Here is a 62578-nt window from a genome sequence, read left to right as displayed (position 1 = left end):
TCCTTATTTCATGGGATGATCTATGAGACTATGACATTGCCAGTTTGCCACTTCTTCGGAATTATTTTCTTTCCCCTTCAGTGTACTTTTAAATCTGCAAGGAATTTCAAATTTCACCTTAATTTGATGGTCTTGAGGACCTGTAAGCTTAATTAGTTGTCTTGGTTATCCAATTGGTTCGTTTTCAAATCTTCTATCCTGTTATTCGTAGATTAATGTCATCATGCGAGCGTTAATTGAGTTTCATTCTCTAGTTCATGTTTTCTCCTAAATTTTATTGTTGCTCCTTCCCTCACCTCTCTTTAGAGAAGGTAATTGATTCCTGTAGTTGATACTGTTTCTTTGAATATCATAGTGATCAGCTTAAAGCCTGTTGATTATTTGTGTTCTTTAAATGGCCAAATTTATGATTGTAGTTAAATAACTTTTTATTCCTAGCTTTATGCTATTGTAAATTATGAACATTGGATCTTTTGTGTCAAATCTTTTTTGCTAGTTTCTAATGTGGAGATTCAATGTATTGTCTGTAGAATTCTGAATATATTATATAGCCATGAACTACTTCACCTAATTCCATCTGAGCCATTCCTCAAGTGCCTTGAGTCAATTTTAATGAACATAGAAAGAAACCTTTGGGACACCACTTTTTTTTTTTTTTTTTAACATTGTCTCCCTTGTTTATTTATCACTAATGCAGATGCACATACACTGGCAAAGTAGGTCCTTACAGCTAATAGTCACAGAAGATTCAATTGCCTATGCTTTCTTCTTCGAGGATTTTGTCTCTTTGTGTTTGGTCGTGTGCATACATATATGTATCTTCTTTCACTGAGGAGTTAGATTTCCATTTTTAGTGGTTAATCTTAGGCTGGATAGTAAATCCTCTCCTCGGTCTGTAATCTGTGTAACAATTGTTACTGGAGCTGATGAAATGGAATGAAGTATGGGTGTTGATGCTTCCCCCTAGAGATAGTTCGTTTGGCCTTAAATGGCTGTGCTAATTTTCATTTTCATAAATCTGAAGATCCAGGGTATAGTCGGAAGTTATTTTTGGGATATGTCAATTGTAACTTCAACAACTTTAAACTTTATTTATAATTGGATCAAACCCATTTCCTGTCTTTTTCTTTGTGCAATAATTTCAAGATACAACTTAGGACACAAATAATGATGTCATCTTGAAGAAACTCATGAATGATATCATTTATTTCACAGATTTTTTTAAACAAATACCATTGTCCTTTTTAAAGACATGTCTTCTAATCTGGGGCAGATTGTTATGAATTTTGCAACATGATTGTTAGCAATACTTTTTCATAGGTTAGTAGCCTGAATGATGCTTGTTTCCGTCAATGCTGGTAGGAAGGAGCTATAGTTGAAGTTATCTAAAACTTGTTCTACTTAGGGAACTTAACATTTTAGTAGGACAGAAGGTCCATACAAAATTCTTTCTCATGTGAGTTTATTACCTTGTATTATAAGATGAAGATCATGAGAATTGTTTTGAATTATTGTTGTTTTTAGATTGTCAAAAGTTCATACAACAAGTTTATGTTAGGTGAACCCTAACAGATCCAGAAATCTCAGTGACAGTTACTGAGAATAACAGAAGAACAGATAGGGAAGGGGAGAGAGAGAGAGAGAAGAAAGGGAGGGAATTTAGAGAAGAATTGGAGAGAGAAAGAGAGAGTGGGGGGAAGTAGCTGATTTTATTGATTATTGAATGCCCTGAATTGGCCTTTTCCTTATGTTTAAATACAAGGATCAGTTGAAATAACTGTTCCCGCCAAAACGACTACCTGTTATTCCTATATCTGGTCCTTCTGTACGTAACAGTTTATCACTCTTGTGTTGATTATTGAAATATGGTGGAGATTCTATTTCTCTTGGTGTCCAATCCACCTCCATGGAATTAATGGACATTTTTTAAATTAAAAGAAATTATGAAATTTGTCATTCTTTAAAATGGGAGATTTCACACTGTTGCACCTCCACTGAATCCAATTCTCTCACCTTGAGGGATTTCACAAAATGGTGAATTTGTGCAAATTCATGGATTCACATGGTGGATATTTTCCAATTGCCTGAGTCAAAATCCATAATTACTTGATACAAATTCATCATATCAAATGTTGTGTTAATTTGAGATGAATTTAGTTTTATGATCTTAACATCTTAATGTCATATCTCCTGCCATAATGTTTATCGCAAAAAATTTTCATCCTTTCACAGTTTGCAATAATTTGGCCAAGTCATACACGTGTATATGATGTCACCTGCTTAAATGGTAGCTCAATCCATCTTTGAACAACAGAAAGCCATCGTCTAAAGAATGAAAAGGGATTGTGGTTAGTCTAAACAAATTCAAACATGAGTGGAAGTGTCAGTCTCAATTTTGAAAAGGTTGTGGATGTCGGGTATGGCAAGAACTAGTGCTTTGTAATCTTCTAGAATTTATAGGATATCCATCTGGACTTGTATGTATATATTCTTTACAAGGGTTATAGAGTGTCCCTTTTTGCTTTTGCTTTTCCTTTATTTTGTGGTTTGTATGGGTCAGTGAAAGTGAAGAAATCTTTTTTCGTATTTGCACTGTTTGTTTTATTATTTCTTGTGATCAAAGATTTGAGTCTTATTGTAATCCTATTTTTATCGTCACATTTATTTTGCATATGTAGTATTAGTTATTTCATTAATCTTTCTTCGTATTTGCACGATTGTTTTATTATTTCTTGTGATTGGAGATTCGAGTCTTACTATAATCCTATTTTTATTATTGTTTTTATTTTGCATATGTAGAATTATTTATTCTCATTTTTCACAAAAGTTGTAGTCTTTAGTTTACCATGTAAATTGCTGGAAATAATATTCAAGCTATAGCAATTTCACAACTTGTTTAAGCCTGACACTGCGTGATTCTCAACCTTTGTTCTTATCTTTTGCAGTGACTTCACCAAATTATACTGGTCAAATGAATTAATTGGACAATCCATTTCAGGAATATAATTTTTTTTAGTTTGTTTTTTTAACAGATGGTGCATCCTTGATATCAATGATGGTTCTGCAGATGATTACTGCGATTTTGTGATGGCCGCTGGAAAATCCGGAAGTTTCAAGATGTTGGAGCCTTCCAAGCCTCCACCTTCCAAGAAGTCTAGAAAGGAACGGATCCGAGGAAAGTTACCTGGAACTACTGGTACAACTGAGGTTATGGAGCCAGAAATTTGGAAGGAATTTCCAGAAGACCTTTTTGAAGCTGTCATTGCCAGGCTTCCCATTGCTACATTTTTCCGCTTTCGCACTGTTTGTCGAAAGTGGAATTCTTTGCTGGACTCTCAGAGTTTCTCTCAGCGTTGTGCCCAAGTTCCACAAGCTAATCCCTGGTTTTACACTATAACACATGAAAATGTGAATTCTGGAGCCATATATGATCCTTCCTTGAAGAAATGGCATCACCCCACAATTTCTTCTTTGCCCACTAAAATGATTGTCTTGCCTGTTGCTTCATCAGGGGGCCTGGTGTGCTTTATTGATATTGGTCACAGGAACTTTTACGTTTGCAACCCTCTGACTCAATCTTTCAAAGAGTTGCCGGCCAGGTCAGTTAAGGTCTGGTCTCGTATTGCTGTGGGGATGACTTTAAATGGAAATGCAAGCAGTGGTGGCTACAAGATTCTATGGGTTTGCTGTGATGGAGAATATGAGGTTTATGACTCAGTGGAGAATTCTTGGACTCGACCGGGAAGCATGCCCGCTAATATTAAGCTGCCACTATCATTGAACTTCCGGTCACAAGCAGTTTCCATTGATGATACTGTATATTTCATGCGTTCGGACCCTGAAGGGATAGTATCCTACAATATGGTTACTGGGGTATGGAAGCAATTTATAATACCAGCCCCACTGCATCTGAGTGACCACACACTTGCAGAGTGCAGTGGCCGAATCATGCTCGTGGGGTTGCTAACAAAGAACGCAGCTACATGTGTGTGCATATGGGAGCTGCAGAAGATGACTCTCTTGTGGAAGGAGGTTGACAGAATGCCAAACATATGGTGCTTGGAATTTTATGGAAAGCACGTCAGAATGACTTGCTTGGGCAACAAAGGTCTGCTCATGTTGTCATTGAGATCAAGACAAATGAACCGACTTGTTACTTACAATGTGAAAAGCAGGGAATGGCTTAAGGTTCCTGGTTGTTTGGTGCCACGTGGGAGAAAACGGCAGTGGATTGCATGTGGCACTGCCTTCCACCCGTGCCTTACTGCTACAGCTTGATTTATGTTGTCTTTGTGGACTGTAGCAGCTTCTTCATGCGAGTGCTGAGTACTCTCTCACTAGTGGTTCAATGGTCAGTCACTTTGCTGCAAGCTTTGCTGCTACTTTTATCTCCAGCCCATTTCTTTGTTATTTTAACGAGGCTGATGATCCGTTGGATGATTGTACAAACTTGTTGAAAAATAACTTTGAATGGGAAAAACTACGTTTTAAATCTGCTCATATTACTGGTTTACTATTCTTTATGTTGCTAAGAGACGGGCTATTATATTCTTTTCTGATGAGAATGGTCATCGGATGATGTTGAAATAAACATTTGCAAGCTTGCATTGTTAAGCTGCTGGAAGACTACGCTAGCAGAAAGGGTCATCTTCGAAACCAATTGTATTTTATTATAATTCAAGATTTCAAGTTGTGGAGCAATATAGCTTCCGCTGCCGTTCGCTATTGTCAGTCTGGGCTACGGCACGCGGCATAGGAAAGAATTTAGGGGTGAGCATTCGGTCGGTTCGGTTCAAAACCGAACCGAACCGAATAAACCGAAAACCGAAATTTTAGTTTTTATGAAAACCGAACCGAATCGATTTTGGTCAAAAACCAAATCGAATCGAACCGGTCTGATTCGGTTCGATTCGGTTCGGTTTGATCGGTTTCAATTTTTAATATTTTTTTAATTTTTTACACTTTATGTTTAGTATTTTAAAATTTAATTAAAATATTTTAATTTTAATATAATTTAATTTCTCTATATTATTGGAAAAACATATTATTATTCCTAATCGGTTCGGTTCGGTTTTTTTGGTTTTTTTCTGATCAAAACCGAACCGAACCGAAATAATCGAAATTTCTGAAATTTAAAATCGAATCGAATCGAAATGTATAAAAAATCAAACCAAATTTTCAAATCGATTCGGTTCGGTCGGTTTTTTTGATTTGAACCGGATTCTGCTCACCCCTAGGAAAGATAGGGCTTTTTGCTTTTTCAGGTTTAAAAAAAAATATATTTATCAATTCCTGATTCAAAAAAATATTTTCCGAAATCAGGGTAAAAAGGACTTTTATCGCACTTAAAAATGCGGTAGAATTTACCGCACTTTTAAAACTCGGTAAAAGAGAATAAAAAAAAAAATTAAATACATTATCAGGTGCAGTAATGCATGACTGCGGTGACAGTCTATCGCACTTTTAAAGCGCGATAAAAAAGAATAAATTAAAAAAAAAGCTTACCATTCTTTTAAAACGCGATAAAAAAGAATAAATTAAAAAAAAATAAATACATTACTGCACTTTAAAGATACGGTAATGCATGACTGTGGCGACGGACACTTATAAATTTAATTTTTATTTAATTAATTATTATATTTTATTAATTTAATTTATATAATTATATATTAAATTTATAAAATATAATTATAAAAACTATATTAATATTAATTAATTTAAATTATTTGTAATATAATATTATATTTATTAATTTATTTTATTAATTTATATAATTTAATTAATTATATATTAAATTTATATAAATATAATTATAAAAATTACATTAATATTAATTAATTTAAATTTTTTATAATATAATATTATATTTATCACTTTATTTTATTAATTTATATAATTTAACTAATGCTAAAGATATATATAAATGTATTAATATAATTTATTTTATAAATATATTAATTAATGTTAAGGATATATACAATTTATTTTATTAATTATATTTATCAATGTAGAAATTATAAAAAATTAAATAAAAAAATACATTTAAATATTTAAAAGCAGTGGGATATAATAAAAATAACTCAATATACATATAAATGATAAAATAAAAATTTTTATCAAAAAGTAATATTAAGGATGATTAAATCTCTTTCCGTCTTATATAGACGTTATTTTTTTTTAAACATTGAGTTCTATATGACCCGCGTTTATTATTTATATGGTCACTCTTCAATATTAATATTGGTAAAGTTATAAAAATATTAAAAATTAATATTTATTGAGTATTTTGAGAGGAATATAAGAGAATAAAGAAAAATTATGAGAAAAAATATGAAATAAAATAAATTTTAATTTTTTTTATAATTTTTATAATTTACAAATATTTATATTAAATATTTATAAATTAATTGTAATAAAAATAATAAAAGTAGAATGATAAATATGAAAAATATAATATTTTATTGAAAATAAATTAAAATGATTAATATTTATAATAATATTAATATAATTTTTATAATTATATTTATATAAATTTAATATATAATTAATTAAATTATATAAATTAATAAAATAAATTAATAAATATAATATTATATTATAAATAACTTAAATTAATTAATATTAATATAGTTTTTATAATTATGCTTTATAAATTTAATATATAATTATATAAATTAAATTAATTAAATATAATAATTAATTAAATAAAAATTAAATTTATAATTAAAACTAATTGAGTTAGGAGTTTGCTGCACTCATGCATTACCTCACCTTAAGGTGCGGTAATGTATTTAATTCTTTTTTTTTAAATTTATTTTTTTTTTACCATATTTTTCAAGGTGCGGTAAAGCATTTAATTTTTTTTTTTATATTTATTCTTTTCTACCACACTTTAAAAGCGCGGTAGAGATACTTTTTACTCTGATTTCGAAAAATATTTTTTTTGAATAAGGGATTGAGAAATATTTTTTTTTTTAAATCTGAAAAAGCAAAATGCCCGGAAAGATAATGCAGATCGCTTATTGTTTGTACTGTATCTCTGGTCCAAGGAGAACAATTAAACAGGGTTAATGAGAGAAATGCATCCAAAAAATTCATTCAACCCGAGAGTCCAATTGCCTTAAGCTGCAGTACGATGATTCTATAACATTTGAACAGACGTTGAGTTGCAGGCATCAGATCTGAAATTCTGTAACATTTGCGGCTTTATTCTGTGAGTTACTAAAAATATCCCCAACATAAACTTTTTCTCAGCTGCCCAAGGATTATTGCATGGAATAACGAAAAAAAAAATTGATGCAGATTCAAGTTCAATGCAATTAATTCACTCCCGTTTTCAGAAGCTTCCTCATAACTTATGGGGCTACAGACGTGAAATGCATAAGCGCACCATAAACTTTTAAAAGGAAAGGGCAATTTTATTAAGATAAAAAAAAGTTCAGAACATGAATAACAACTCAACAAGTATTTCCCATATATCAACTACATGCTAACATCATCTTCCCATCTCTCAAAAGTCTGTATACATTTATGCCATGCCCCCACTTGTAGCTGTCCTGATTATCTGGAATAGAGCTGTTACAAACATCCAATGAAAATGGAATCATTAAGAATGGAAACAATTATTTTTATAAGCACAGTAAGATGCAATAAACTAAATAGCTTTTGTCGGTAAACAAATTTTGATCAAAGTGAGCAGCAACTCGAAATCCTTATGAAAAATTGGAATGACACCCTAGTTTTCTAACTTCCACTAAACCAGAAACAACTGCCAAGAAATCCTCGTTGGACAAACTTAGTATGCTTTCTCTGCCCCATTTTTCAATTTCATTTTGTATATTTGTACAGATGGCTATTTGGCACTAGAATGCAGCAGTTCTCTAAACATCTGATTTCCACCAGCAACCTTTGGTTCCAAATTCAATCTTTCAGCTATATTATTGCATGTTACAAACTGAATATACCTCCAAGTCAAAGTTCTCAAACTACAGGAACGTTCAATCTTAGGCATATTAGCAGCACTTGACAAATCACACTCATCTAAGAGTGTAGTCAATTAAACTTTTCTTCTAATAATTTAATATTGAGAAAAGCCACCAAAAGAATTTTGAAATTGGGAGAAAATTATAGCAAGCCAAAGAAAACATAAATCGATGGCGAAGAAAGCAATCAACTTCATGAGCCTTACATGATCCAATGACAACAAATACGAAGAATCCAAGCAAGACAGGGCCAACAGGATAGTCCTTCCCCTTTTTAGTAGTTGTTTCAGGAACAGCTCCTCTCTTAGTAATGTTCTTCTCGAACTTCTCAACTTTCCTATCTGCAAGGCGCCTTGATGTAGTCTAAACAAACAACAGAAATACCCATAAAATTAAGTACAATCTACTATCGTCGCCCACAAATGAGTTTATCAAAATACAAGCTTCAACAAACTCTTAAATCAATCACTGTAATTTTCTCAAATTACCCACAAAGGTACTCATTAAATGATTAAATATAATCAAATTACATCCTTCGTGCTCAGAAACAAATTAAAAATAAAAGTAGCCTTTTAATATAAATAACTACACCATAATCCATGAATAAGATAAAAATTTCCAGAAATTATTATACCATAAACGAAAAATATCAAATGAAAAAAAAAAAAAACCACAGATCAGATCGAGTTTATCATCGACTTTTTAGATCTAGGGCATTTCATCGATAAATATAATCCTGTAATATAACTCAATCAACAGGATCTCCACAGGCTAAACAACGAAAGGATCAAGGTCAAACTAAAAAGAAATTGAAAAATTATTAAGCAAATCAGCGAAATTTACCATGTTCACGGGGAGATCTGATAGCCGGGAGCGATTGAAGCTAGAGAGTTTCTGAGATATTAGAGATTGAGAACGTTTCTCCCTCCTCCGGTGAGTTTTGCAATTCCACTTGCTGTCTTCCGAGTTCCGCTCTGTGCCTGATAATTTGAAGACTAAAACCAAGTCGTCCTTTTTTTTCCGTTGTATATTATGCTCAAACAGAATAAAAAATCTTGATAGGGTGCCCGGGGCTAGCATCACAGCCTTCGATATGATTGGCTACACCACATTAGAGCAACACGCGTCGGGTAGTAATTGGATATATGGACTGGACATCTGAATTAATGGGGGGTTGATGAGTAACGACGCCTGCCTCCATGAAGTGAACCGTTTCGCATGCGGTAATTTTACTGTGTTTATTCTTTTTCCTAAAATTGATTTTATTTTATATATGTTTGAAAATCCACTTTTTCCGAGCCTATAACTCTATAAAATATAGTTTAGAGAATATAAATCCTTTTTTACTAAATATAATTAAAAACATTTTAAATATTTTTCCATAGTATTTGGAGCATTCGAAATTATTATAAAATTTATGGTCATAAAAATAATTTTAGATATATTAAAAAAATAATTTAATATAACCAAGTATACGTGTGTATTGAAATAGAAATAGTGTTTAGTTTCTAAGGACCCGTGAAATGGTTTTTTTTTTTTTTTTAAAATTAATTAAAAATTTTCTTTTAAAATTCAATCCTAAACGTAATTTAGTCCACAATACATAGAAAATAACGTCAATTTTCAATTATTAATAAATTCATGAGCTAACTAATATATGTTGGTTTGTAATTTTAAATTCAATAAAAAAAATTTCAATTTAGGATAATTTAAATATATTTAAGCCATAACAATGAATGAAAAAATTATTTTGATAGGGTTTGAAAAAAGAAAAAAGACGAAGATTGCATTGATGTTTATGAGATTATATATATAGTTCAAAGTATTATAGAGGAATGGTTTTTCAAGATTTACCTTCTTTTAATTCAGCCATATGCTTACAAAGTAAGATTGAAGGTTAATAATTAATCAACACTATCTTGTATCTTGAATTTTCAAAGCAAAATATTACTCTTTGGGTGACTATTTTAATGCCCGTTTGAGATATAATGCTAATTTTAGTTGGAAAAACTTGTTATCTGTTCAATTTATTATCCGTGGTAGCACGCATTGACAAATTAGAAATAGTATCGATATTAATGTGTGATATGATCTTTCGCTACACAATGAAAATGTATTTTAAATTTTATCGTTATTTGTACTAGATTTTGAGAATTTATTAATTCGTGATTTATTTTTCGATACATATCAAAGGAGCTACTTTTTATTATGTTGTTTATTTCTATTTGAGATGTGGAAAAATTTTAAAATATCAATTTGTTAAGAAAATTTAGAAAATGATTTGATGTGGCACTATACTTGTGATCTCTAATTTACATTTTTATATTATTGACTCAACCTAGTGATTAGAGCAAATTTTAGACATTATACATACTACTCAAAATAAAGAATTTTATAGGGTGTTGATTATATAATTTTCTTTCCACTAATGATAATTTGCATGATCAAGGACTATCTGTTGATTTTCATTGTCTTTTTTATTTAGATGGTTTAAAATCTATACCTCGTCTCTTTATCCATTGGCTTTTGCTATATAACGTTGGAGGTTGATTGGTCTTTATGATTTGGATATCCAATCCCTCGCTTTTTCATAATTTTATTTTCGAATGATTATTTCTCAACCTATCGATGTTGCAAATCTTCGATGTGCTGTCCTATGGAATCTATGAAATACACATGATAGTATTCATTGGGATAATGCAACGATGGGTACATCAAGTTGTTACTTGCTCCAAGTTGGTCTTGCATGATTGGGCTGTAGCACATTGTCGTGCTTCCTCTCAAGTTGATAATCGTCTCAATGCACCTGATCTTCCGTGATGGACCAAACCAATATCAGGTACTTTTAAATACAATGTGGATGCCTCTATTAATTTGAATGCATGCAGTTCTTCATTTGCTGCAGTGATGAACTTGTTACTTTGCTATGTGGTTTCTCAGGCTTCTATTTTGACACAGTCTATTTTTCAGTAGTTGAGATTGTTGCGCTTAAAGACCTTAAGGTGATTGCCTTTCTTGAATTTGCACTCTTGTGTCCATTGAATCTGATTCATAGCTGTGTGTCGACATATTCTTTTCTCGACTGTTGATGGATCAGAGTCTAGTTTGGTAACTACTGAATATAAAACTTTGCTTATGCAAAGTAGTCATTTGTCCGTTAGTTGGATGAGTAGGCATGCTAATATGGTTACACGTACACGGTTGCATGTCATATTTTTTTATGCTAATTTTATTATTTGATTAGTTTTACCTAATCAATATAATAATTTCTTATTATATGATTTATGAACGTATTTATTTAAAAAAAAATATTTAAGCCATTTATTTGTGAAACTAACTTATATTTGAGAATATTTTAAAAAAAAAATATTTTGGGCAGAAAATATTTTTTAATAAAATATTTTTTTATTGTTTTTTTTATAAAATATATTAATAAATTTATATAAAAAGATTAATAAAATTTTTAGAATGTAGAAAATAACTTCTAAAATTATTTTTTATAAATTATTTTTAATAAAAATATTTTCTATTAATTAATTCTTTAAATAGTTTTAAACGTCAAAAATATAGAAAATATTATGGAGGCTAAAATAATAATTTTTAGCTGGATTTTATGTAGAATTGTCAAAGGGAACTTTATTTCTTCACTTCGGCATTTAGGTTTCGACGGCGAGTCCAAGCCTGGTTGAGTACCTGGGCCTGTAACCTAACGTGTTCTCTGTTCATGGCTTCTGGACCTTGGAGCCCAAAAACTTCGCAATCCAAACACTAGTCAGTTCTCTCAGCCTCCGCTCAGGCACAGCACGACGCCTTCACGGTGGCGTTTATTTCTCCATCAGAATCATATTTCACAGTCGTGTTCAGGTTTCCATCAACATTTTGTTTTCTTCTTGTTAGATTATTTGAAGTGTCGAGTACATGACTTGTTGAGAGAGAGACTACCTATTAAGTTAGTAGATTGGGAGATTTTGACATACAAAAACTTACAGCATAAGTTTCTTGAAAGTGGCAGCCAAAAAATATTGGGATCATTCTTTGTCTTTTAAGAAAGGTATCTGAAAATGCTTCAACTAAGAATACATAAAAGTGATACAACTTTGCAGTACTAGCAAAAGTTAAAGGCCCACTGCTGGACCTATGTCAAATAAGTTGCTGTTCTGATCAACCAAGTGTCCACATTGTTTTTTTCATGTCTGTGCTTCAGGCTCATTAGATGTTGACATCAACCAATTAGTGTGTATCATTTTTTTCGAACAGCATTTAAATGATGAGTTGTTAAAGAACATGTTTGCACTACAATTCCAAAAAGGTTCTTAGTGGTTTTGATGAGTTTGGATTGGTAGCTCTGAAATCTGGAAGGAAGAGGAAGAGGGTAGCTTATCAATGTGGCAATACTGTTTGTTCAAGACAACTTTTGAACCACCCCAAACAACCACATGAAAACTGAGGACTTGATGTTGTAATGTTTCATGTAAAATTTATTAGGACCCCCCATCTTAATGTGTGGTTTGCTCAATGTGCCGGTGATTGTCTTTGAGGTGATTACTAGTTTGCAAAATTCTTCTTATGATCTTAATCTCACTTTCTCTTTTTTTTACTGCATTTATTTTTTTACTTTATTTGACACCAGTTTCATCTGTAGTAATCCCTACTTATTTGTAAATTTTTAGCTCAGAGCACTTTCATGCACCAATTTCTTTGTTAAATCAGGCTCGGCAAAGAGGTGTTATAAAGAGTGGCAGTACGTGACATGCAACACTAGGCAAATAATTATGAAGAATGCATGAATACAATTTCAATTAAAACCCTTAAGGACGCATGGAAGATTATTTCAGGATATTTGCAGGTTTTTTATTTACTTCTCCTCACTTGATTGCAATCTATAGACTAATTAAACACTGCCCTTTTCATATTCTATAGCTAGAACTAGAAGATAAAATTTCTGTGGTTTTGCTTTTCCAATTCATTGATAATATGGATTTTCAGTTGAGGCTTCTGGCAAGAGTTGAGTGATTCAGTTTATTTTTCCTTTTCTTTTTTTAGGTGTTGGATCAAATGGTCAATAGCTTCCCTGGAGGATGCTTGATTCTTAAATGGTGCTTTTAGAAGGTTTAAGCAAGTCCATTTAGGGAAGAGGGGAAAAAAGGGGTCGCATCGTCAACTGGTACAGTTATTGCCATTGTGTGCTTGCAAGACCACTTGTCAGAAATTTTAATGTCTTTTAAGCATTCTATTTCTTACTGGCTTTTGGTCCCTTTTGCTTTAACTTTTTTTCTAATGTGGTTTATATTTTAATTTTAGATAATCTTGCTAGTTCTCACTCTACTGAGATTCATATTGGGGCTTGATCAAATGTTGATTTCCATCTCTTTTAACAGTTTTTGTTTTTTCCTAAAAGAGTAGCCAAAGGTTTAGAGATCTTCAGGATTTTTCACAATCTTGGGATAGTTATTCAAGCTCAGTCAAAGATTTCTGCTTGTAGGAATCTTAGAGCTGTTCGATATTTGGCATAAAGCTCTAGAAGCATTGTTGAAGCTCAGTTTTGTCATTAACTCTGAAGTCAATGTTGTACAGAACATTTGTTTTTGTAGAAATGAAGAGGGAAACTGTGCCTTAACAAAGTTTGATGTGTAAAGTTGCACTGCGAGATTCCTTTTTATAATTTTCATAGTGGCTTCTCATTATTGTTAGGATCCTGTATTTGGTTTTTTGCCTTTATGCAAATTCTTTTAACAGTAAAAAAGTTGGAAGAAAGTTCACGACTATGTGGTTCATCAACCTAAACACCTGGAGCCAGTCTGTGCTATATGGTCCCTCAATAATTTTTCATTTGTCAAATTCATTTTGTCCTATTTGCAGTAGTACAAGCAGTTACATTTTTTTCAAAGGATAACTAGTATTACCCTTTTAGTAGTTGAGGAATTTTACTGGAGACGTATGTATGATTCTCTGGCCAATTGTGGGGAGATGATAAATTGCCTTCGCTGTTTTACCAATATAAAAGAACTAGGACCCATCAAGCAGGCAGACTTCCACGTAGAGATTATCCTCTATCGTTGGAATTTTTTTACATTGGCCTGGTGGGTTTTGATCTAAGTGGGATTATGCATGTTAGGATTATGATATGGGGAGCTGATGTTTTTGTTTCTCTACTCAAGTGTTCTTATTCCTTTTTACTTTTTTCCTATACTGAACCAACAATGATTGAAACAACCATTTGCCTGGCTAGCAGATTGTGACGAGCTTTGCGGACCCATTTACATTGCACACATTTCAAAAAGGTAAGTTCATTGATTCTTTTAACATCCATTGGAGGGACTCACAATTTGCTTGGAGTGCTTTGTTTGCCAGCCATGTACCAAGTCAATTGTCAACTGTGACACACGTTAAAGAAAGAAAAAAGGTTCTTTCTTTCTTTCATCGCTGTATTGCTCACAAATGCCACGTAGTGTATATCCTCTTTCATCTAATTGTTTAACATGTCTCTTTTCACAAATTTTAGTGGATTGCTTGCAGTATTATCTAGCTTTGAAATATATCTCTGAAGTTGCCTATATGAACTATTTTTTGCCATGCAATTTTTTTGAAGCCAATTTTGCGTTAGTATATGCATATCTATATTTAAAAAAAAAAAAAAAACTCTGTTAAAATTAGAAAAATAAATGAATTGGAAGGGACATGTAAAATTATTCAAACCCAAAAAAATGATTTCAGACAATTCAATTTTTGTGTAAAGGTCACAGTGAAAATCCTGTTTACCCTTGGGGTGGCCGTGTGTGGAATTAGAATAGTTGATGATTTCTAGCAGTTCAGTTGTGTAGTCGCTATCTGGTGTTGAAAGCGTTTGTACATACTACATAATCGGCTTGGCCATTTAAAACCACCCTTCTCAATGTAGACATTATTACGTGTACTCTTGGGACGTCTGCAGACTAAAAATTGAAGAATGCAAAGAATCAGTTTGTCTTCCCTTTCCCTTTCCCCCCCTATTTTCTTGAATCTTGATCAGAAGGAAAGCAAGGATTTGAATATGGAATAGACCTTCAATCACTCGTGTGGTGTGCTTAGTCTCTTTGCTCAAATGGAAAAATAAAATTTTGTTTTTATAATCCAGACATTCCAATTCTAGAGTGATACACACAATTCATTTTTATCTACTCTGTTTATAATTAAAAATTTAAAAATATTTGACGGTTTTATATTTTCTTGAGTCAATTCATGTTTGGAAACATTACCGTTTGAAATAAACAATTTATAAGAAAAAAATTCAATTAAATTCTTAAATATTTATGCATGATTTTTATTTTTTAAAAGAGTTTTTTTAAGTTAAAATAATTTCAATTCTTACTTTTTAAATATGAAAATTACTAAAAAAATCAAATGAATTTAAATTATCGTATTTTTTTTAAATTTCAAATGGGTCAGCAAAAAAATTAAATTTTTTTAATTTAGAAAACAGAATTACTTTAAAAAAAAATAATAAATAAATAAATAAGTGATTATGTGAAAATTGAATTAAAATATCTTTTTTTTAACATGATTTATATAAAAAAAAACTTTAAATTTTGTTTTCCTTTGCTCGAATGAGAAGTAAGGATTTAGCTTTTACGAAACATTCCATCACTCGAGTGGTGGTGTGTTTAGTTCCTTTTCCTTTATAAACTATTATTAGATTAGAGATATGAGCTGATGTCTTACGACAGTGTTGCTATTGAGCTGTGAGTCACCAAGAAAAAAGTATGATTATCAACCAACCCCAAATTGTGATTTGATGGAGCATGTTTATTAATAATAATACTAGTGATTATTACATATTCTTTGTTTAATTCTGTGGTTTAACTAAAGTTATGCCCTTTTCCTTTTTTTCTCCTTTCTTTTTTTTTTTTTTTTTTTTTTTATCTTAATTAAGCTGAATTTATTCTCAGGATAGCTCCGAGTCGGTGATTAATTAGCTCCTCCTGCCGCTGCTGCTGCCGCCGCCTGTTGGGTTGAAAAGTGATAAGGTAGGCGAATTCCCACCATTGATCATATGTGGACACATCGTTTTCTTATTCAATTAATGGACACGTTGGGCCACCATGGAAAATGTTCTGTGACCAAATATCTCCCATTAATTTAACCCTAATAAACAATTAGATTAGACTTGATCAACTTTCTTTAACACTTCTAACTTCAAAATTCAACCCTATTGGTTTAGATCCCCTCTTTCCCTACCCATCCAATGGCTCATCCCTTGCCACGTGCCGGATGACCATAGCTCCTCACCAGCAGCTTGCCGGCATCTTGACATGCCTAGCTAGAGCTATAAATATTATTTTAAGAGAAATATTAATTTATAGAAGACTTCAAATTCAATTAATAATAACAATGATAACGATAATCGAATTTTAAAAGAAATTGGATAGCTTAAGGAAAATTTTAAGTAATAAAATATTAATAATATTGTTTATTGTAAATGATAATACTAATAAATAAAAAAAAGAGAAAAAGTTGAGTAGGATTAATACTGCTTTGTTGACGGAAGCTATAAGTGTCGGAGCAGGGCTGCCTGCACGTTGGGCGTAGTGGGTGCAAACTGCATAGCCGTGAACTCTGACGCTTGGTGTGTGTAGAGGCTAGACGCTAGAGGCTTTAGCAGACTTACCCAAGTATGTTTAATTTAATTATTATTATTATTATATGTCTGAAAAAGCAATATACAATTATTTTGTCAGGTTCTTTTGGCAGTTTTGGACCAACCTTCTCTACTCTTTATCTAATGTTCAATATTAAATCTCCTTTTCTAGACCATAGTAATTTTTCTTTGTTTTCAAGGTTGATTTTGTCTTCTTAAATAAATAAAATCATAGCTTATTTATTTGCCCTTCTCTCACTCGTAGGTCTAACTATTATCTAATTTAGGCTAGAAAATGAAATTGGCGTGAGAAGCCATGAAACCTTTCTCATGTTGATGATGTGTTGGGTCACTTTAAATTATTTTAGCTATTTAATTTTTATTGGCAGAGTGTTTATTCAAATTCAGATATATAATGACTGAAAATTATTTTAGTATTAAAGATAGAAATCAAATACTTTTTTCCTTGCTTTAAATAAACGAAAATTTTAATACAAATTCGTTATTATAAAGACACCACAATAATAAGATGGCATTTTATTTATTTTTATGTTGGATATTAATGTTGTCAACATTTATTATTTGTACAGTATGATTAATAATGAAAATAATGTAGTACATGGAATTGTGTACTTCCATGTAAAAAATATTAAAATAAATAGATAAATAGATGGACTTATAGAGTTGTTAGACAACCACCATAATTTTGGGCTTGGTGGGGAATGTATCTTTTGAAATTAAGGTAATTTTCTTGATGAGATTTATTTATTTTTATTTTTTATTTATTATTTATTCTTTAAGTATTATCATACTTACAAGTCAATCTCTCTATCTTTTAAAAAATTTTAAAATATTTTTATTTTTTTACTTCTATCAACAAAATATTTATTTATTTTTACGGTTAAAAATATAATTACTCTTATTATTTATTTTTTTTCTTTTTTTTCTTTTTCATCTTTGTTTGGCAAATCTATTATTTGAAGACTAAAATAAATTATTTTAGAATCAAAATAACCATTTTCATTTGAGAATGATATTGAAAGCAATTCCAATCCAAAAAGCAAAACATGCTTTAAACTCAATCTCCCATAGTTTTTTTTTTCATTACCTACACAAAACACTAACTTTTTCACTCAAATACCCATATCCTTTACTAGTTTTCTTACCTATACAAGATGCCTCATCTCCCTCCATCAATCTTAATTTTCGTCTCCCTTTGCTTGGGATCTGAAGCACAATAACTAGTGGCACATCTTCGACTCTAAGTCTAGCCATGATGTATGCTCCCTAATTTGTTTGTATTAGTATTGGATATGTATAGAAAAATTATGATAAATAAAAACCTCAACATAATCAAGTTAATTGATACATTCCCACACAAAGAGTACTTGCAAATTGGATTTGAATTAATGGAGTTGATAAAAGAGAGAGGGGCCATAAATATTGATGGAAAGAAACATATATTGTGAGGAATAAATGAATTTAAAGTTTGAGATTTAAGTATGGAGGGGATTTTGAGTAAGAAAAAAAAAGTTATAGACGGCAAAATTATATTTTAAAATTTTTTTCACTCATTCTTTATTTTTAATGAAAATAATGATGAAATTATTTGGTTGTCAACATATTAATTATATAAGAACGTTTTAATATATTTTTATATGAGAGACTTGCTTGTTAATAATAGTAAAATTTAAGAACTAAATAATAATTTTTTTTTATTTTTCATTTGTTTTATTTATATAATTTCATATACTATTTTGATTGAATGGATAATTTACTCCTTATCTAACTACAACAAGTTATTTTACTGCTTCAAGTTTGTATTTCCTTCTGCAACTTTTAAATTATAAATAATTTAATTTTTGTAAAATAAAAACAAAATTACTTCGCACTCCAAGGCTTAGCCTGATGGAAAGTGCATCCTGTAGCCTTGAAAGGTCTAAGATTCGACTCCTCCAATCCCCTATTTCAAAAAAAAAAAAAACCAAAATTACTTCATCCTTTAATTTTTAACTATAAAACATTTAATCTCTTATATTATAGTCCAATCGCGTGAATTAATTATTCTAAAATTTAAAATTTAGTAGATAAATAAAAAGAGAATAAAATTAAAAGGGTAAAACTATTTTTAGTAAAAAATGTAAGTGGTAAATTGTGAACTTGCTGTTATTTTTTCATAATTTGTGTATTGTCATGACATCTCCTTCCAATTTACACAGTCAAGTTCCATGGATTCAAACGGTCACTATTTAAGTAGTAGGTAATTCTTTTGATAATTGTTAATTAAATAATATAAAAGTAAAATTTTGTAATGATTATATTCAAAATATATACTATAAAATTTGAATTTCTTCTTCAAATGAATTTTATTTATTTTTTAACTGATGGGAGATAGGGTTGATTACTAATCGTTCAAATTGAAAAAATCGATTGAATCAAATTAATTTAAAAGTTTTGTTCGGTTTTTTATTTAATTTGGTTCGATTCGATTTTTAGTTTTAAAAATTTCGATTATTTCAATTTGATTCGATTTTGATAAAAAAAAATTAAAAAAATCGAATCAAAACCTAGTGATAGTAATATGTTATTTTTAATAATATAGAAAAATTAAATTATATTAAAATAAAAATATTTTAATTAAATTTTAAAAAATTAAAAATAAATCGTAAAAAATAAAAAAATTTTTAAAAATCGAAATCAGTCAAATCGATTCGAATTGAACTGAATCAGACCGGTTCAATTTAATTCGGTTTTTAATCAAAATCAGTTCGGTTCGATTTTTATAAATACTAAAATTTTAATTTTCGATTTATTTAGTTTGGTTCGATTTTAAATCGCATCGACCGAATGCTCACCCCTAATTAGAAAAGTAGAACCTGAAATCTCTCATATTTACTCAAATACACTTATCACTAGACTAAACTTGTGAGTGCAATGATTTCAAATTTTATGACCAATTTTAATAGGTTGACACATATATACATTATTTTATTTATTTATTTTAAAATAAGACCTTGTGTAAGTGTCTTAGTTGTTAATATATAATAATAATTAAGATTGAAAATCTCTATTACTTGAATGTTGAATTTCTTGTCATATTGTTAAAAATCACTTTCCACCTAATTCCTCCTACTTGTTGCCGGCTCATGACAAGGGAAAACTAATATAAATAAATAAAATCAAAGTAAACTTCTATGAAAATTTTAACATAAACATTTTCAACTAACATTGGATTGACTTGCAAATGCACTATCCATTTATAAGTATTCTATTTAAAATTATGATGCTTTAATTGTTTATTAATGAAATATATAAAATTAAATTGTAGACTCACGTGTGAAGAAGAATTTTGCAGGAAAATTAGAAAAAAAAAAAATCAATTTATCCCTTTCACACATAAAAGAAAAAAAACGTTATGCTGTGTGATGACATCAATGAAAATGTTATTTAAATAGAAGTGAAAAAAAAAAAAGCCAACTAATCAAGTAAAGTAATAAAAAATAAATGCGAGTTTAAAAACTCTTACTTTTCATTTAGCTTTAAAAAAATGAAATAAATTTTAATAAAATTATATAAAAATTTAAATTTTAAAATAAAATTTTTTTCAGTTAAAAAATAAAATTTTTCATTAAACAAAATAATTATTAAAAAAATAATTGAATTAAATTAAATTTTTACAATAATTTATTTTGATATAATAATGTGTAATTTCTATTTTATAAATAAACTTTTTAAAATTAAAAAATAATTTTTAAATAAAAAAGAAGAAATGAAAAATGAAAAATGAAATTAAACACTTTGGCAAGTAGAACAAGGCATTCAATTTGGAAAAGGAAGAGAGTGACCCATGTGTACACGTGGCAGTAAGACGGTGCAATTTTATCCCAAACCCACAAGTGACACGTAGCAACTGAAAGCATAATGACAGTACACCGTGGATAATGTGATTGGTTGCCGCCATAGAACAGTGCTACTGACGTGGGACGTCGCTGTCAGAAAGAGCTCCCCAGAGGATACCAAAAAGAAGTGGGTAGTGATGGCCTAATCACTTCGTGACAAGCCTTGATTAAAGTGCCCTCTAAATATTTGCACCTCTTTTTTCCTTTTATTTACCATCTTGCCACAATTCTCCTCCATCTCCCCCCTCTCTTCCCTAATTCCAAAATTACCCCTAATTTCCATTCCATAATTCCAAAAATACCCTTAATTCTCTTATTCACTTCCATAAAATCCCATAAGTAGTTCCTTTTGTCAAAAAGTGATTGCTTCTTGTTGCTTCCTATAACATAAACAAAAAAAGCTAAAGAGAAGAAGATGCTTACCCTATCATCCATAGGTTAGGGAGAGTTGGTTACAACCACACTTAGTATTATTAAACTCATTTTTTATTATGGGATTTTACTTTTCTTCCCTTTTAAATAAAATTAAGGATAAAAAATAATTCATATAAATAATTAATTTAAAATTATTATTATTATTCTATTAATGTAACATAATTAAAATGATAATTATTAATGGGGTTGATAGGTTGGTGCCATAAGTAAAGTGTATAATCATAGAAATGGGGAATTAGATTCCAAAGGAGGAATAGATAGATATAACATAATAACACCTTGAGAGGTAACCATCATGGGTCCTTCTATTCATCTTTTGATTTTACCAACTCTTTTGACTATGGTCCTAAGTTAGTGGTAATTTTGGAAAAGCATATGGTATCTATGCTAAATTGAGGGTAAAAATGGAATTATGTTATTATCTTCCATGCAAGGGTATTTTGGTCAAAATGGAGTTTTTTTAATTTATACAAAGTACGGCCCACATAAACACATGGAGTTAAAGACTTAGCGTGTGTAACTTGTCCACTTTGGTTAATGGATGGATGGATAGGGATGTGAACGCCAAAGGAAAGTTGTGAAAAAGCAGTGATTTCTGCTGAGTGGAACTATGCCTTTTCTGCCCTTTATTTATTTATAAGTTTTTTAATGTGAATTTAATAGAATTATGGGTTTTGAAAATTAATTCAAGAATATTCTTAATATTAAGTAAAAATTTGCTTTTAATGATAATATCATTTTGAAAAAAAAAAAAAAATTTATTTTTGGGTTGGGATGGGATGGTATGGATAGAGATAATGGTCTACACTAGCAGACATTTCTACAACCATATTCGACTCATCTCTCTTCTCAGATTCTTTCTTTGTTGGTGTGTCCATGAACTCACTCTTGTTACCTTCTTTTTCTAGTACTACTACTACTGCTTCTGCTGTTACTTAAACTGCTACAACTTCTGCCTATTGACCTTTACAATTCTTCATGTCTTGCTGCTTGGGTTGCATAAACTAGATTTTGAGAGAAGCTGGTGATATAACACATTCACATGGTTATGTGTTCTCGATTTTATGTTCTTTTTCTTGTTTGATTTTGGGAATTTGTGGACTCCTATAGACTAGATTTTTCCTGTCAGAGATTTCTGATTTAATAACTGAAGTTCAAATCTTTGTTGGTCCATTTGGTGTTCTGGGTTTTGGTTGGTTAGTGGTGGTGGCTAACAGGATAAAAACAGACTTGTATTTGGAATTAGAAACTCAGAATCTATGGATTCTATGATTCTTTCTTGTGGGTATGTGTGAATTTCTTATCTTCAATTTTTGGGTTATTTCTTGTGCTCAATCTGAAGTTTTAGCTCCTGTTGGTGGATAAGATAGCATCTTCTCTCATACCCACTTCTACTTTTCGATTCCACTTGTTTACAGTGATTTGGAGTTTGGTGGACTTTGTTCCTCCTTATTTCTTGTGCCTCCTTTCTTCTTCTAAGTTTGGATTTTCTTCACGTTGGGTTTTTGCTAGACAGTTTCTGTAGATTTGATAGTGGGTCTCTTTCCCTCCTCTCTCTCTCTCTCTCTCTCTCTCTCTCTCTCTCTCTCCTCTTTTCTCTCTCCCCCTTTTATATTTTCTACCTGGACTTAGCAGTAAGACCCACTTCAGCTTGGTACTGTTTCTGAGTAGCTTGCGTTGGCTACTGTTTTGGATGAGTTTACTCCATGTATTTGGTTTTGGTTTAAAGGTGGGGCATCTACTTTGGATGCTATGTTGCTGGATTGTATCAGTGATTTCTATGAACTGGTTCATTAATGGTGGAATTGTGGAGAGCAAGACTGGTTTGCTTGGTGATGGTGGCAAGATGTGGCTCAGGTTCTGGGGCAAGATCTCAGGGAATAGTTGCAAGATGCACCATCACTACTACCAGTATATTGGGTCGAAGAGAGTTAGAAAAACATGGTGGAGAAAGCTCTTGGTGTCATGGGTAATTGGCTGGATCATGGTCTCTTTATGGATCTTATGGTACATGAGCTCACAAGCCACCGAGAAGAGGAAAGAGACGCTTGCAAGCATGTGTGATGAGAGGGCCAGGATGCTACAGGATCAGTTTAATGTGAGCATGAACCATGTACAGGCCATGTCCATTTTGATCTCAACCTTTCACCACGGCAAGAATCCTTCTGCGATTGATCAGGTTACTAGATCTCCTTTCATGTCTTAGCTAGTTACTGAGTCTGCTAGAGAAATGATAATTCTCCATTTGCAGTCCTTTAATTGCCTGACTATTTTGGTGTTTCTGCTCAAGCATGTGAACTTGATGTTTCTATTAAAATTTGCCGACTAGACTTGATCCACTAACTCACTCATTTAGATTAAGGTAGTTAATCTGCACCTGCCTGCAATTCTCTAATTTCGGTGGATAATTCTGTTTCTTCAAGGTTTATCTTAAACCAGAAATTAATTCATAATCTTAAAATTGCTGAATTTGTTTGTGGTTCCCATTTTGGAATATGAAAGCTTAATCCAGAAGCAGATCTGGGAACTTTTGTCTATAATCACTATCATACAGTAAAAAACACAATCTAACTTTCAGAATTTATAGAGGACTTTTGCAAGGTACACAGAAAGAACTGCTTTTGAGAGACCCCTCACAAGCGGTGTGGCATATGCTGTAAGGGTGCTCCACTCTGAAAGGGAACAATTTGAGAAGCAACAAGGGTGGACGATTAAGCGGATGGATACCCTTGAACAAAATCCAGTTCATAAAGATGACTATACACCAGAATTATTGGAGCCATCCCCAATTCAGGAAGAATATGCCCCTGTCATCTTTGCGCAGGATACCATTTCTCACGTTGTTTCTCTTGATATGCTGTCTGGAAAAGTAAGCTCCTTATTTTGTTTGGATACTTATTCTATTTTAATACCTTAGCTGCTCTTGTAAATTTGACTGAATTTTGCACTATCAGTCATTGCATGGGACAATATAATTTAACTCCAAAGCAGTGATGACTTTATATTCACTTTTCATTAAGAGTTCAACAATTTAAAATGAAGTACTAAACAGATTTTGCGGTGGTCTCTACTTCTTAAGTTGGAATCCTCTTTCTTACATTTCGAGAGTAGTAGTAGTTGTTTTTTTTTTGGCTGACATGGTGATTTAATTGGCTTGGATATTATTTATGGGTTTCTACTCATGTCTATGCCTGTATGGGACAATATAATTTAAATCCAAGATTGATAACTTCACATTCATTTTTTCAGTAAGAGTTTCATAATGATGAAGTACTAAACAGATTTTGCTATGGTCATTACTTTACAAGTTGGGATGCTCTTTTTCTTACATTTTGAGAGTTGTATTGTTTTGCTGACATAGTGAATTAATAGGCTCTGATACTTATTTATGGATTTCTGCTTATGTCTATGCTTGCAGGAAGACAGTGAAAATGTGTTGCGTGCTAGAGAATCAGGAACAGGAGTTCTAACTGCTCCATTTAGGTTACTCAAAACTAACCGTCTCGGGGTTATATTGACCTTTGCCATCTACAAGAAAGATCTCCCCTCAAATGCAACTCCAAATGAGAGGATTCAAGCCACTGATGGGTATGATTTTTGTCATCAGTTGGAAATTTCATAGGAAACATTCATGTAGTTTTGATTCAGGTTATAGATTATTAGATTTAGTATAGAAATAGGTGCATCTTCCTGCCTTACAAATGCAGACTCAGAATAAAGAAGTAATGCCAATTGTTGAAAATCCTATAACTAATCCTAATGAGATTAATATTGATAGAAGGCTATGACAACAAATGATTTTTTTTCCTTTTTGTGGTGTCAAGTTGTCCTCAAAGTAATGATCTGATGAATAAACTGCAAAAATAGAGTTATTACAACAATTATCATTAAGAAGGAACTCTACTGCCAAGCAGGTATCTTGGAGGAGTCTTTGATATTGAATCACTTGTGGAAAAGTTACTTCAACAACTTGCAAGTAAACAAACTATCCTAGTGGATGTGTATGACACTACTAATGAATCTCATCCCATCAGCATGTATGGCTCAAATGTATCGGATGATGGGTTGCAACATGTGAGCTCTCTTAATTTTGGAGATCCCCATAGAAAGCATGAGATGCACTGCAGGTAACTAACAAATCCATTCAATTTTCTGAGTTCATATTGTGCCTGATCTAGACCTTTCTGGTTTACTGCTAATGCCATACAATGAAAGTCCTGCTATTCATGTGGCTATCCCAAGTTTACACAGGGCAGGTGGTGTTTCTGTTGTGTCATATCATTAATACAGAAAAAAAAACCCCTTCATCCTCTTTCTGGATGCACTAAGCACAAAGTTTTAACATCTATGTTAGTTGAAATTGGTGCTTACTTAGGTTTTACTTAATGCAGATTCAAACAAAAACCACCATGGCCATGGTTAGCAATAACAACTTCTTTTGGGGTCCTTGTGATTGCATTGCTTATTGGACATATTTTCCATGCAACTGTGAATAGAATTGCCAAAGTTGAAGATGATTATCATGAAATGATGGAGCTTAAAAAACGAGCTGAGGCAGCTGATATTGCCAAATCTCAGGTATTTGATGCTCTTAATTTGCTTGGTATGATTTTGTTTAGGCAGCACGAAAGCGTAATCTAATTTCAACTTTCTACAGTTTCTTGCTACAGTTTCCCATGAGATCAGAACTCCAATGAATGGTGTTCTAGGTGAGTTGTAAAATTTTTCTTTACTCATTGAAATCTTATGCAATGTTTGGCATATTTGCCAAGAATAAGTGGGAGTAAAGTTCATTGAGTTGTGATAATGTAAATCTCTTCATTTTTTCAGGAATGTTACATATGCTTATGGACACGGATCTAGATGTAACTCAACAAGATTATGTCAAAACTGCACAAGCAAGTGGAAAAGCTCTTGTCTCATTAATTAACGAGGTTTTGGATCAAGCAAAAATTGAATCTGGTAAGCTTGAGCTTGAGGATGTACAGTTCAATCTACGGGCAATTTTAGATGATGTGTTGTCGCTCTTCTCTGACAAGTCTCAAGGGAAAGGAGTAGAGGTATGTTATTTAGCTGGTGAAATTATCTGACACTGCCATTGTCTGCTTCCTAATCCGACATGGATGTTATACTCTCCCTAAATTCCCTTATATCAACCATTTTATGGGAGGAGACTAGATATTTAGTATTTCTAATAATTTCTCCTCTATTGCATTATGTTCTTTCTTTTCCTCTCCTCCCCAGCTCCAGTCTAATTTTTTTCCCTTCTATGCCTTGATATTTCACTATCTAATATCTCAATTTTAATTTTGGCATGATCAAATTGGTGGGAAGAGCAGTTGGCAGTTTACATCTCTGATAGTGTTCCTGAAATGCTAATTGGTGATCCAGGGAGATTCCGGCAAATCATAATCAATCTCATGGGAAATTCAATAAAGGTAAGTGTATCTAATTCTGGATTCTTTCCTGTATGATGAACCTCAAATCTACAAACCATTGGTTACCACAAAATTTTCATTGCCTTCCTCCACCATAGAGAAATATTTAGGAGAAAACTTTATCTATTGTGCTAGTGTGAGCTCTATTTCTAGTGAATCATATTTTAATTTTGCAATTTGAATACTGCACCTGGGTAAAACTTCAATTTCCAACACTTAGCTTGGAGTTTGTTCTGCACCGAGTATGAAGCATTGGTTACTGGACTTTGAGCTTCTGCCTTGATGTCCAACACTTGAAGGTCATAGCAGACCCAAAGTTGGTGATCTGCTGAGTTCTGGGTGAATGATAGACTATTTTTCATGGCCTCCAACTGGACCATGGTTTGGTTGGTAATTCAATAGGGAGTTTGTTTCACTATATGTGGTCTGTATAGGTGATTGGCTGTCTTTGTCTTATGACCAATAATTATTTCTAAAAGAAAGTTAAGAAAATTCATATGGACTAGTCCGTTGCAGGAAGAGTGGAAGCAATGGATCCATGAAACAAGCTAATAGAATGTATAATGTATTCAATATACAATGTTTATATGCTTTTTGTAAAGCAGCTAATTTAGGCTTCTTCCTTTTTTCCCAGTTCACTCATCAAGGGCACATATTTGTCACTGTCCATCTTGTGGAGGAGGTGATCGAGTCCATAGATGTAGAGACAGAATCGTCATCAAGGAACACCTTGAGTGGTTTACCTGTTGCAGATAGACGCCGCAGCTGGGCAGGATTTAGGACTTTCAGTCAAGAGGGGTCTAGTCGTACTCTGTTGTCTACCTCGTCTGACCTGATTAATCTAATAATTTCTGTTGAGGATACAGGAGAAGGGATCCCTCTGGAAGCCCAGTCTCGCATTTTCACTCCTTTTATGCAGGTTGGTCCATCCACTTCCCGAAAATATGGAGGCACAGGGATTGGCCTAAGTATAAGCAAGTGTTTGGTTGGCCTCATGAATGGAGAAATTGGTTTTGTAAGCATTCCCAAGATTGGGACCACCTTTACATTTACTGCTGTTTTTGCCAATGGCTGCTCTGATTCAAATGAGTACAATAGTTACAAAATCAGCAACCAGTCTAATGCTATCACTTCAGAATTTCGTGGCATGACAGCATTAGTTGTGGATCCAAGGTCTGTTAGAGCCAAGGTTTCAAGATATCATATCCAGAGGCTTGGAATTCATGTTGAAGTGGTTTCTGATTTAAATCAAGCTTTATGTAGCACAAGCAATGGGAATGCAGTTGTCAATATGGTTCTTATTGAACAAGAAGTTTGGGATAGAGATTCAAGTGTTTCGGCTCAATTTGTTAATAATATAAAGAAAATTGATGGTGGTGTTTCTCTAAAGCTATTCCTCCTGGCTAATTCTATCAGCTCTTCCAGAACAAATGATGCATCTTCTGGTGTTTATACCCCAAGTGTCATCATGAAGCCCCTGAGGGCAAGCATGCTGGCTGCATCTTTACAACGAGCAATGGGTGTTGGGAATAAGGGGAATCCACGCAATGGGGAACTCGGCAACCTTCTTCTTGGAAGAAAAATTCTTATTGTAGATGACAATGGTGTGAACCTCAAAGTAGCTGCTGGTGCTTTGAAAAAGTATGGAGCTGATGTGGTCTGTGCAGAGAGTGGGGAAAAGGCGATCAAATTGCTTACCCCACCCCACCAGTTTGATGCCTGTTTTATGGACATCCAGATGCCAGAAATGGATGGGTATGTGAAATGTTAACTTCTTCTTAAGTTTTTGCAGTTTAGTTTATTCTGTTATGGGGTATAATTTTCGAGACCTCTATGAATTAGAATGACATCCTCTCCTAAAAATCGTTTTCTGTAGCCTCCTTGTCTGTGATATATTTGTCATTTTCACGTGGTTAAACTTGATTATGTACACTAGAGCATACTTGTCTATTGTGTTATCACACTTACGAAGGAAGGAAAGTAGCAAATTATTGGATGTGCTACGGTAAATAAATAAAGTTTAATGCTTTGCAGCTGGTTACTTGTGTCTTCATTCGATTTGTTTAGTTTACATCAAGTAAATAAAACTTTGTAATGTCCTTCCTCTCAGGTTTGAAGCTACCAAAAGAATTCGTGACAAAGAATGCAGTTTCAAAAGTACCATTCAAAATGGAGATGCTTCAGTTGGAGCCTATGAAAATCTTCCTAATTGGCATGTTCCGATATTAGCAATGACTGCAGATGTAATCCAAGCTACACACGAGGAATGCTTGAAGTGTGGAATGGACGGATATGTTTCTAAACCATTTGAAGCCGAACAACTGTATAGAGAGGTTTCACGATTTTTCCAGTCAACTTCCACTGTGATTTTATAGAGGGGGAGGACTTCTGTTGATAACGTGCTCGTGATACGAGCACAAACACTGTTCTTTAGGATCTGTTGGTTACTTGAATGGTTTAAGAGTTTCTTCCAAGAGTAAGTATCGTACTGACCTAAACTCGATGTAAATAAACTGTTTTTTCTTTTCGATCATTTGGGCTTTCTTTGTTATTTACCAGGTCATTGACTGCTTGATTTCTTGACATTTCTCCAGGAAAAACATTTGTTTTGTTGCAGAGAGTGTATATAGAAGCCATGATTGATTGGGCTTAAGTTTCATTGATTGTTTTGTGAACCACATGATGAAGCTGGTTCAATTTTCCTTGTAAAGTTGATCAAATTTGCTAGTTGTTCATTAGAGTTGGCCATGTGAGACTTTGTGCAGAGGCAAAGCTATTAGAGTAGGACATTGAATTTGATACTCTGATACCAATTTCAAATGGATGGAGAAATCCAATTATCTGAGTTGGATCACAGAAGCTATGGAATTACAGAGTCTTCTTGTAGAAATAAATTGGTGGTGATCTGAAAGTATCTCTCTTTCTTTGAGGAATTGTAGAGTAGGGACAGTAGATTCATGTGAAAGGATGAAAGATTAGCTTCTGGGCAAAGTTGGAGAGAAACACATCATGTATATTTACCTCATTAATAAGATGTTGATGTACTCAATTACTCTCTTGTTTTCTTCTTCATTTTGCTTCTAACAATGCCAACAGTTTGTTGTACCAAGAATTGATGCAACTTATATAATGACAGTGTACCATATCTCATTGTTCTTCTCTGATTTTAACATTTTGACTTCATGCTTTCTGTTTTTTTTTTTCTCAGATCATGTGATTCCCTTCAATGGCACAGAGATGAAGGTTGTCATCCATCATTTTTTGTTTCTTTGTACTGGAAGCTGTTGATCAATCCATTAAAAGAAACAAATCAGTCAATTTAATCATGAATAATTTAATTATTAGTTATTTTAAATTATTTATACTATTTAATTTTTATAATTTTTTATAATATTAAAAATAATATATTTAGTTCTTCCAACTAAAATTAAAATGAATTTATTAATAATTTCTTAATAAAAAAAATTAAAAATTTAATTTCATAAAACATAAAAATATTTTAATTGAATGATTATTTCTCCTTTTAATAATAAAATAATATTAACTAATAATTTTTATATTTTAAATTTAATAAACTAAAAAGTTATAATAATTAATTCTATCAAAAGTATTTTTATACAAATGTAATTATACCATAAGTATTTAAACGTGAAAAAATTTTAAAATAATATTTTACAATAATTATACACTAATTATAAAAAAATATGAAAAATATCTAGTTATTAATATGCATAATTTATAGTATATAAAATTGTGGAAAGGGTTTGACAAAAATATATATGGTAATTTGGTATTTGCAATAATAAAAAAACAAACTTATTTGACTATTAAAAGATAATATATATTGAAATAAAATAATTTCCTAAAATTAAAAATTAAATGAATTCAGAACTAATATGTTAAGAAAGTTATAAACTCAAACAAATACCCTCTTAAAACAAAGTTTTTTTTTTTTTTTTTACCAAGGAATCATATTAGAGGGTTAAAGAAGTGTATCTAAAAATTAAATCAAATAGAAAATAAGTTATTTCTTTAATTTAATTAAATTATTTTTTAAAAAATAAAATTTTCACTAACGAGAGCTTAGATATCGTTAGAAATTTATTAAATTTTTTGGCACATTATCATTAAAAGCATTTTATTTAAATTATTATATGAATTAAATATCTTTAAATAATAATTAAATTTATCGTATTTAAATTATCAGTATAATTTAAATTCAAAAAAATATTTTCACAAGCATCTGATCCATTATATAAATGCGAAACCCTCTCTCTCCATATCGTCTCTCCTCTCGCCACTTCTCACTCTTTCTCTGCGCCAACTTGCGTCACTAGCAAGCGGCGAAACAAACTAAGAGCGCCCAATTAAAACAGAGGGAGCAAATAGTCGGAAAATCGAATTCTAGATGGATCCAGACGCGGTGGCCAAGGCCTTCGTCGAGCACTATTACACCACTTTCGACGCCAATCGGGCGGGTTTGGCCAATCTCTACCAAGAGGGATCCATGCTTACTTTCGAGGGCCAGAAGATCCAGGGCGCCCAAAACATCGTCGCTAAGCTTACTAGCCTTCCCTTCCAGCAGTGCCAGCACAGCATCACCACAGTCGATTGTCAGCCCTCTGGCCCTGCTGGTGGCATGCTCGTCTTTGTCTCCGGTAACCTCCAGCTCACCGGTGAACAACATGCTCTCAAGTTCAGCCAGGTGCATATATGAATTAATACATGTATCGATTGGATTTTTTTTTTTCGGAAAATAATATTGATATCAATTGAATTTTTAGGGTTTTGAGGATTCAAGGTGTGTTTTGGATTGATCTGTTGGTGATGATCTTAGGTTTGTGATTGATTATTTATGCTTGATTGTGAAGGGATTTGGATGCGAAAATCTGGATCTCCTTGAACTTCTATGTGAATGAGTTATTGCGGATTTGTTTTGTTTAGGTCCTTTTTTCGGAATTTTCTCTATCGTTCGATTTTCTTGTCGTTTCAAAAATATATCTAGGATTCTGGATCTGGCAAGTTCTCCGCACTTTATCATCTTCTGTAGTTAAAGGTTACGTATTTATCTAGTAGTACGGGCGTATATATTTAACTAATGAGTGCGGCTATTATGAGCTCTACCTCATATGAGGAGGAGCCTAATCACTAATTAGATATTAGTACTTAGGTATTAAACTCGTTTTCATGCGAGGACAAGCATAACATTTGATGCATCCATAATTAATTGTTGGAGGCTTGGAGCTATTTATTCTTTTCAGAATCTGTTGTGCGATTTACTCTAGTCCAAGCTTTTGGGGTCAGTCATGGTGATCTAAATTTGCAACATTAAGAGTTCTGTTATGGTGTTTGATGCATTTTTCGTTTCCTGGGATTTTGTTCTCCAATGTTGTTTGAAATTTTCTTGGTTGTATACCTACTCCAAGTTGGATGTTACAAATAATCATTTGTTGCATTACATGGTGTCACACAATATGTTTTAAAAGTGAGAAGTGATTCAGTTACTTGATAAATTAGTCCAAAGTAATTACATTGTGTTTAAATGATGAGATTTCTTATGTTGTAAGGTTATCAGCAGTAATGGTGCTTTTGCATAATCAATACGTTAATATATCATCATATAATGGGAAGTAGTCTAGTTTTCATGCATCTAACCACTGATGGGTTCAGTTACTAACTATTTCTGAAGTCCTAATGATTTATCTTTTGCCAGGCTATTATGGGTTTCAAACGTAACCGTTCACTTGTGTTGGTGCTAGTTGTATTCATGAGCACATGAATACTCAGTGTTTCTGATTTCTTATATCTCCTAGATCTGTTTTTTCTGGTACTAAAACTAACTAGATGATTATTACCTCACACTGTCATGCTTCTGCTTTCAGATGTTCCATTTGATGCCAACACCACAGGGGAGCTTTTATGTGTTCAATGACATTTTCCGGTTGAACTATGCATGAAGACAAAGATCAACCACTAAAGTCTTTGTGATTCAAATGTTCAGGGTTAAAACCACTCTTTTTATCTTAGTCTGGTTTTAGACAATATTTAAACTGTGATTTTTGGTTGGTTATGTTTAATGTTACATTGTGTCTCTTTGTTGTTTGGAAAATCAGAGATGCTTTATTGTGATTGGTTGGATTGGTAACTAGAAGCTCTCCTGGATTACTAGTTAAGGATTGGTAACATCTTTTTAGTTAATTTAAGTTTTGAAGTTTTCTGGATTTGGCATTTCATAATGATTTGCTGTGAAGAAACTACATAAATTACTATATTGATTTTTGCTGTCCTACTTGATCAATAGGAATTCTAGTTGCCATCTGAAAGAGTATTGTCTTGTCCCTCCGTCACATAAGATTGATTTATGAGTGTTGTGAGGGCACTATGTCTATGAGTGCTAATCTTGTTTGACCTAATTGGACTGAATTTTAACCAATGCAAAGAGTATTGTCCTGTCCCTCCGTCACATAAGATTGATTTATGAGTGTTGTGAGGGCACTATGTCTATGAGTGCTAATCTTGTTTGACCTAATTGGACTGAATTTTAACCAATGCAGCTGTGGTTTATAAACTGTTGCTTAAATCTTGCAGCTTGCTATGGCTGATAGGAAGCATTCTGCAATAATCGTATTTCAACTTACAAGACTATGCTACAATGACACTGTCATTGTTTGAGTAGTTGATGACTTGCAGATTACTCCAGAAAAGGAAAGGGCAAATTTCCCATCATTTTTTTTAGTGCCTATTAATTTTTTTCTCATCATCTTAAGCCTAAAACTAATGGGACATTCTCGCATTTGAGAAGGGAGTCCAGAAGTAGAAGATGCTTCCATCTGCTGTTGTTATTCTGCATCTTTGCATGTTTTTGCCGAGGACTTCATGGGATTCCTCTATCATCCTTGAAAGGATTTAAAAGTCCACGTCTTGCCTCTCTAGGCTTTATCTTTCTAAGCTCCCCATCATCTTTTCTGCACGTAATCGGATCCTTCCCATTTTCCAGTTCTGCATCACCAAATGAAGGTATCCTTTCAATAGATATAATATTTACCTAATTTTCGCTTGAGATCAATCAAATTGAAGAAAACTATTTGGGCAGGAAACAGCAGCTTGCAACTAAATCACCGAGATTGTAACGAAAGCTGAGTTAACCTCACGAGTATTCGTGCTTATGCCTGTCGGCGTTATGTAATTTGATTGATGTCGGTGAAAAAGAACGGGACATCAAAATCCTAGTGCTACAGTTCTTACTTTCCCAATCGTATCCAATTAATCAAAATTAAAATAAGAGCTACATAAAAAACACAAGCTGCATATATATCAAAACTGGCAGTTTTATCATTTATGGTTCTAGAAAAAGTTAGTTTGATTGTTTTCTTTTATTTATTTATTTATTTATTTTGTGCACTGGCACAAAAGATGAGGTATCGAGTTAAGAATATGAAGTAAAAGGCAATATAATTTTATTTTTCAAAAATTTTGACTGAAATATGAGAACAATGACATTGTCTCTGTAGCTTCTAAACAATTTCAAGTAGTTCCAGCAAAAGGCAACAATCTTGTTTTTATTCTGGAATACAATAGAACCTTCTCAGTCATCTTTATCATTTAATCCCAAATTCACATGTGGAAGCTCTGGCATGTGAAGATGCACAGAAGATGAAGATGCTTCTGAATGCTGTTCTGTTTCTGCATCTTGCACATTTGATCGAGGAGCTATTAGCATCCCTTTAATCATACTTCCTAAGGATTTAAATGGGTGATTCAACCCATCTTTAACTTTCAAAATGAGGGAAACCTCAGATAATTGCCAAGCTAAAGTGAGGACAATCATGGCCGAAAGAAGGCAATGGGTCACTATATTCTGCTTCCTTACCTTTTTAAGCTCCTTCATTATCTCTTCAGCACCAATTTGAGAGCTGCTATTTTCCACTCGGGTAGCTTTCTCATTTTTCAGCTCTGCTTCACCAACTAAAGGATCCTTTTGTTCAGCTGATGCTTCTGATTTCTCAACTTTCCTTCCACTTTTCAATGATTCCAACTGTTAAACAGAAGAAAATATCTATGAAACTTAAGCTGGCATGGATAACTAACAGAAGCATACTTGTTTAACTAATTAAAATACAGATGTAAGGGATGTGATTGTGAATATGCCTCTCCAATGCATCCAGTAAACCAAAATTTCATCAATTAGGGTAATCTGATGTCCCTATTGCATCTTTCAAGGCCATTCTGGTTTTCCACAAAAACCCAACTCATAAAGCAGAAATAAGAGTTAAAGATCTCTTCTAATTCCTCATAAATCTAAAAAACACAGGCCTCTCCCTCTCCCTCTCTTCTAATCCCAGAAATAGATTTAATTTTTAATACAGATAAAAGCCATAAGTTGATCAATAATGGATTCCCCTGGAGCGATAAGATAATGAATACCTCAGAAAGTAATCTAGAAAGGAGAAGCTTATCAGTATCTCTATCTTCTTGGAGAGTATCAGGAGATGATTCTTTGTTGAGCTTCTGGATCGCCTTATCAACGAGCTCTGATTCCATAGCTACTTTATGTGATCCTTCGGGATAATGGTGAGAATGTCAATACATAATTCAAGAATCAAGAACCAGAAACTCTTAACCCCACCACCGTCAAGCTTATAATTGTCGAGAGGTTGAAGTGGGTCACGTGCTCGTATGCCACTCACTGCAACTTCCGAAACGTCACGTCGTTTATTGCACTTTGCTTTCTGGAGGAGACCTGTTTTTTTTTTTTAAATATATTATATTACATGACTGTAAATATAACGAATATTAAAAAAAATATTAAAAGAGTGCGAATCATACAAAATTCAGCGGAGTGTTGCAATCTTATCTATGCATGTATTAAGGTGTATTGAAATATAAGCAAAAAGAAAAATGATCCAATCAAGAAAATAGCGGTGAAATATAAGTTACTGATATTTTAATTTTTTATTGATATTTTAATTTTTTATGGAGATAAATCATGAAGATAAAGTAGGGCAGTATTTAGAATATAGAAATTAGTTTCGCAGAGATAATAGACCTCAAACTTACCAGAAAGATGTGCGCTTTTCCTATAAGAGCTGATAGGCATTAGACACATCTAGCAATATCATGTACAACTTATTTTTTATTGTTAGTGATAATCACAGTTATAAGCGTTGAGAAAAATTATTTTTTTTCTAAAATGTTATATCTTACTACAAAAGAAAGTAAATTATGTAGAGTATATGAAGACCACTGATTAAAGACAGTAAGGAGTTAGTAAAAATTTATCACGAAACTGTAATTGTGAAAAGTCAACTAAAATTCAAAACATAACACGTAAAAGATTCGGAATCATTTTTTTAAAAACATATCAATTGTGTCCTTTTTAAATATATCAAAAAGTAAGTGTAGTGAGATAAAAATATTGATTTTTTTTTTTATTTCTGACAAGAATTATATTAATAAAAACTTCTACCATACTAAAAAATTAGAAAAATTAGTAGAAATAAATCTAGTAAATCAGATTAAGTGAATAAAATTACAATGAACAAATATATATTTAAGAGTTTTAGATGCAGACCGATAAAATAAACATCTGAAATTTAAAAAACAGTTACATCTAACTAAATTGATTAACATTGATAAAATATTATAAATTGTATACTAAATAAAGAACTTTAATTTTCACATTACTTTGAAATAAATACTCTGCTTACCATTGTCATTTTTAACATTAGAAGATTTGATCGATTTAATTTAAAACTTAAGAAAACTTAATAAATTAAAATTTTAAATTTAAATATTTTTAAATATTTATAAAAATTAAATTCACATAAATTAGAAGAAAATTGATTCGAATGGAATCAATCTAATTTAGATCAATTCAGTGAATTGAGTTTTTAATAGCTTTTTATATTTTTTATATATTATTTTTAATATTTTAAAATTTAATTAAAAAATTATTTTTTATTATTAAAATAATATAATATTATTAAATAATCGATTTAATTTAATTTTAATTGATTTTTTACATAAAATCGGATAGTCAAAAATTTTTAAAACTTAAAATTGAATTAAATTTTTTATTAATTTAACTTATTGATTATTTTGATTTAAATTGAATATTGATGGTGCATTTTTAATTTGCTAGTGTTATAATTTTTAAATATTGATGCTAGCTTATTTCAAATAGAACTTTAAAAAAAAATCATAATCAATTTCAATCAATTTAAAATTAAAACTTGAGTACTATTTATTTCACATAAAATAATTTATATGTTGAAAATAGTATTAAGAAAATTTATTTTTTATTATTTAATTATAATATTAAACCGCATAGTATAACAGTGTGTTTATATTTAGAAAGTTTTAGTGATGCCAGGCAAATTTTTAAAATTTAAAAAACTTGTGTAAAAAATAATTTCCTTAAAAATTACTTTTCTTAATAAAAAATATTTTTTATTTATTAATTTTTCTATTGCTGTAAATATCAAAGAATTAGGGAAATAAACGAAACTTTTATTATTATTATTATTATTATTATTATTATTATTATTATTATTATTACTGTTTCCTTTTTTTTTTAACTGCAAAGATCTGGGTTACATTAAGAAACAAATCAATAAAATTTGGGTATACCTTAACCCGTTTTACATAACACCATTATTTATAAAAATAAGAACTACATATCGAAGCAATGAAGTATTTCAATTCCATGTTAATTTGATTTAATTCAATCAACTCGACTCGGTTCAATTGAGTTGTGTCCCCTCAAAAAATTCACTTTATTCGACTTGGGTAATTCAATCAAACAGATTAAATAGACCGAACGCTCACACCCCACCCCCCACATATGATGAAGAGAAGCTACACCTGCAAATGGAGTTATAAGACTGCAACATAACAGTCATTTACAAGTAGCTCAAGCCAGAAACCTCATATGAAACAATTTACATACTTACAAGAACCAACTAGAGCATTGATATCAAGCAACTGCACACCACTCGTAATCGCTTGTAACTATGGTGAATGCAGAATATTATACATAAACCGACTCCAGAAACCCTATAGCAGGCAACTTGAGATTGGTCAAGGCTTAAGAAGGTAAAAACTTAAGTTAGATAGTTAGAAGCTGCTCCTACTTGAAATGGTAAAATATCATCATTTTCCATGTCGGCAGAAGTTGCTGCTGCTTCACTTGTCTCAATTACTTCAGCCTGAAAGAATAATTGAATAAAACACATTGATGAGTCTGACCTTCCAAAGATGCTTCACAGTCAAATTCATGTCAATGAAAAGTTATGATCTACTTACTTTGGCTTCGCGATAACGTTCAAGCATCCGACGATATTGTTGACGTGCCTCAAGACAATCAACCATTGACAGCACGCGAGATACGGCCTCCTCAATAGCTGCATCAACTTTTTGTTTGCGGAACAACTTGAGAATATCTTCATCTTCACTATCTTCAATGGCTTCTCCCTCATTCCGGAAACCTCGCAAACCAACTCCTTTGCGTCTCCACCGCAACACAGCCTTCTCTAGAATTCCAACAGCCCAACATATTACCTTGTACCGCTTCCTAACTTGATAACCTCTCACATGTGCCTGCCCAAAAAGTCCAGTGTTAAATCCAACGTACTCCATCCCTCAAAAGAATATGTTATTTGTTCCATCAATGCAAGATGATACATGAGTATGTGCTATCTACATGCATAAACGGCGAAGCAAGAAGCAAATCCTAATTTTAACGCGCCCATATATTTTTACAAGTACATAAAAAGCAGATGGTTGCAGGGAAAGGGGGAAGAAGAAAGAGATGAATACCTGTATCTTCACAACTTTCCGTCGAAATGCTAGGAAATCCTGGCGAACTTTCCACCCTCTATATTTCTTCTGAATATATAAAGTAGCTGATTTGTAGTCATGTGCATTGCCAAAGGCCAGCTTCGACATAGCTGAAACCTCATGAATATCACTGGAATTGAGGCCATACTCATCTATGCTATTAGCCAACATAGCAGCTTCTTTCTGTCGCTTCCTGAAAGAATGTGCTCTGAAGGCAGCTTGTATTCGTGCAGCAGCTTGAGCTGCATTTCGTACCGCAGCCAAGGTATCTTTAAGTGAAACCTGGTCTTCATAGGCAGAAAAACTCCCTTTTGAGATGCTATCTACAGTTTTCTCAGCCTCGACCTCAGCAGATCCTTTAGAAAGTTCACTCTCTCCTAGTGTAAGGGATGAAAGATGACTTGTTAGTGCCACCTCTGAAAGATAACCTGCAAGTCCCTTATGCCCACTGTCGGCCGCAATGGATGCTGGAGTTTTGCCAACTGGATCTTGTGAAGTGGGATCTGTGACCACCCCAGCTGATGCACCAAAGGCTAAAAGGGCTGCAATCATTTTTTCCCTGGGACAACAATGTATAACAAAAAAAGAAACTGTTGGCATATACTAAACAAGTCGTGTGTGAAATTTAGCTAATTCAAAGTCAAGATAGATGACAAATACAGATTAGAGGATAAGACATTATGATTTACTTGTTCACAAAAATATTTTATCCCCTAAACGTGTGATAACTCTGGAAAGACAGATTTCCCATCTTTTCTTTTATCTCTGGCGAAATAGGAGGGGCTAATTCAAACCCCTCAAGTAAAATAAGAACAGCCAGCAAAATTGTTTATGCATATGTAAATTCACTAAATTTACTGCACCTCCCAAAGAAACCACAAAAAGAAAAGGGAGAGAACTAATGATCTAACACCCTCCAATCTCTTCGAGTACCAGCTAAAGACACTTCTTCAAAGCCCCCTAAACCCATAAAGCAGGAAGACAAACTATTTTGTCCCAGTGCAATTGCAAAAATAAACTCTGGTTGTCAATAATCTGGGTATTTCTCTAACTCACAGTCATAATTTACCCACTGACCATAAACATTTCCTTTTCTAGTTTAATCATTATCTTGAAAGTGTGTAGAGAATTTCTTTGGTTTACTTTTCCACCTCTCTCTGTATCTCATATATACACATAAAAGCTTGCCTAACCACTTAACATACTACAACCAAAAATAACAAATTGAAAATTATGGAAATAAACTGGATTTTTAGTTACCTTCCAAATCGAGCAGCCCAATGAAGGGCAGTCCATCCATTAATGTCTCGGAAATTTACACCGATTCCCTGACTGATAATTGGGCTCAAGGCCCACTCAAAGCCCAACCCAGCAACCATGTGTATGATCCCTTGCTCTTTCTTGGACAAGGTACAACTAGGTTGATCTCGTCTTTCCTGGGACTTAAAAGAAAGCCACTGCTGTAGTTTGTCTTTAAGAAGCTGTTCCAGAAGCCAATCGATGGTGCCAGTTGAAGTTCCATTACCAATTAAGAGAGTCTCAATGATTCTACTCCACAAACCATCATCTGTTTTAAGTTTTCTCAGTAGTTGAATTCCTGTTTCTATGCTGTCTTCTTTTTGCATAGAGGAACCAGAGAGAAGCATCTGCACAAATCTGACAAGCAGTAGCAACTCTTCTGGGCCCTTTGCAACTTCCATTTGGGTTAAGTTGCAATGAGGACAGCTACTCTTAGCTCGATACTCAAATTCTCTGACCTCACTGCAAGATTCCCGATTGCCAGAAGTAACACAGAAAGTGACCTTTCCTGGAAGATGGGGAGGAGCTACACAGCAGAGAACACCTTCTTGAATGATTTCAGTGGGAACCTCAGTCTCACCAAACATGCATTTCCATGCAGATTCTGATGGATCACATAAAAAAGATCCAACAATAATTACCTGCATCAAGAATAAAGACTTCAAAATTTTGCAAAATTCTTCTGTTGGGAAAATTAACATAACAAAAGATCCATCAGAATATTATTTTAAGAAAATTCATATGTTAATATATGATGCACTGTTATCTAAGTGATGGCCAGTGCACCAACTTCATTTATTTTACATGAATTTTTACGAGGCAACTTACTAAGAGGAGCAAACATCATTAAACTAAAGGCTATTATCAGCAGAAAACGTTATCTGTATCACAGAGCAAGTTGTCTTTGCAAGTTGAATTCTCAAACATGTCTACTCATGAGGTGGTCTTGACTCTGGCCAGAGGATAGGGAGCAGTTGAGGCCAAAGGCGAGTGAGAGAGATAGATAGAGAGTAGGTATCATCAATTGAGATTGACCACACTTCAATATCCCTGCCTAGTGCCTACCAAATAATATGCTCTAGTCAACTATTTAGGTCATCCCAATATATCCTATTCTGCAATTTATAATTTACTTCTGATTTTAACTTAATTGAATCCAAAAAACTATAGAAGGAAAAGAAAAGTATCAAGGCGCTGTAAGCAAAGCAGTGGTGAGATGCTGTTATCAATTAGAACTCAATAAGCCTGTATCACTAAGTGCTTAAACAATGAGTTAGGGTAGAGCCCTGAAACCATAAAATAGATCTGTTATTGGAATAGTACCATAATAACATTTTCCCATTGAATGAAGAGTAAAACTCTGTAAAATGAAAGAAAGATATGGAATTAGATGAAGCATACCTTTGTAGCCTCAGAGGTAAAACCCCATTCTGGGGATATTTCACGGATTGTAAATTTCTGCTGTCGTGAAACAGTCAAACTTGAATCAGGTTCAATTGGCACTCCAAGGTGGCCTTCATCATATAGCATTGAATAGTAGTCAGGATTGGTTTCATGAGTTCCCAAGACAGGAGAGTATAAAGGAATATCAAAATTTTCAACATCTTGAGGCAGCAACTCAGAAGCTGGCAACATGAAGGGATTGTCAAAGCTTAATAGGAGTTCACAAGATGCTGAAAGTTACCATGTCAATTAGCAAAAAGAGCAGAAGAAATCATACAATTTCTGACATTATTTCCATTGAAGTTTAGCCAATGAGAATACTCATGCTCTTCAGCTGGTTCCCTCAAAGAAGGCTGTGGCTTTTCCTGATGCAAGCAATACCAAATCACAATCATGAAAGTATTATGAAACTGGCTCTCAGACTTCTGAATTAATTTACAAGGAACAGCATAATTTATATAGTGTCATCGAAGTGCACATGTGCAGATACACACACCCTCATAAGTCAGAGAGTGAAAAGACACCTGACGTTCAAGATATGAATTTAAGAAATGAAATGACTCTATTCAACCAAGAATATCGCAATCATGATATAGCATCATAAATGAAGATACTCTGAATATTCACCTGGTAATCCACACCAGATGACACTTTACAGGACTCCAACACTTCATTCCAAGAAATGGATTCTTTGCTCCCATCTGCATACTCTACAAATGGTTGATGGTATTTGCCACCATCACCTATAAAACACAAACTCTTAGTACTAGCCAGAAATGACCAATTAACCACTCAAAAGTCAAAAATTTTAGGAAGCAAAAATGTCTAGCTTTGGAATAGATCTCAAATGTCTGAAAACAGCATAAATGGTAGTAGTATGACTCAATCTTTATGGAATATGAACAACCTATCCATCTGCAATCAAATGATTCTTGGAATGCCTAAACAACATGATAAGGTTTCCAATATAACAACACAATAAGATTATAAAAGTTTGAAGGCTGGACCTATGATGCTCATTTGAAATTTTTTTCCCTTTTCAATTTAAACAAGATATGTGAAAGTGTATAATAACATAACAAGGCCATTAGGCAACTGTCGGAACTGATCAAGACCCATTAAACTAGTTTCATTCATAAACATGACATAACAACAAACCTGTGTCCTGTAGGTGAACAACATTGTTGCTCTGCAGTTGCAACCCAGGAGGTTCACCAAAATCATAACATTGATTATTCACAATATTCTCAGGTCCATGCAGCATATTTACATAGTGATCCTTCTCGGAGATCTGTTTTGCAAATTCCAGAAGTTCTGGATCATTTGTGATTCCTTCCTCACTGCATAATGGGTCAGTTTCTTTAATGCTGTCCTCATTCAGACTCAAATGCTCCTCCAGCCTTCTCAAAAATTGACTAACGCCATCCTTTGGGGAACTAGTAAACCCAGTTAAAGTCTCTAGTCCATTGTCCTTGGTGACTATCTCTGAACTGATTTCCGTAGAACTTGGACTAGATGAACTCCGATCAGGGTCATATAAATCACTAACTGCAGAGGTAGAATCTCGATTGTGAGTAGTATGAGATGTTGTACTTGGACTGAAAGCAGAAGACAACCCTGGTGATAACTGCACAGCAGATCTGGGAGTAGACTTTCCCTGTAGACATAAATCCAATCATTGTGCACATTACAATATATAAAACTCAATTTGTGCTGCATTAGTTGTTATTTGCAAAGAAGTGAATGTTGTCCAAACTCCAAAGTCCCACCAGAAACAAGCTGTGTTGAATTCATCCACAGGAGGTGGTAGATGCAAATCATGAAATTTTGTGCACAAGTGCTGAAATTTCAGGGACTTCTCTTATGACAAAAATAGATCAGAGTTCAATAGATTTTGCAGTAAAATCAGCATTCCTTGCTTCATAGTCAACCAATGTGATTGTTGAAGGATATATAAAATGGTCAGAAAGTAGTACAGGTTTTTGCAGTTACAATTTCTGGTTCTAGAAACATACCTCACCAACCTCTCTATAGTGAACAAGAACGATATGTTCATATTCCCTGCCAAGATAAGTAAAAATTAGGAAATACTGCCTTGCAATATGATCAACTGATATTGTTTGTCACAAAATAAGATCTACTATAATGAGTGTGATTGGGTGGATAATTTAAGATAGACATCCCCCTTCCCTCTGCATAACAATTAAATTTCCACCTCCTCAGAATTCCATCAACTAAAATCATAGCACAAGAGGTTAAGGTGTCACCAATGAATATGTTATACTCACGGATCCAGCATCCAGTAGCTACGTCTCTGAAAATTCGGGTTCTGTTCTCCATGTGCATAATAACAATTTAAAGCCTCGACATTTCCAACCTACTCATGCAAACAAAAAGTCGATACATAGAACTCCATCAACCCCAAGACACACACTAAATGCATGAAACAGGATACATATTCACATAAAGCCATTAAACCTATCAAACAGAACCATTTCTTTTTGTAGATTTCAAACAAATTAACTTATTATCATATAACCATTTGAGTAATTTGGCATATAGTCTAATAGTTTCAAGCTAATTCAGGGAAATTTTCAATCTAATCATGCAATATACAGTACCTCTCTGTTTTCTTTTTTTTAAAACTAATTATTACATTTTGCATCACCAAGCTTCAATGATGAGGTAGCTGCTAAACAGGGAACAGGTTGTGGATAAAATGCATGGATATGAAAACAAGCATATCACGTGATATCCGACACACTAATATGGCGATAAATCTAAACGTACAGGAAACTATGGCACTATAGACTTGTCGCTGCAGCTTTCAAATAAAAAACCTATACTTATTTTAGAAAATAAGGCAACTCTGTGCAAAATACAACAATAATGGTGAATGAATAAGTGATTAACCAAAACTGAAGCAATCTACAAAATGGTGAAATAAATATGCCAAAGGGAGCGAACATACAAATAAAACAACTAGTAGGCTTCTAGTTAGAGAAATGGAATGCCAAGAAACACATAGGCATCCACAACAAACCTTAAGTCGCTCGTGTGCTTCCCCAACACTTCTTCCATCCTTCTTTTTACGCCAATTATGACCATCTCTGCGAAAGAACCGAAGGACCCTCTTGTTAAAAAGAAACAATGATCCACCTGTTAGAAAACCCATTTGAGTAACACAAATGAGATTGCTGATTCCACTAATTTAGAAAATCATCAAAATGAATATATCAATTATAAATAAACAAATAAGCAAAGATTACTAGTTGGCTTATGAGGTGGCTCGTGGGTAAACTTGTATTTTTCATGGTTTTGCAATATATACAGCACTTCAGCAGGTTTCAGCCATCGCGTTTGAGCTTCTTGAAACAGAACATTAATATCATACCCTGAGAATGCACAGAAAGCAGCTAATATGGTAATCAAACATTTAAAATTAAATAAATAATCTAATACAGACTAAAAACTTCCCTTCAACGCTTAATTCAGGTCCTTACCTGACTGTGACATATCGGATTCCCAAAATTGTATCACCAAACGAATTGCAGATAAATAACTTCACTGAACAAAAGTTCACCTGGAGCTAATGTGCGAGTTCCGTTCAAGTATCGGCAAAATAAATGATAAAGCACCAAACAAAGAGAAGCGGCAGCTAATGGAAACGGTCGAGGTCATGGCCGCAAGGAAACATAATTCCGAACGATAGATAATCGTGTACTTGATCACAGAGAGAGAGAGAGAGAGAGAGAGATACAGAGAGCGAAAGAGAGAGTGTGTCTATTTATGTTTACTGTGACTTCCGCCGTTCGGGTTCGAAGTTTAAACCCACAGAGGTGCGAAGACGACGACGAAGAATCCAGCCCAGGTGGGTGAGTGGAAACCGGGAACTCGGCAAGTGTTTTTATCTGCTGCTTGCAAGTACAAGTGTTGTTGTGGCGGGGTGGCAGCAAGATGCTGGTGTGTGATAATGAATGATGAAAAATGAATAAGATAATGACCGAACTAATAAATTTATTTAATTTATTAATTTTAATTTTAAATATTTGTGTTAGTGATAGGATAGAATCAAAATTGGGAACTAAAATTACTGATTTGTTATTAATAATTTAATATATATTTACTCTGCAAGTTGATAACAAAAAATCTAAATATTTTAATTTTCGTTAATTATATTACAATTTTAAATATTTATCTCAATTATAAAAATTCACTAAATTTAAAAGTTTAAGTTAATTTTTTTTGTCCAGACGCTAATACTTTATTAACTTTACATAATAAAATAATAATTTATGACCAATGATAATTTTTCATTTGAAGGCCATTAAGTTTTCGAAATGAACCAGATCCAGCCCGCTCAGTTTTAAAATTGGACTTTCTCTAAACCTTTCAATTAGGTCGGTTTAGTTCTTTCGGCTCTAAAAATAAATCTCCTTTAAACTCCAGTCCTAATCTCACTCTCCAGCTCAATCCTGAGGAGAAAAAGTAGCCAATTCGTTCGCTCGGTAGGTCCATCCGTATGCGTGCCAGGGGACGCATGAAGCAGATACAAGTGGTCTAATGACAGTGAGACCTCTTACACCTGAATGAAAGTTGGCTCTCCTTGGCTGTCACGTGGACTCAGATTAAACGCTTTCCGTCATCTGGGCTCCAGACAGCAGCATCCGACGGCTAATATAGATTGTAGGCCATCAATGAGAATGGAATTGATATTGTTGGTTGAGACTTCAAATCGTTTGTCCATTTTCAGCAACGACAACGTCTTCCCCACTACTACCAGTATAATGATTTCACTTTGATACAGCTACAACGACTTCAAATAAAGTAAATTCAAAATCTCATTGAATTAAAATTTTATGAAATTTAAAATTTAATAAAGTCATATTTAAATTGAATTGAAAATACTCGATTTAATTTCATCTGAATTAATATTAATATTAAAATATAATTTTTTTTATAAATTAGATTTTCAACTTTCATAATATGTTGATGGATGTCATACGTATCTTGTTAAATTTACTTGATTGACCATAAAATCATTATTATTATTATTATTATTATTATTTAGTGTGAAATTAAGAGAGTGAAAATTCAAATTTGAATATATTAAATAAATTATATATTTTTAAATATTAAATTAAATCAGACTATGTAATTAATTTTATTATATTTATTAATTAATTTAAAATACATTAAAATTATAATTATGTACAATTTCGTAATAATTTATTTAGATTTTTTTGTCATAAAATGATTTTTTTAGACTAACAGATCGAAGAATTATAACATGAAATGAGTTTCACGCGGGCAGAAAATTGATTCAACAATTTGACTTGTATTGTAATGGGAATCCGATGATTCCGTATCATGGAGATGTGCTTGTGAGGTACAAAATGCAAGGAAGTTTCTTGATTGGCGCTGCATCCCCACTTTATGGCTGTAATGCAAATAAAACATTGAAAATGGATTTTTTAGGTGTTGAAATTTCATATACACTCATCATATTTAACTTAAAATTGTATTTTACTTCTATGATGCCTAACCTTTTTGAGAGAACATCAAATCACACGGTTAGAGGTATGCTACAATAACATAAACATTTTTATTGACTTGCCCCAATCAGATAGTGAATGATAGAATAATAAAACTCAATTTTTGTTCGATCGGTATAAACTTATAGTGTAAATAAATAATGGAATTTATATAAAATTTATATATTTATATTACATTTCTACATATATTTAATTTAAATAAATATTTTTAAATGATTAAAAAAATATAATTCACGCATTTTAAGATGTATAATAAGGGCAATCGTACGCTCATGCTCATCTCTCTCAAGTAGCTCATGCATAATCATAAAATCATCTTTAGGTGTTTTTTTTATTTTAATTAGTTTTATTTTTTATAAATATTTCTTAATTTTATATATTTTGATTTAGAACTTAATTTTTAAAAATTTTAACTGAATTTTTTTCTTTTAATTCAAAAATAAAAGAAAATAAAAAATTTAAGAGAATTGAATATAAAATTATTCAAATTTACACTCATCTATATATCATTACGCTAAGTCTACTATATGATAATATTTTCTCTCAATCACATCGGTGTAAATATGTTTATAGTTGAATTTAAGTTATTTTAATGATATAAAATTTTAAAATTATCAATCTTACATAAATCTTTTAATTTGGGAGGGAGATTAGTGCTAGTAGTCATGATGTGAATCTAATTCTGTCAAACTAGCCGTCCTTTGTTTTTGCTTCCACACATGTTAATGCTCCAGCTAGTAAGGATAGAAAAGGGTTTTCCTTTTTTTAATTAATAAATTTATTTATTTATTTTTCTAGATAAGCTGTTCTCTTTTAGAGTTGGGTGTCCAGTCACCCACCCAGTGGGAGTCGCTTTTATGTATGTAAGGATAAAGGCTTCTATTCTAAAAGTTAATGATCTTTCAGATAGCTATCAAAATCGATGTTGAATTGAATTTAAACATTTTATTAAAAATGTATTCTAAACAGTAAAAACATTTTAATTATTAAATTCAATAAACATAAAAAATAAAATAAAATTTAAAATGACCACACTCTATTCCAAATTTATTATTTTAAAAAATTAATGTGACATATAAACCTAATCAAATTTTATTTTTAATCGTAAATCAAATTAAAATAAATATCATTCAAATGCGAAATCGGATAGATTAAATGGTTTTGATTCACAAATTGAACCATGACCACTTAATAGTAAGTCAATTATAGATTTTTCCACTAAATCAAAACCTTAAGTTGACTCATAATTCACCGGGTCGAACCACCACTTTCTATCTATAATCAGCCCAATTCATTTTTCTATAATTATATTGATTTGATTGAAACCCTGGAATTTTTTACTATTAAACTAAATAACCTATTATAAAATTTAGATTTCAGAAATTTATTTACTTTAGTGAATAGAATGTAATATTATTGAAATTTTAAAAAATTTTAAATTCAAATTGAATTGAAATCAAAGTGAAATCATTTTCAACCATAATAACTTTTAAATGAAATTGTTTCAAACCGATAAAAATTAAAATCAAAATCAATTCAAACTAAACGATGGTTTTCATTCAAAACCAAATCAGAAACAAAACCCAATCGCTTTTAAGCCCATACACGGCAGTCAACCAACGGCTCATTACAAGCCCAACCCATGAAACCACAACTATGATATCTTGCTCTCTGTTGTTTCACAATGCCAAGTTATTCTCTGCGGAAAGCCGTTAGATGTCACGTGCACACAAAGCCGCTAAGAGATGAGAATGACAAATGGGAAGGACGGCGGGGACAGAATCCGCAGTGACTTCATCTTCCAACCTCCGCCCCACACCACCACCACCACTCTCTCATTATCTCCAATTTCTTTCCCTCAATATAAAAACCCATCTCCACTCCCTATCATATACTCGCTTCTCAAAGACAGAGACCCAGTTGGAGAAAAATGTCTGATTGGGGCCCTGTTTTCATATCAGTGGTGCTGTTTGTGCTCCTAACTCCTGGGCTGCTGTTTCAGGTTCCAGGGCGGCACCGGTGTGTCGAGTTTGGGAATTTTCACACCAGTGGTGCTTCTATTATGGTCCATTCTCTCCTTTACTTTGCTCTCGTTTGTGTCTTCTTGATTGCTGTTAAGGTTCACTTGTATCTTGATTAATTAGCCAGTGATAATGTTAATGAATAAGTAGTTGATGTTTTCATATAGGTTCTGGGTCTTTTGTAATCGATCTCCTCAATTCTTTGTTTAGTTCAAGTGATTGTATGAGCTATTTATAATACATAATTTCATGTATTTGTAAATTTTCAAGGTTTAAATTAATTCAATTAGTATTTGAAGTTCAAGCTACGTTATTCATTTCCAATCAAATTTTCACAATTTTTTTTTAAAAAATTCCTTTATGCATTATGGGACATGTAATTTTACATTATTGCATTATAATGAAATGATGTATCACATTTTTTCATGTGGAACTAGTTACAGTATTTTGATTTTGTTGTTTTCGTATATATTAATTAACAAGCTTTCATTAACATAAACATATATAGTTTCATATATAAGGCTTATTGAAGGATGGATTGTAAACCTCCCTATTTATTAATTTTTTTAATAATATAAAATTAAATAGATATAAATATTTTTTTTTCTTCGACATATATATAAATTTAAATAAAGATATATAATATTAAATTCTGAATCCCAACAAAGAATCAAACGTACAAGACTTTCACGTGGCAATGCTACTGCTACTGTTACTGCATCGATCCAGAACGCACCGAACGTGACATTAGGGCATAAAATTCTTGCCACAAGTAATCCAAGTAAAATCCCCTTCTTTTTACATATTCCTTATTACTAGCTAACTTCTTCAGCAAAACCAGATCAGATTCACTCACCACCTCTTGTATAAAATTAAAAGAGAAGGGGCTATATACTCCATTGATTTTTATATTTTTATGGGAAGAAAAAAATGGCAGATTGGGGGCCAGTAGTGATAGCAGTGGTTCTATTTGTGGTGTTAAGTCCTGAGTTGCTATTCCAGTTGCCTGGAAGAGGAAGAATTGTGGTGTTTGGGAATATGAAGACAAGTGCGAATATTTCTATTCTACTTCATACCATCATCTTCTTTGCTCTTATCACCATCTTCCTTATACCTGTTGGTATATATTCATATTTACACAGGATGATAGTGTTAATAATTTGCGGTTGTAATTGAATATTATTATTTATATATTTTAAGTATTTAAATATAATTTTTTAAAAATAATTATTTATTTTTAATATTAATTTAATTAAATTTCAAATAAAAATAAAATTAATGAGATTATATTAATATGAAAAGAAAATTATAATGCGATTATATTTGTGAGATTTCTATTACATTTAAATAATGTTTATAAATGTTTTCGGTCAATATTCTTATCGTGATTGGATAATGATTAAAACTGTTAGACTAATATGTATCATGTTCTTTTATTTTAAAAAAAAAAAAATTGATCTCATAGGTTGAGATATATGAAATATTTAGAATTAATATATAAGTGTTTATTTTATGAATAAGTGCGCCGAATTGATCCACTTGAAAAATCCAATCTATATAGAAAATAACATGTGGATGTGGATTACTCAAATCATGGTTGTATGAGTAGTTGTATAATAAATAATCTTATGAGAATTATTTGATTGAGATAAGATTCATCACTTTAGATTCAATTAGAAAATGTTCCATTTATTTTTTGTTAGTATTTGCTAATATTAATCATGAAATTCTTATGTAAAATGAAATGAAATTAACATATGAGATTTGAAATTTGATTCAATAGGTCAATAACTATTAAATAGGAATTAATATGATTTAAAAATACGTTTCATATATCAAATGTTAAATCAGGACATTTGTGATAAAAGAATATTTAATTACTGATAAATCATGTATTAAAAAGTTAAATTAAACCACTTTTAATAATATTCTTGACCTTTAAATTAATTAATTAATTATATTTATTATAACATATTTAGAATATAATAAATTACACGCATCAAGAATTGCAATAAAATCTAATGAATTACACACATCAAAAATTGCAATAAAAAATAAAATAAAAAATTAAATCAAGTACTATTTAATTACATATAAATTAGCATTGAAATAAAATTATAATTTAAAAAAATTACGGCTTTTGATTTAATTAATTAAATAAAAACTTAATTAAAATTATATAAAATTTATATGATTTATTAATTAAAATTTTAGATCATAATTATAATTTATTTACATATTATTATATTGAAATTCTAGAGTTTTAATATAAAAAATCATCTTATGATAAATATATTATACGAAAATCCTAAAATTTTAATATAGAAAACATCTTATGAGAATATAAAGAGTTTCATATGAAATTCACTTGTCAGAGTTTTCAAAATTCTTGGGGAAAGTAGTCTCTGTCAATCTCTTTGAATTTTTTTAAGATTTTTCGATTGTTATTCTATATATACTGATCCGACATTTGAATGATTTATAATTTATAACCATTCAATTAAAGCGATTGATTACTTATTTTAATATAAAAAAAATAAAAAATATTTATTTTTTTTAAATATTATTGCTTTTTTATTTAAACATGATATATAACGAAGAAAATTTTAGTTTTTCCTTTTCTTTCACCGCTTTTAATTTAATTGAAATTCAATGGTGATATTAGAGTGAAGTTTAAACGATTAAAATATAATAAAAATTATATTTATTATTAAATTAAATATTATATGCTATAATTTTTTATATTCTTTAAAAATATTTTTCCAGATTTATTATCTTAAAAATTACTTGATCTGCAATCAAAAATTGGTTTGAGTTCTTTGATCAAGGATTCTTTTGTTGGAAATTTTAAAAAAAAATTATTTTTGAAATCTGCAGAATTGCTCAACTACCCATTGCTACCCGCGGCCCCCACCTAGTCGTCTGGTGGCAGGCGCGCAACCGGTCTCTCGATCGACGCGTGCTTGTCCGGTGATGGATGGCTGGCCTGCTGCATGAAGTCGCCGGGAGAAGGGAGTGGCAGAGCGATCTGGTGAGAACGATGGATCGTGATTCCCTTCATGAATTCTGTCGGCAATGGTGTTGCCGACCGTCGCGTCCCTCTCATCGGCAACGCGCTGTCGCCATGCGATGGTCGGCGGCTTCGCCTTCTGGTGAGCTGGCCTGATGGTCATCGCCGGCTGTTCTGCATGTGATGGCCAGGGGCTTCGAGGCGAAGACAGATCTTGGCTCCTCGCGATTTGCAGAAATTGCGAGCTCGCTGGTGCTGTTTGATCGCCCGGCGGACGCGCAATGGTTGCGGGATCATCTAGTCGACGGGATGACGGCGGAGTGGGATGACCGGCGGGCTGCTGGTTGCTTGACGGAGGTTAGGGTTCATCTGAGGAAGAGGATGAATTTGCAAGCTAAATTATAATTTGGTCCTTATGAATAAGATAAGTCTTGTAGAGTTACCTTGCAAACTACTGTATACTTTTTAATAGAATTTTATCTAAATGGATCGATAAGATTCAAATGAGATATGACCTAACAAAAACCAATCGTATCAATCTTATCAAACATTAATGTTTGGAATGTGATGTTTACATGAAGTATTTAATTTCTGATAAGTTAAGTCTGAGAAATGTCTTGCAAACTATAATATATTTTTTAATTTTACTTTTTAATAGAATTTTATTTAAATCTCTTGATAGTATTCAAATGAGATATTAACTAATAAAAATTAATTTTATTAGACATTAAGATTTGGGGATGTGGTTTTTATGTGAAGTATTTAGTTTTTGATAAAGAGGAAGCTAAGTCAGATAAAATAAGTTTATAGAATATAAAAAAAATTTATTGGATAACATTTTTATAATCCAACCGCGGAAAAAGTGTTTGTCAAGACATTCTATCTTTTTAAAAAAGTATTTTCTTTTGAAATAAAGAGTAGAGTTAGATAAAATTTGAAAAAAATTCAAGAATCACAAACAAATATTCAAGTGAAGTTGAATAATGTCTTATATGAAAAGACAAAGTTTTATGCAGATAAAATATATATTTTTATAAAATAATCAAACTGTTTAATTTTATCATTAATGAATATTGTATGCAAGAAGGTTAGTGGGAATGTAGTTATATTTTTTATTTTATATGTAGATGACATATTAATAATAAAAAATAATATTTCATTACTACAATCTATAAAGATTTAGCCGTCCAAACTTTTTTTATGAAGGATTTGGGATAAATCACTAAGATTTATATAGATAAATCTAAAAGGTGGTTTGGCTTATCCAAATCCACTTAAATTGATAAAGTGTTAAAATGATTTAGCATGGAGGAATCCAAGAAAGGATTCCTGGCTATGTTAGTTGAAGAGACTGATGAACTCAAAGTTCAGGAATATTGAGATGCGAATTTCCAATCAAATTTTGATGATAACAAATTTTAATCTAGTTATAATTTTACTCTAAATGGTGGAGTAGTGAGTTAGAAATGTTCCAAATTAGAGATCACTGTAGATTTTATGACAAAAGTGTTAGGAAATTCAGAGATTTACTGCAACCCAAACACGCAGTGGAAAAATTAAAATCTCTTCTTTTCTTCCCAGGATCTGTGTACTTTGTTTAATTCGAAAAGAATGATAAGCTACTACTCAACAAGAAGATACAATCCCAGATTCAAGGTGCTGCTCTTTCAACGAACACCCGCTATAATATCCACACGAACATCTCTTATCATTCTAGAGTGCTAGCTCTCTCAAGAATGGATAGATTATGTGCTCCACAATCTGCAACTGTTAGACTGAATTTTCTATTAAAAAAAAAAACATTCGCTCCACAATTCGTAGGAGGAGTTTTTATATGTTTCAGTTTTTATGTTTTTACACACCTCTTTTCGTAAAAGAGTTGTGTTCAGAACCCACTATCACGATCTCACATATACTCAAATATCTTATGTGATAGAGTTGTTTTCATAACCAACTACCACAATTTCGCAGATACTCAAATATCTTATGTGATAGAGTTCTTTATCTGTAACAGTTACAGATAGATTGCAGATCATTTTAAATATTATTATCTTATAATAATAAATAATTAATATTAATAATAATAACACTTTATTATTATTAATTATATTAATGGGCTTTTAGCCCATTAATATAGCACATCAACTACGTTATTGTGTGTGACCCAATAGGCTTATATTAATTGGCAATAGGCCCAGTCCCACAAGACTCATAAATCATAAGCGGCCTCTAGCAAGACATTATGACTACCCAACTAATATGAGTATCGATAGTCCGATAAAGTATAATAAATAGAACATGTATTAATCCCTTTATCACATTGAACATAAGTCATGGTCAATGTCAAACTTATAATGTTCAAACTTATGATTTCTTGATCTCTAAGTAGACTGATAAATTCAAATGATATTGATCACACTATCAATTCATTTGAGCAAGACCATGCATTTCTCAATCTCACTTATCGAGGGGCCCAGAAGATATCTCTCTCAAAGAGAGGGACAAATTCTATCTTGATTGTTCAATATCCTCTACATAATTTCTATTATGCTCAATCATAACCTTTATGATTGTCTAATTAAAGACAATGTTTGATTATGTCAAAACATAACAGTCCTTATGTTGAAAACTATGACAATCTCAAGTTGACAATCTCAAGTCAAAGGATTAAGATATAACTACTTTGAGATTCACTTATGACAATAACCCATGTAGTGATATCGGTGCGGGTCCATCTAATACTTTATTCTCTAACAAGTATCTATGATTATTAAATTATATCAACATATACATAATCATCTCATGATTATCAATTAATAACTATACTAGTTATATTTTATTATTATCAACATAATAATAAGTAATCAGGGATGTTAATCATTATTATGTAACATGCAAATAAATAATAATGATAGTAAAACCTCTTTTATTAATAACCAAAACGACATATAAAAAGATCCAAAATAATAGCCTAGGGCAAATACACTAACAAAAAGTCAAGTACACTTCTGTGTCATAGGTAGTAAAGGAGACAGTTTTTTTATCAAGAAGTTCATTTCTGAACTTGGTGTGGTTCCTAGCATTGTTGATCCAGTTACAATGAACTGTGATAACAATAGAGCCATTGCATAAGTAAAGAAACTCAGGTCTCATTAGATATCTAAGTATGTACATAGGCGATTTCAAATGATCAGAGAGATCATTGAAAGAAAATATGTGGAGATAAAGCGAGTTTCACTAATAAGAATCTTAAAGATTCTCTTACTAAGGCATTATTACAGTAAAAACATAATTACCGTATTTATATTTATGTGATAAGTCATATGGGTGATTGACTTTAGTACAAGAGGTAGATTGTTAGTAATATGCCTTACAGTCAATTTGTTGGTTATAGTTGGGTATTATTATTCGAGTATTTTAAATATTTAAATATAATTTTATAAAGGCAATTTTTTATCTTTAGTGTTAATTTAATTGAATTTCGAGTAAAGATAAAAGTTTATGAGATTATATTACTGTGCAAAAAGAATTATAATGTGATTATAATTGTGAGATTCCTATTGCATTTAAGTAACATCTCCAAATGTTCCTATTCGATATTCTTATCATAATTGGACAATGATTAGAGCTGTTGAGACTACTACATATTATGTTTTTTTCTTTTAGAGTAAGCAACTGATCTCATAAATTGATATATGTGTGATATCTAAAACTAATATATAGATGCTTATTTTATGAATGAGTACACTTAACTGACTCGCCTAAGAAATTCATATGGAAAATAAAATGTGTTTATGAATTACTCAAGTAATAATTGTGTAAGTGATCCTTTAACTTAAAATCGATAAATAATCTTATATGGAGACTTTTATGTTTTTATTCATCTTACGCGTTGTTTGGTTCATGAGTAACAAATGGGGATAAATTGAATATATTAGGAATTGTATGAATGTATTTATGTGATTGAGATAAGATTCATTATCTAAGTTAAATAATGTCTTATTTGTTTTTTACTAGTATTAATCATGAAATTCTTGCACAAGACAGAATGAAATTAGCAAATGAAATTTAAAATTTTATTAAATAGGTCAATGACTATTAAATGAGAACTAATATGATTTAAAATTGCAGACATGTTCCATGCATTAAATGTTAAATCAGGATATTTGTGATGAAATGATATTTAATCACCGACAAATCATGTACTAAAAGGTTAAGTAAAATCACTTTTGATATTCCAAATAATTGGGTAGTCTTGACATGTTACTGGACAATATTTTTGACATTCAAATTAATTAATTAGTTAATTGTATTTCTTGTCAACATATTTAGAATTTAATGGGTCACACACATAGAAAATTGCAAGAGAAAATAAAACGAAAAGTTAAATCAAGTAAGACTTGATTACATATAAACTAGTGTTGGGATAAAATTATAATTTAAAAAAATTATGATTTTGATCTAATTAATTAAGTAGAGACTTAACTAAAACTGTCTAAAATTTATATAGCTTACTTATTAAAGTTATAGATCATAACTGTAATTTATTTATTTAATTAATTAAAAAATAGATAAATACTATTGTACTAAAATTCTAGGATTTTAGTATAAAACGACATTTTATGAGAGTCTAAAGATTCTCTTGTGAGAAACCTCTTTTTGAAAACTTTTAGAATTTATAAAAAAATGTAGAGAGGTAATATTCAAAATCTCTCCTCTTCTCAATTCTTAGAACTGTTATAAAATTATTCGATTTGCTATTTTATGTGGATATCATTGGAGATCGAACATTTGAATCAGTTTATAATTTGCGAAAATCTAATCAAAATTATTGCTTTACTGTAAAAAAAAATAAAAAATATTCATTTTTTTTTAAATATTATTACTTTATTTATTTAAATATAATTTATATGGGGGATTTTTTTTTCACTGTAAATTTTTTTTTTTAAACGGTGTTTAATCCTATTGAAAGTCAATAGATAGCTCTTAATTGCTCTCTCTCACTTCTCCGTTAAAGCTTGTTTTCCTTCACCAATAACTTTCTGTTTTCCGGTGTTGTTAAGAGATATTAGTCTTCCTTCACCACCAGTAACTTTCTGCTTTCCGGTGTTGTCAAGAGATATTAGTATTTTTTTTTTTCACAAACATGTACATATTTATGTATATATATATAATGATTTATAATTATTTATCGTATAAAGTTTATAGCAATATATATAATTTTTTTATTATTTGGATAGTTATTTTGAGAAATTCTTTAACTGAAGTTGGTCATGTGGTTATGTTATGCTGTGGTTGTTTAAAATCGAAAATAAAATTTATATCTAGGTCTTGTTTAGAATTGAAATTGACTAAAAATATATTAACTAAATTTAAATTAAGATATTTCAGTTAAAATTGATTTTTAGATGTAAAAAAATTTAAAATTTCAACTATTGAATTTATTTTGATTAATTCATTCCAATTAATTTAGTTATATCTTTATATTAAATATTTTATTAATTAAAATATATCATATTAAATTATAGTTTCTTCTCTATTATGAGACTAGTAAAATAAAATTAAAAATATTAAAATTTATCCTTAAATTATATATCAATTTAAAAATATTAAATTTTATCCTTCATTATTTATATAGTTGAAATAAAGACATAAAAGAGAAAAATTATTAAATGATTACATAGTACTACTTTATTAAGTTGAAGTAGTTTTCAAATTGATAATAAGATACATTATTAATTTAAAAAATGTAAAATTTAATAAATTTAAATTTAATCTTAAACCATTAGTGGTTTTATAGATGTTGATAATTAATTAATTAATTTCATTATTATTAATTAGTGCACTACGTCAGTGATGTGTTACATCCAATAATTTGCCCAAGAAGAAGCAAGTTGGTTTAAAAAAACATGGAAGAGAAAATTATTTTTTAATTTTTAAAATATGATATAATTAATAAATTTATTTTTTTATTTTTAAAATTAAACATTTTAATTTTAGATTTTTATTTTTGTCCAAACAGTCCACCTTCTATCCATTTTTAAAGTGCATGCTTTTTTTTAAAAAAATTTTAGTTTATTACTTTTAAAATAATAAATATAATCTAAATCAACCGATCCAATTTCCTGACCAAGATATAAAATAATGATTGATATTGATGGATTACTTACCCCAATCAATGGAGAATTGGATTGTTTGTGAAATTAATTTTTATAAATAAATTATTTGTGAAATTGGGTTGTTCAAGTGGTGTTGTCAATCTAGAATTGAATTGCTTTGCTCGTGGAACTGATTTTTATAAAATTATTTTTGTGGAGTGGGGTTGCTCAATTGGTGTTGAGAATTGAATTGGTTGTACTTTTTATAAAAAATTATTCATAGAAATAATACAATTATGTACTCTGTTCTTTTTATTCTTGTAATTCTTCGTATATATTTTAAATTTAAATTGAATTATAATTTATATATTAAAAAAATATATTAAAATATCCAGAAATTTAAGAGAGTGAAAATGAAAAGTAATTATTGAGAAATTCTTAAAGTTAATCAAGAATTTTATAATTATTTTTTTCATAAAAATACATTCAATTTAAATAAAATTAAAAGTTAAAAATTAGAAAATTTAATTTTAAAAATAAAAAAAACAATTAATTATATCGTATCTAAACAAAATAATTTTCTCCTAAAAGAAGATGCGAGTGGGACGAGAAGTCCACATTCATGCCACGTGGATTTAACAAGGACACTAGAACAACTTGGAAGAAACTTATTATCTTCGTTTGCTTTATTGAAGTAACACAGCTGGACAACGTGGACATGACTCAATATTTCTAAAAGTTTGTGTAAGAATCGCACACCAACTTTTAAAATTGTTAAGAGGATCTAATAATTTATTACTACAATTTATATTCTTAAATCTTCTTAATTTAATTGATCAATGAACAGATTGGAGATGATATCATATTTTCTATTATTTTATATGAATTTCGAACATTCTGAAAAATACCAATTTATAGAATCAACCAACTGTCAATTATTACTAAAATTTAAAATACTATTAGGTCATGACTCGGCCAAAACAGAAACAAGCTTATCAAATGAATGGATTTTGCTTATCCATAATTATTGTTTAATGAAAGTAATGTATTAATTTAGAAAATTTTAAACAATGAATTTTTTTTTAGAAATTTTAACTAACAAAATCTTATATTGCTTAAAAAACTCCAATTTTAGCTTTCAAAAAGCCTCCTAAACATCGTCCGTAAGAAATCCTCCGTTTAAAATTAAAAATTTTATAAAATTTTAGTTTAATTTTTGTTTAAATAAAAAAATTTAAATTCTCATTTAAAAGAAATTTTAATCTAATACAATTTTATAAGATTTCAAATTCTTTTCTTACAAATAGAATTATATCAAAATAAATTATACTAAATAAATGAAAACGAATATAGTGCTTAGGAAAGAAAAACTAGGGATAATGCTTCCATTTCTTCCAAGTAGGAATTCATTACTATATTAGTTCTTAAAACCTTCAACATTTCAGTACTTTTACTTCATAGAGAAGCCATATCCACAAATTTTCAGTCATCAGGAAAAACATCTTATCCACAATTACTGTTTCAATATTTGAAAAAGCTGGGTACTTTTCACACTCCCTCTAGTATAGCAGCAGGCCCACTCACCAGAATATGACTTCTTCATAGTCCTCCTGTGCAACTCTTTGAACCTCCTCTTATTTTCACAAAAGTTTCCATCCTGCAACCGTAAGGAACAAAATTAGTACACTTTTTTTGTTAAGTGTACGCTTGATTATATTAACACATAAGCGCTATAAACACAAGTACTGTAATTCATCAGACCCTTGATAACTTCTTCAATAAGACTCCAACTATATCTTTCCCATAAATTTAGCATCCTTTCCTCAAGCAGTCAACTCCCTATTTCACAGCATGTACAACTAAAATATTTCCAAATATGATGCAGAAGATAATCCTATATTTTTTTAATATAATTACATGTGCTGAAGAGATCAGATGAGTGTACAGGTTCAGAAATACGAAGTAACACCACCCAAGCTCTTTCAACTTCATCCTACATGGTCACAGCTGACTTATCGAACCCACCCAATTCAAAGCAAGAAACAAGCCACAATCAACAGAACCTTCATGTTTCCATACGCTTGTCAAAACAGTGAAGGCAAAGCAAAATATTACACAGAGAAATATTGTAAGGACTTGTTCACCCAAAAACTATCACATCTTAACCAGCTTCAACTACAAACAACATTAAATCTCAGATTGTGACTTTAAAATAAGATTCAAATGACAAAGTTACTTTATTCCAGGATGGCCTGGACATAGAATACGTATTAAAAGGTTGTTAGTTTTAGAATTCATTCATTTTTGCGATAAAAAAGTGCACAAAAACATTTTCCTCACCTATTTTTCTTCAATCACCCATCCTTATACTTTCCCTTTCTTTTTATTTCTTTTTATTTAAGTTCATTTACTTCTTTAATTATAATTGTCAAGTTATAGCATTTTATATTAATATATGATAATATTTTAATGCAACATGCTATCCTTTTTTATTATTTAATTATTTGATAAAATTTAAATAAGATTTTCAGCACACAAAATAATAATAATCTTATGTATAATTCAAGAGTTTCAATTTATAATAAAAACTATATAACATAATAAAAATATATTATTCAATTATTGAACATATTCTTAGTTAGATAAATGATAATCCTATATTTAAATATGTAATTATGATATTTTTTACTTATTTTTTTAGAACATATATTATTTTTAATAAAATTTTAATTTTTTTTTCCAAATCTTATTATTCCACTCTATTCTCGATTCTTGATCAACAAAATGAAGATTTCAGTTCTTGATTCAGATCTTGATTTGACAACTATATTAAAAACTTCAAATATATCACATCCCAGACAGCTTCAATGCCAAACTTGGGCTTAAGGACAAAAAACAAACACTTAAAACTCAGTAATATCAGATAGAAAACTATTTTCAAATTAATCAAGCATCAAACTCAATTCAATAGCAGTTACAGGATTGAAGAGCATATGTTCGTAGCATATGGAAGCCAAAGATTACGTATTGAACAATATGTTTCCAAATGACGAAAATAAATTGTGGACGGGTGAGTTGTATAAACACGTTTCGTTGATGTCATCAACAGCAGGACAGGTGAGTAAATGCACTTTTCCCATAAATGGAGGACGGTGGGCAGGATCAACAAAATGCAGTATGCACTTCCCATTCGTGTGGGAAAACACCATTTACAGGTTTGATTCAGCAAACCTGCCAATCTAGTTAATATAACCATGAAAGCTCACTAGCTCCAATCTTATGCCACATGAAAACTCATCTCAAAGAAGACAACGATTGGGCACTGTCCCGCAGCTCATTCAACATAGGTTTGCTAAATCTAGAAGTAGAACCCAAGACCCAAGAATTAAGAAGTTACAGATTTCGGCTGCAGAAATTCCGTTGTGCATCATCTAATAAGCTCGATGCTATTTTGTATCTTAGTTCTTAATTGCGGTAACAGAACGGGGAAAATGGTAAGAGATCCATGTAATAGTAATACTCTGCACAAAAATTGCAGAGAATTCCCAATTTTCACCAGAGTAATAAATTCAGAACACCACAAATTTACGCACTAAAGATATCAGAGAACAAATGAAACGAAAAATATTAAATTCTGAGACTCGAAAGCTACAGGAAAAAACAGAAATGAAGCGGAAAAAAACAACATTCCAACAAATTTGAAAAAGGAAAGCCAAGGCCTTTAAACACTAACGGGAGGCAATTACAACATATATTTTCCCATAAGTCAGGAAATGAATTAGAACCGACAAAAAAAGACGTTATAGAAAAAAAGCCATAAGTTACTTACCAGGAATTTCCTTCCTTGGAGACGATGGGGCCAAGGCGTAGCAAAAAAGTGAACGGCCCAACATGGAGATGGTAGAAACAATCCCAGCCACATAAAAAACCATAACCAATCCAAGAATCCAAGGCATCAACATGAACCCAATAAAGAACGTCACGGATCCACACAGCATCAAAGCCATCGAAATACCCAGCATCAACGAGGCGAAGCCCGCAGGCGAGATCTGTGGCGGCGCCGATGACCTCCTCCGCGAAGAATCCGATGGAATAGCTGGGGATTGGTCAGATAACGGGATCGGCAAAGGCGGTGAACGAAGCAGATTGAGAACCAGAGACGAGAGCTCGAAGAAAATCCTTGATAGCTGATCTTGTTGCTGATTTCTCATCATTCTGATTTCCTTTCTCGAAACGTCAAAAAGAATGGGAAAACCCAAATATAACCAAATAGAATTCAAAAAAAAAAAGTTTGTAGCCTAATCAGCTAGAAAATTTTCGAATTGTTATCGGAAAAAGCGAGGCAAGTGGATAAGCACAAAAACTTCCATCTACAAAGCCGATTGATTGGAGGAGAACTTATCAATTTAACCTTCTGCACTTGTTAGAGTTTCTGATGGGCAAAGTTTTGTTTGTTTCTCAGGAAATTCCTTGACAGTTTCTAGAGAGATAAACAAAAAAAAAAGACAGAGAGATAGAGAGAGAAGGTGACGCTGCGTTTGCATCAATCGTATTAAAAAGTAGATAAAAAGTCTTCTGGCATATTTTCTCGTTATCGTTTGGATCGAGAGAAAAATGCAGAAAGTGAGAAATGTGTCCAGGTAAATATATAGTTTTTTCTTTATTGCTGGCAAAAAAAGAAAAATCTCTCTCTTGTTTTTGGATAGGGCCGCGAGTCGGTGGAGAGCGTGTAAATAACGCTCTGTGGACTATGGGTAACGTGGAACGGTGGGCCAGGGTGAGGTGGAAGCTTATCTAGAGCGTATAATGATGAGGTGGCCTTGTAGTTGTGAATTGGATAGGGCCGTGGGAAGTTGGGAATCTTTCAGTGGAATTGGGCATAGAGAATAACGTATAATTGTTTTGTAGTTATACGGTATGGAGATAACTATAGTTTTCAGACAATT

The 62578-nt window shown here is 31.6% G+C and overlaps 9 protein-coding genes across 19 annotated transcripts in view; 5 read left to right on the top strand and 4 right to left on the bottom strand.

Moving 5' to 3' along the window:
* Positions 1–4500, top strand: part of LOC110630218 (F-box only protein 6) — a 5114-nt gene extending 614 nt beyond the window's left edge. For both annotated transcript variants that reach the window (XM_021777588.1, XM_021777589.1), the window contains exon 2: positions 3033–4500. In XM_021777588.1, the coding sequence (XP_021633280.1) occupies positions 3033–4278 (1246 nt within the window). In that variant the 3' untranslated portion in view covers positions 4279–4500. The remainder of the gene's footprint in view (positions 1–3032) is intronic.
* A 2897-nt stretch (positions 4501–7397) lies between these two features.
* Positions 7398–9077, bottom strand: LOC110629484. The gene is made up of 3 exons (XM_021776469.2): positions 8826–9077; positions 8189–8345; positions 7398–7575 (listed from the first exon to the last, which is right to left on the bottom strand). Exons 1-3 carry the CDS (start codon positions 9060–9062, stop codon positions 7529–7531), a joined length of 441 nt encoding a protein of 146 aa, XP_021632161.1. The 5' UTR covers positions 9063–9077; the 3' UTR covers positions 7398–7528.
* A 12609-nt stretch (positions 9078–21686) lies between these two features.
* LOC110630343 (histidine kinase 3) lies at positions 21687–29538 on the top strand. 4 transcript variants are annotated; one of them, XR_006348245.1, is made up of 11 exons: positions 21688–23109; positions 23518–23799; positions 24349–24518; positions 24965–25057; positions 25322–25508; positions 25588–25639; positions 25761–25990; positions 26270–26368; positions 27003–28123; positions 28479–28844; positions 28963–29538. XR_006348245.1 is itself a non-coding variant. In XM_021777791.2 (10 exons), the coding sequence occupies exons 1-10, from the start codon at positions 22624–22626 to the stop codon at positions 28741–28743; spliced, it is 3105 nt and encodes a 1034-aa protein (XP_021633483.1). In that variant the 5' UTR covers positions 21687–22623; the 3' UTR covers positions 28744–28845. The 4 variants fall into 4 exon arrangements, 1 of the variants encoding a protein (XP_021633483.1); XR_006348244.1 differs by having other exon boundaries at positions 21689–23109; positions 24845–25057; XR_006348246.1 differs by lacking the exon at positions 21688–23109 and adding an exon at positions 23116–23292 and having other exon boundaries at positions 24845–25057.
* Positions 29539–30612: 1074 nt separating this feature from the next.
* Positions 30613–32589, top strand: LOC110629970 (nuclear transport factor 2B). Its single transcript, XM_021777219.2, has 2 exons — positions 30613–31073; positions 32251–32589. The coding sequence occupies exons 1-2, from the start codon at positions 30777–30779 to the stop codon at positions 32323–32325; spliced, it is 372 nt and encodes a 123-aa protein (XP_021632911.1). The 5' UTR covers positions 30613–30776; the 3' UTR covers positions 32326–32589.
* A 378-nt stretch (positions 32590–32967) lies between these two features.
* Positions 32968–35006, bottom strand: LOC110629969. Of its 2 annotated transcripts, XM_021777218.2 has the most exons (3): positions 34793–35006; positions 34239–34403; positions 32968–33367 (listed from the first exon to the last, which is right to left on the bottom strand). In XM_021777218.2, the coding sequence occupies exons 1-3, from the start codon at positions 34907–34909 to the stop codon at positions 33305–33307; spliced, it is 345 nt and encodes a 114-aa protein (XP_021632910.1). In that variant the 5' UTR covers positions 34910–35006; the 3' UTR covers positions 32968–33304. The 2 variants fall into 2 exon arrangements, with proteins under 2 accessions (XP_021632910.1, XP_021632909.1); XM_021777217.2 differs by lacking the exon at positions 32968–33367 and having other exon boundaries at positions 33804–34403; positions 34793–35002.
* A 2103-nt stretch (positions 35007–37109) lies between these two features.
* On the bottom strand, positions 37110–44915 carry LOC110630364 (calmodulin-binding transcription activator 4). Of its 5 annotated transcripts, none has more exons than XM_021777818.2 (13): positions 44452–44915; positions 44218–44343; positions 43992–44107; positions 43237–43325; positions 42964–43009; positions 42107–42605; positions 41576–41691; positions 41226–41313; positions 40907–41130; positions 39467–40146; positions 38186–38765; positions 37673–37966; positions 37110–37575 (listed from the first exon to the last, which is right to left on the bottom strand). In XM_021777818.2, exons 1-13 carry the CDS (start codon positions 44462–44464, stop codon positions 37471–37473), a joined length of 2976 nt encoding a protein of 991 aa, XP_021633510.1. In that variant the 5' UTR covers positions 44465–44915; the 3' UTR covers positions 37110–37470. The 5 variants fall into 5 exon arrangements, with proteins under 5 accessions (XP_021633510.1, XP_021633511.1, XP_021633514.1 ...); XM_021777819.2 differs by having other exon boundaries at positions 40907–41019; XM_021777822.2 differs by lacking the exon at positions 43237–43325.
* A 3282-nt stretch (positions 44916–48197) lies between these two features.
* On the top strand, positions 48198–48828 carry LOC122721605. Its single transcript, XM_043949863.1, has one exon. It carries the CDS (start codon positions 48434–48436, stop codon positions 48641–48643), a length of 210 nt encoding a protein of 69 aa, XP_043805798.1. The 5' UTR covers positions 48198–48433; the 3' UTR covers positions 48644–48828.
* A 281-nt stretch (positions 48829–49109) lies between these two features.
* Positions 49110–49700, top strand: LOC122721579. Its single transcript, XM_043949767.1, has one exon. It carries the CDS (start codon positions 49455–49457, stop codon positions 49698–49700), a length of 246 nt encoding a protein of 81 aa, XP_043805702.1. The 5' UTR covers positions 49110–49454.
* Positions 49701–58988: 9288 nt separating this feature from the next.
* Positions 58989–62286, bottom strand: LOC110630306. 2 transcript variants are annotated; one of them, XM_021777736.2, is made up of 2 exons: positions 61462–62272; positions 58989–59289 (listed from the first exon to the last, which is right to left on the bottom strand). In XM_021777736.2, the coding sequence occupies exons 1-2, from the start codon at positions 61844–61846 to the stop codon at positions 59273–59275; spliced, it is 402 nt and encodes a 133-aa protein (XP_021633428.1). In that variant the 5' UTR covers positions 61847–62272; the 3' UTR covers positions 58989–59272. The 2 variants fall into 2 exon arrangements, with proteins under 2 accessions (XP_021633428.1, XP_021633427.1); XM_021777735.2 differs by lacking the exon at positions 58989–59289 and adding an exon at positions 60553–61153 and having other exon boundaries at positions 61462–62286.
* Between the last annotated feature and the right edge of the window lie 292 nt (positions 62287–62578).

This window comes from Manihot esculenta, chromosome 13 (assembly GCF_001659605.2).
Source record: "Manihot esculenta cultivar AM560-2 chromosome 13, M.esculenta_v8, whole genome shotgun sequence".
NCBI classification, from domain to species: Eukaryota; Viridiplantae; Streptophyta; class Magnoliopsida; order Malpighiales; family Euphorbiaceae; genus Manihot; species Manihot esculenta.
This window is presented reverse-complemented; position numbering and strand designations above follow the sequence as displayed.

What these genes read in the sequence shown, in the direction of transcription:
- LOC110629484 (XM_021776469.2), bottom strand. Translation starts at nt 9,062, where the DNA reads ATGCTAGCCCCGGGCACCCTATCAAGATTTTTTATTCTGTTTGAGCAT. An exon ending in CAGATCTCCCCGTGAACATG is followed by an intron (nt 8,346 to 8,825) that starts GTAAATTTCGCT and finishes TTGTTTGTTTAG; the next exon opens with ACTACATCAAGGCGCCTTGC. An exon ending in ATTTGTTGTCATTGGATCAT is followed by an intron (nt 7,576 to 8,188) that starts GTAAGGCTCATG and finishes TGTTTGTAACAG; the next exon opens with CTCTATTCCAGATAATCAGG.
- LOC110630343 (XM_021777791.2), top strand. Translation starts at nt 22,624, where the DNA reads ATGAGTTTACTCCATGTATTTGGTTTTGGTTTAAAGGTGGGGCATCTA. An exon ending in AGGATTCAAGCCACTGATGG is followed by an intron (nt 24,519 to 24,844) that starts GTATGATTTTTG and finishes ACTGCCAAGCAG; the next exon opens with GTATCTTGGAGGAGTCTTTG. An exon ending in TCCAATGAATGGTGTTCTAG is followed by an intron (nt 25,640 to 25,760) that starts GTGAGTTGTAAA and finishes TCATTTTTTCAG; the next exon opens with GAATGTTACATATGCTTATG.
- LOC110629970 (XM_021777219.2), top strand. Translation starts at nt 30,777, where the DNA reads ATGGATCCAGACGCGGTGGCCAAGGCCTTCGTCGAGCACTATTACACC. An exon ending in ATGCTCTCAAGTTCAGCCAG is followed by an intron (nt 31,074 to 32,250) that starts GTGCATATATGA and finishes TTCTGCTTTCAG; the next exon opens with ATGTTCCATTTGATGCCAAC.
- LOC110629969 (XM_021777217.2), bottom strand. Translation starts at nt 34,909, where the DNA reads ATGGAATCAGAGCTCGTTGATAAGGCGATCCAGAAGCTCAACAAAGAA. An exon ending in TTTCTAGATTACTTTCTGAG is followed by an intron (nt 34,404 to 34,792) that starts GTATTCATTATC and finishes TCTGTTTAACAG; the next exon opens with TTGGAATCATTGAAAAGTGG.
- LOC110630364 (XM_021777818.2), bottom strand. An exon ending in CATCTGGTGTGGATTACCAG is followed by an intron (nt 41,314 to 41,575) that starts GTGAATATTCAG and finishes TGCTTGCATCAG; the next exon opens with GAAAAGCCACAGCCTTCTTT. An exon ending in GGAAAGTTGTGAAGATACAG is followed by an intron (nt 37,967 to 38,185) that starts GTATTCATCTCT and finishes CTTTTTGGGCAG; the next exon opens with GCACATGTGAGAGGTTATCA.
- LOC122721605 (XM_043949863.1), top strand. Translation starts at nt 48,434, where the DNA reads ATGTCTGATTGGGGCCCTGTTTTCATATCAGTGGTGCTGTTTGTGCTC.
- LOC122721579 (XM_043949767.1), top strand. Translation starts at nt 49,455, where the DNA reads ATGGCAGATTGGGGGCCAGTAGTGATAGCAGTGGTTCTATTTGTGGTG.
- LOC110630306 (XM_021777735.2), bottom strand. Translation starts at nt 61,846, where the DNA reads ATGATGAGAAATCAGCAACAAGATCAGCTATCAAGGATTTTCTTCGAG. An exon ending in TCCAAGGAAGGAAATTCCTG is followed by an intron (nt 61,154 to 61,461) that starts GTAAGTAACTTA and finishes ATTTTTGTGCAG; the next exon opens with AGTATTACTATTACATGGAT.